General features: G+C 31.3%; 7 protein-coding genes, 1 non-coding gene and 1 pseudogene across 13 annotated transcripts; 6 read left to right on the plus strand and 3 right to left on the minus strand.

Annotated features, from left to right (window-relative positions):
• The first annotated feature begins 8,825 nt into the window (after window positions 1-8,825).
• Window positions 8,826-14,839, plus strand: LOC114190302 (kinesin-like protein KIN-14G). The gene is made up of 19 exons (XM_028079134.2): window positions 8,826-9,276; window positions 9,680-9,846; window positions 10,016-10,159; window positions 10,275-10,508; window positions 10,612-10,683; window positions 10,827-10,895; window positions 11,049-11,126; window positions 11,255-11,386; window positions 11,614-11,695; window positions 11,778-11,873; window positions 11,969-12,145; window positions 12,224-12,330; window positions 12,433-12,611; window positions 12,727-12,888; window positions 13,133-13,386; window positions 13,490-13,653; window positions 13,776-13,958; window positions 14,098-14,555; window positions 14,644-14,839. Exons 1-19 carry the CDS (start codon window positions 9,159-9,161, stop codon window positions 14,744-14,746), a joined length of 2,979 nt encoding a protein of 992 aa, XP_027934935.2. The 5' UTR covers window positions 8,826-9,158; the 3' UTR covers window positions 14,747-14,839.
• A 7,421-nt stretch (window positions 14,840-22,260) lies between these two features.
• On the plus strand, window positions 22,261-25,469 carry LOC114191859 (putative protein phosphatase 2C 5). 2 transcript variants are annotated; one of them, XM_028081298.2, is made up of 8 exons: window positions 22,261-22,491; window positions 23,012-23,265; window positions 23,577-23,748; window positions 23,833-24,050; window positions 24,130-24,237; window positions 24,349-24,474; window positions 24,572-24,804; window positions 24,945-25,469. In XM_028081298.2, the coding sequence occupies exons 2-8, from the start codon at window positions 23,056-23,058 to the stop codon at window positions 25,162-25,164; spliced, it is 1,287 nt and encodes a 428-aa protein (XP_027937099.2). In that variant the 5' UTR covers window positions 22,261-22,491; window positions 23,012-23,055; the 3' UTR covers window positions 25,165-25,469. The 2 variants fall into 2 exon arrangements, with proteins under 2 accessions (XP_027937099.2, XP_085521212.1); XM_085665086.1 differs by lacking the exon at window positions 22,261-22,491 and adding an exon at window positions 22,577-22,595.
• A 661-nt stretch (window positions 25,470-26,130) lies between these two features.
• Window positions 26,131-30,048, minus strand: MTSSB (mitochondrially targeted single-stranded DNA binding protein). 4 transcript variants are annotated; one of them, XR_014996568.1, is made up of 8 exons: window positions 29,893-30,048; window positions 29,421-29,620; window positions 28,856-29,061; window positions 28,679-28,779; window positions 28,021-28,080; window positions 27,245-27,297; window positions 26,541-26,629; window positions 26,131-26,339 (listed from the first exon to the last, which is right to left on the minus strand). XR_014996568.1 is itself a non-coding variant. In XM_028078920.2 (7 exons), exons 1-6 carry the CDS (start codon window positions 29,972-29,974, stop codon window positions 27,281-27,283), a joined length of 666 nt encoding a protein of 221 aa, XP_027934721.2. In that variant the 5' UTR covers window positions 29,975-30,048; the 3' UTR covers window positions 26,131-26,339; window positions 27,245-27,280. The 4 variants fall into 4 exon arrangements, 2 of the variants coding, with proteins under 2 accessions (XP_027934721.2, XP_027934720.2); XR_003605772.2 differs by having other exon boundaries at window positions 26,541-26,637; XM_028078920.2 differs by lacking the exon at window positions 26,541-26,629.
• Window positions 30,049-34,604: 4,556 nt separating this feature from the next.
• LOC146884810 (uncharacterized) lies at window positions 34,605-35,610 on the plus strand. Its single transcript, XM_085676178.1, has one exon. It carries the CDS (start codon window positions 34,606-34,608, stop codon window positions 35,461-35,463), a length of 858 nt encoding a protein of 285 aa, XP_085532304.1. The 5' UTR covers window position 34,605; the 3' UTR covers window positions 35,464-35,610.
• Window positions 35,611-35,859: 249 nt separating this feature from the next.
• On the minus strand, window positions 35,860-38,900 carry LOC114191489 (PRP38 family protein). The gene is made up of 5 exons (XM_028080676.2): window positions 38,392-38,900; window positions 38,206-38,296; window positions 37,915-38,044; window positions 37,730-37,800; window positions 35,860-36,610 (listed from the first exon to the last, which is right to left on the minus strand). The coding sequence occupies exons 1-5, from the start codon at window positions 38,801-38,803 to the stop codon at window positions 36,148-36,150; spliced, it is 1,167 nt and encodes a 388-aa protein (XP_027936477.1). The 5' UTR covers window positions 38,804-38,900; the 3' UTR covers window positions 35,860-36,147.
• Window positions 38,901-38,989: 89 nt separating this feature from the next.
• Window positions 38,990-39,061, plus strand: TRNAP-AGG (transfer RNA proline (anticodon AGG)). The gene has a single exon. It is a non-coding gene; the product is annotated as a tRNA-Pro (tRNA).
• A 1,107-nt stretch (window positions 39,062-40,168) lies between these two features.
• Window positions 40,169-48,586, minus strand: LOC114190764 (topless-related protein 3-like). 2 transcript variants are annotated; one of them, XM_085675858.1, is made up of 25 exons: window positions 48,185-48,586; window positions 47,051-47,230; window positions 46,839-46,952; window positions 46,507-46,665; window positions 46,174-46,378; window positions 45,935-46,064; window positions 45,578-45,693; window positions 45,318-45,450; window positions 45,100-45,209; window positions 44,892-44,961; window positions 44,747-44,820; window positions 44,582-44,677; window positions 44,413-44,505; window positions 43,943-44,070; window positions 43,585-43,819; window positions 43,329-43,496; window positions 43,156-43,239; window positions 42,572-42,727; window positions 42,372-42,482; window positions 42,073-42,252; window positions 41,866-41,994; window positions 41,671-41,766; window positions 41,244-41,426; window positions 40,984-41,159; window positions 40,169-40,568 (listed from the first exon to the last, which is right to left on the minus strand). In XM_085675858.1, exons 1-25 carry the CDS (start codon window positions 48,262-48,264, stop codon window positions 40,352-40,354), a joined length of 3,423 nt encoding a protein of 1,140 aa, XP_085531984.1. In that variant the 5' UTR covers window positions 48,265-48,586; the 3' UTR covers window positions 40,169-40,351. The 2 variants fall into 2 exon arrangements, with proteins under 2 accessions (XP_085531984.1, XP_027935587.2); XM_028079786.2 differs by having other exon boundaries at window positions 46,174-46,348; window positions 48,185-48,585.
• Window positions 48,587-61,808: 13,222 nt separating this feature from the next.
• Window positions 61,809-64,117, plus strand: LOC114190887 (9-cis-epoxycarotenoid dioxygenase NCED2, chloroplastic-like). The gene has a single exon (XM_028079958.2). The coding sequence runs from the start codon at window positions 61,919-61,921 to the stop codon at window positions 63,692-63,694; it is 1,776 nt and encodes a 591-aa protein (XP_027935759.2). The 5' UTR covers window positions 61,809-61,918; the 3' UTR covers window positions 63,695-64,117.
• A 1,375-nt stretch (window positions 64,118-65,492) lies between these two features.
• On the plus strand, window positions 65,493-70,709 carry LOC146884811 (uncharacterized; annotated as a pseudogene).
• Window positions 70,710-71,375: the final 666 nt, after the last annotated feature.

The raw sequence follows: 71,375 nt of genomic DNA on the forward strand, positions 1-71,375 counted from the left end.
GATGAATAGGGAAAGAAACAATTGTTCTTTTTTGGGGAAAAGAAGCGACGAAAAGGTGATTAATTGCGAGATTGCTGCATAGAGTCGATCTCTCTTTTTCGAAGAGATTTGCGAGATAAATATGGCAAATTACCACACTATCCTTATTATCTATGTTATTATATGTGGAAAAAATCAGGTCGTTGTTGCACTCATAGGCATGGACTCGAGGTCTGCGAACGAGATTCCTGATACACACATTTGTATCTGGTTCCAACTTTCCACTTACCACACTTGTATCCGATTACAAATGATTCAGTATCCAGATACACATTACTTGTATCCGATTCCACACTACATTTGTATCCAATGTTTATTTTTTTTAAATTAAATATTAAATTTTCTAAATCAAATTTATTTTAATATTTTTTTTCAATTCATAAATATTTATAATATTTTTATTTATGATACTAATATATGAAAAACTAATTACAATTTATCTAAATATTATTTAATTATATTTTTTAACACTAAGGACAATTAGGTCATTCTACATTTTCATTTATTAAATTTAATTTTTTTTAGTCGGATCAGTTAAATTTTTCACAAACTTTCACAAAAATTACTCTTAAATCAACTCCACTATCACTCCCAAATCCATAAAAAAAAAAACATAAATATCACCTTCTAATCAACCCAAATCAACTATCTCCCTCAAATAATCACCTGCTTAAGAACACACCTAAAACTTTTATTTGAATAATTAATGTGTTACTACATTAACATTCAATAAAAGACACTATCAGAAACCTTTTTTAATGTGAATGCTACTTCTCCGTTACTTTTTATATATCGGTTGTTTAACAGAATGATTTTTTTCTTTTTATTTATTATTTTTTAAATTTTTACATAATATATATTTTTAAGCCTATATGGAAAGAAAAATGTAATAGGATATTAAAAAAATAGGAAAACTGAAAAGAGTTATCATTTGATAACTTACTTAAAATTATATTGAAATTGGAAAAAATAAATAAATTAAGGATGAAGAAAAATCTTAAACAACTATCGCAAAAGAAGACAAACTATCTTTTAAATTGTGAACTATAGAAACATTAATTTTCAAGTTTATATTAAAAAAACCTGAACATTCTCATCATGTAACCTAATATCTGCAACATAATATATGGAAGGATTGTTATATTCCTATTTTATTCTTAATATATTTCAAAATAAAGATAATGAAAACAAAAATAAATTATTTAAATGTTAAAAAATATTTACACACATTTTAATAATACTGATATTATGAAATAGAGTTTATATATTATTAATGTTATTTTCTTAGAAATATTAGGGAATGTTTCTCTCTCATTGTATCCGTAAATTGTTTTTGTTTTGGTAAATTATTAAATAACTGATAAAATACTTTATAACATAATATAAAAATATTAAACTCTATTTTTAATTATTCAAATTTTATAAATAAATGCGTACATAAATTTTACTTATTTAATGAGACACTTATTAAAATATTTGTAATTTAAATGCATCCCAAGTTCACTAATATAGATTTAAGGCTACATTACGGGTAAACAATTAAACGGGAGTATATATAACAATTCAGTTAGGATACATTTAGTGCTTGGAATATGAGTTCTAACTTTAGTTTGTCATAATTGAATAATTGAATTAAAATTAAAAGTTCTTATGATTCAAAAATAATAAGAGATTAAAAATTGAATTATAATTTTATTTTAATGTTTCTAATCAGGAAAAATTATAATTGGGGATTTGATTAGAAAAATCATCGATCACAAGGGGGAAGATAGATATGGTAGACAGCTAACGACAACTTATTATAAGCATTAAAAAATATAATCATAATAATAATAATAATAATAATAATAATAATAATAAATAGTGTTGAATAAATATAATGTGAAATTGTATATGGGTGTGAAAAAATATAGGGTAAAATGTGCTCATGTAAAACTTTAAATATATTAAATATATTTCCCAAAGTAGTTTTGTTCATGTAAAAATTTAAACCATTTTTTAATCCTTCTTTTCTTAGTATACAGATTAGTTTCAACATGTAAATTTACCATTAAAATTGGTTTTGGTTATATTTATAAATAAGCTGATAAGTTAGTTTTGATTTATAAAAAATCATATAAGTGGTTTAATAATTTTTTTTTCATAATAGCTATAGTTGATCAATGTTTGGAAAGATGTAATTTTTATCATAAGTTTTGTGGTCTCCTCATACTTTATATATATATTTTTTTAATAAACTTTCCTATGATAACAAATGATTGATGAACTTTAGGATATTAATATAATTGAGATGTCAAAATTTATAATGATACTTAATATAGTCTTATTTTTATATATATAACTAACTTTATAAAAAAATTCCACATAAAATTTGCATTTATATTATTAAATAGAATCTAAAAAGACATGTTTAAATTTTAGAGATGTAAAAAATATACTTAAATCTTAAAGACACAAAAATAATACAAAGTTTTTTATAACATGTTTAATATGAGTGACCTTATTATTATTGAAATTAATTGAATTTAGATTCAAGTTTCAAAAATTTGAAAAAAATAAAAAAGAAATTAAAGACATTAAATAAGTAAATAAGTAATTTTTCTATTGTAAATAAGGAAATAATCAAAGAAATTAAATAAAAAATTTACTCTTTTAATTGTCGTCCGTCTTTCGGTTTTCAATAAATTTATTTTAACTAATTTTGAAAAAGTAATTACTTTAAATAAGTAAATAAACAAATAACTAAAATAAAAAAAATATAATAATGGTAATTAGTACTTTACTTAACAAATAAACAATGAAATATTAGTATTGATTAATATAATGTATAACCAAATATTTAAATTTGTATTTATATTTAAAACATTTGAATTAAAAAAATAAAAGAATAATTAAAGTTATTAAGTAAATAAAGGCTTAAGTAAATTTATAAAATATAGATAGTTTATAGTATTCCAATATAAATAATAACTAACACATATATATATATATATATAGTTTTACAATATCTAAATAATCTTTACTTTAAATTTTATTTTTTAGATTAATCAAATTTAAAAAAATAAATAATGTGCATTACATTAATTCATAATAGGTTCATTAAATATTCTTCATTCTATCATTAAAAAACCTTAGAATTCATCATTTCAAGATTTTTAAAATAGTTTTATAATGCATTCAAGATTTTTAAAATAATGTTAATATACATTGTATTATTTTTATGTAACATTTTATTAATATTCATAAAACTAAAATGATAATTTAAGAATATTGCATTTAAAACCAATTTTTTTTTCAATTAATGTCCTTGGAAATAGAAATTTTCCATATGTATTCTTTCAAATGCCAAAAAAGATATGATTTATTATTTTTTGTATATCCTTATATTATTCAGATTAATATATAATTTCTTTTTATTTTTATTTTTATTACATTATATTAATTTATATTAATATATATATATATATATATATATATATATATATATATATATATATTCTTAACATTAGATTACATTATTTCTTAATATTATTCTCTTAATAGATTATCATAACTTATTTACAGAAGTATTTTTAAAAACTAAACTAACATATAATGAGGATTTAAGGCATTTCAAAAATATCATTTATCAATCTTAAGCATATATAAAATATCCAAATTTTATATCATGATATTATTTTTTTAGAAATATCACCTGTTTTTTTATTTATCATTAATCGTTAATATGTAATTTAATTATACAATAAAATATTTATATTAAATTTAATTATACTTTTATAATTTTAAAAATAAAGTTAAGTGAAAAGATATTTTACTTCACCATTGTGAATAAAAATTTAGAATTTTACTAAAAAATATGTTTGTATATAATGTGTCATTGTATTTAATAAGTCTTTATATATATAAAAAAAATAAATTCGAGTGAAAAATATTAGGTTTTATGTGAAAATATTATTAAACAGAACTCCCAGGACAATATTTTAAATTGCAATGTTTTTATAAATAATTACAACATATTAAAATATCTTAATTGCATAATAGACATATTTTATAATACATTATCATCCTTAAAATTTTACGATGTTCAAGAAATATTTTCATCTTCCATTACAGTGATCCGAAGATGATAATTTCATAATTAAAATTTTACATTTCTTTTAATACTATAACCAGTTGCTCAAGTGTTTCAGAAATGTCATGATTTTCGTAACGTGGGAATCCTCAAAAGGATAGTTTGATAATTTAAGTCTTTTATTTATTTATTTTACAAATTTCATTTATTTATTTATTTACATATTTATTTTTTAATTATTATTATTTTTTATTTATTATTGTATTAAATGTTGTATAATTATTGTTTTTGGATTTCTAAATCACTTTTTCATAATATTAAATAAACATTAACATAATTGAAATACTAACAAATGACATACCCATATTTGTTCAACCAACTAGTTGATCTTCTCGTTGAATCTTTTGGATGTAGGAAATTCAAATGTCATTATTTTTTTATATTTAGTGTTCATTTATTGATTCATTCATTTATTTGTTACTTATCATTTATATTAATATTTCTGTTTATTTATAATCATTGTTTCAAATTTTTTAACAACTTTTCAGATTATAAATTTTTACTTCATCATTCAATCACACACGATAGATTGTATGTTTATTTTAATTTTTATATTTATATTTTAAATAAATAAGATAATTTAAATGATAAATCACACACATATATTTATTAAATATAATATTATCTATAACATATAAATTTCTGAACTTTCATTCATAAAAGTCGTCATTTATGGATTTCAATATCAATATCAAAATTATATCCAAAATTAAAATAAGATCATAAGCAAAATTAGAATTATATTGAATTTAAATATTCAAATATATACAACATTCACACATATAAATTCAAATTTATCAGTTTGTAATTTTTGAAGGTTCATTTTTACATAGTGAATTGGTAATATTCTTTGTATATTCATGCCATATTATAAATAAAAATATTAAAAATAAGAAATTTTAGAATATTTCATTTCAAGTTTCTAAATTGATGTTATAATGCATTATAAAGTATTTTTTGAAAATAAATTTCAAAATTAGTTAATTAAGAATCGAGATGTTCTCTGTTTTTTAACTCATAAAGTGAGAGATTTACTTTAGTATACAAAATAATAAAGTTTGGATTTAAAATTTAAAATCGTAAAAGACCGTAAACAAAATTAAATTTAACATTTAAAATATAAAACATATACAAAAATTTAAAGTTTTTTAATAAATATTTGTAATGTTTCGATAAAAAAATATAGAAATTTAAAAGTTAAAAAGATTTTATCATTCATAACGATATAATAATTATTATAAAATATAATAATATTTAATAACAATATAATTAAAAAATAACATAACAATATTAACATGACAATAATAATTAAAATATAATGTAAAAAATAAAAATTATACATATTTTAAACTTTTAAAGATAAGAAAATATTTATTATTTCAATTTCAATCTTATTTTAAGATTAAGATTCATTTGTAAAATTTAAAATTCGAAATAATAAAGTTTGAATTTTAAAGATAAATTTCAAAAAGCTATAAAAATATTTTGTTTGAATTTGAAATTCAAAATTCAAAAGAATTGTAAAAAAGTTAAGTCTTTTCAATGAATTATTTTAATGCATCTAACTCTAAGATATTTTTAATCTAAGAGAGAGTTCTTATTTAAGATATGAATAAAATATGAAGATGAAAAATTTTAAAAAAATACAATAGTGAATAATTACAATTAGAAATAATAAAATTAAATATATACTATAACACAATACATAAATAATATAATATTTAAAAATCTTAAAAATAAAAAATTCAAAAGATTTGATGATTGTTAGTAATATAATAATATTTTATAATTCATAATAATACTCAATAATAAATAATAACATATTAGCACGAATAATAATAATAGTAATATTAATTAAAATATGGCGTAAAAATAATAAATAAATAATTAAATAATGACATTGTTGTTATATTAAAAATAAATATTTAATGGATTTAATGCAATTGTATTTTCAACCAAAATCAATTATTAAGTTATTTATACAATTCCCAGAATTCTCAGTTCGTTATTTCAAATCAAAATTTGAAATATGAATTTGTGCTAACATATGACAACTTTATCACTAGACTAATTACTTTTTATATTTTTTTTATAGTCTATCATTTGTACTTTTAATTGTTTAATATTTATATTTTTTGCACAATCTAACATTTGTATTTTTAGAGGAATTAATAATATTAATATTAAATTTGAATGTTGATTAACTTCTTTCACAATTTTTAATAATAATATTGATATTAAAATTTTAGTTATAAATTTTTAAAATAGAAAAGAATTAATATTAAAATTTTCAAAATATTAATAATATGTAATTAAATATTTACACTTGAAACAAGCTTATGTAGATATGATGTAAAAGATATTAATATTAATAAATAATTTTTAAAATATTATTTATACTTATTTATATTAATATTAATATTTAAATTGAATTAAATGGAGACCTCTGTTACAAATTTCAAAAACTTCTCTTACACTTAAACTCACATGAGAATCACATTCCAATACACTTTTCCTATTCCTATGTATTAATTGGACAAGCATTTTCCTTTCTCATTAATAATATTATATTCTCCATTTCTCATTTTTCATGTTCATTGCAAACCATCTTTTTAAGTAAGTTCTTTTTTATTGCTATCTCCCTAAGCATTTGAATTTTTGTGCAAAGAATCTGATATGTTAAATTGTTCTATTACTTTTTCAAATATGTTGACGAACTTTTGAAACTTCAATTCATCAGAAATAAAACTTTTTTATTGTGTTGAACAACTGTCATGTATTTTTCACATTTCAAAAAAACTTAAATATTAATTAAAAAGAATTTTGATAATGTATACATAATTATATTATTACAAAGTGAAAATTATAATTTCTTAAAATTTTTAGGGATATAAAAATTACTAACAATTTTATTTTCATATTTTTTTCTAAAATTAAGATAGATATTGTTAAATTTGAAATTTGAAATAAATGATAATAAAATTTGAATTTGAAATTCAAAATCATAAAAAACTATAAAAATATGGTAACAAAGTTTTAATTTGAAATTCAAAGTGAAAACAAAAATAAAATCCAAACTTTGCCAAGTAAATAAAAAGTATATCTAATTTAATATAGACATGAGTGTAAGATTATAAATTTTTAAAACTTTTAAAAATATAAAAATCACTAATGATTCCAATTTCAATATTTTTTTTCTAAATTAAGATACATATTACAAAATTTGAAATTTAAAATATAAATTAATAAAGTTTGAATTTAAAATTTAAAATTGTAAAAAACTATAAAAATATGATAACAAAGTTTAAATTTGAAATTTAAAATCAAAAAAAAAAAAACTATGAAAGAAGGACTCAAATAGATGAGTTGACCAGATATCTAACTTTTGTATTTTTGTAAAGTATACTCTCTATATTTCTTCTGCATGGTCTACATTTTGTAGTTTTTGATCGTTTATTATTTATATTTTGTTTGCATCGTCTTGCATTTGTATTTTCAAAAGCGTCTAACTTTTGTATTTTTATTAGGTCTACTCAACAATTTTTATATTATTCATCATTTTTATCAGAGAATCTACTATTACATTCTCCTACATTGTCTACTCAATAGATTATTTAAAATTAAATTTATTTCTTAATTTTAATTAACTCAATCTCAATATATTATTTAAAATAATTATATACAATACATTTTGTTAAAAATATAAAATAACTTAAATACATTTTTATCATAAAATTAATTAAAAAAATATTATTTAATTTTATAAAATAATTTGTATATTAAATTTGATTATCCTTTTATAATTTTAAATTAATTTAATAAATATAGTATAATTTTAAACTTTTGAAATCCCGGGTATAAATGCTAGTAGGTATATAAACGTAAGAACGGATATGAATGAATATATATACTATATGTTTAAATGTAGATAATGATGCAGTATTAACACCCTATTATGAGCTTAAAATACTATTTAATTCCATCTCATTGAAAAACAAATGACAAATTTAGATGCATACAGTTTTAATTGTAACATTCGTTGTCACTATTTTTCATCTAAACTGAAATGAAGTGCAAGTTTTGTTTCTGACAACAAATAAAAAAAGAACACAAAGATTCATTAATAATATTTTTTTCGACATAATTTAACGCGTTTAACTTCTATATAATGGTTAATGTATACGAACTACATTAACTAAAGATAATTACAAAAGCAACGATATATATATTTAGACGCCATTAAGAATTACAGTTAGTTGGCTGAAAAAGTAAATTTGATTACCACTAATTATATCTTTCCTTTTTTATGCTTATCAATATAAGAAATTCTTGCTTTTTAGAGTAAACTTAGTAAATATTTATTTGTTTATACTTATTGAATATTTTGCAACCAACGTTACTGTGATGTTTTTGTTTATTGGCGAAAAGGTAGCGCTAATCATGAAGTCCAAACTATAGTATAGATGTAATATAGAGTGAGTTGAAAGTACAAAATATAATAATAAATTTGTAGAATTTTACATAAAAATAGTTACCATTTTCTTACCATATTTACATGCAAATATTAGTTATTACATATTTGTGAGAAGAGTGAGATATAAACTAGGCGAGAGGCTCGGAACCAGGTTTGGTGTAGCTTTTTCACGTCAATATTAGAAACGGGAAACTACACCAACAAAGAAAAATTGCCCTGACAAAGAAAGAGAAAATTTTCAATAGCCATTTTCTCTTTTCTTTCTGCAATTCCTTGCCTTTCTCTGTGATTCTTCAGCAGCTCTATTCAGAATCGGAGGGGGGGCAAAAGGTTCATTCTTTTTGCCTTTCCCGCAGAAATTTAGCTAAACGATGGTGACTTTTTGAACATGATCGAGGTTCTTCATGGAAGGCTTGGATTATATTCTTTTAACTATAATGTCTTAGATTTGTAATAGATTCCGGTTGGAATTGTTGTTGTTGTTTTTGAGTTCGTGTTTGTTGAGGCCAAGTCATGGCGCCAGAGCTAGCCTTGCCATTCTCTGTTGTATCTGTGGTCGAAGATGTTCTTCAGACGCACGGAAGCTGTTTAAGCGACATTCACTTGGCATCAAGGATGGCAGAAGAAGCTTGTACATATCCTCTCTCTCTCTTCCATTCTTAATATTTATTTTTTTCAGGCAATGTTCACATTCAATCCATTGACAACGTTGGTTTTTTGCCTAGAGTGAATGACACTTGTTTGTGTTCTTTTTCAAATTTTAAGTACAGAATTTGGTGTTATTTTCAATCAAAATTAAGGTTTCATGTCGTTATGTTAATATACATAATAAAGGTCTTCATTAAACATCAAGTGAAATTCTGATTCTGATTGGATATCAATAGCAAGAGCAAGAGCATTTAAGGAATCACAAGTTTTGTGGTTGTTTTGATTGGTTGTAGTAAACCCTATATGTTGATGGCATGACAACAAAAAGATACAAGTTTGATAGTTGTTAGAATGCATGAAACTAAGACTAGTGAGTGGTATTGCAGCCTCAAGAAGGAATGAAGCAGCTGGGTGGCTAAGAAAGACAGTTGGAGTTGTTGGAGGAAAAGACATTCCAGATGAACCTACTGAAGAAGATTTCAGGATTGCATTACGTAGCGGCATTGTCCTTTGCAATGCTCTTAACAAAATTCAACCCGGAGCAGTGCCCAAGGTGTGTGTGTATGTATGTATGTTTGCTTCTGTTTCATGAAATTGAAATCTAGATGATAGTTCTTGTGTCCTCTGAGTATTACTTATACATGCATGTTCTTGACATTGGATATCAATCAATATCATTATTACTTTCTAACAAATGACAATGATTGAACCTGTACTGTTAGGTAGTTGAAGTCCCCTGCGATAGTGTTACCATTCCTGATGGGGCACCTCTGTCTACTTACCAATACTTTGAAAATGTAAGGAATTTTCTGGTAACTACGGAAGCAATGGGGCTTCCCACCTTTGATGTATCTGATTTAGAACAGGTGACGCTAAGAGAGTTCATCGCCTTTCATTACTTTAATAGACTCGAATCACCCAATGCTGCATTATTATAATGCAAGTGTATTCAACTTTAACATGTTCTTCTTCCATGTACAGGGAGGAAAATCTTCGAGGATAGTGAATTGTGTTTTAGCACTTAAGTCTTACAGTGAATGGAAACAGGGAGGAAAAAATGGGTCATGGAAATATGGTGGGAATCCAAAGCCACCTACCAATGCTAAACCAGCTTTTGTGATGAAAGTCTCAGAACCATTCATGAGGTCTTTGTCAAAGAGTAGGTTAAGCGATAAAGATGGGTTACTGAATGATATTTCTACAAACATTGAAGGGGTTAGAGAGTACTATCATTTATAATCATCTTTTTCTTTTGTCTCTACATGTGGAGAATGAATATAGCATCTGTCTGACGTTTTGGTTGGATTGGTATTTGCAGGGTTCTATACCCTCTCTGAATTTACTAATTCGTGAAATTTTATCTGATAAGAAACTAGAAGAAGTTCCCATTGTAAGCGTTATTGCTTATCCTTAGCTTCAATATAGAATTTAATGTTCACTAGTGCATTCTAAATTGAGTCTTTCAGTTTTTACCTTTGTATTTTATTTCAAATTTACACTTCTCTGAAGAACTAATGTCTGTTGCTATTACAGGTGGTAGAGTCTCTACTTAGCAGAGTCATGGAGGAGTTTGAACAACGCTTGCTAGTCCAACAACAAATGGTGTGTTTTCTCTGTCTTTTGGCAAAGTTCAGCCCCATTAGTGACGTCAATCAAAGAGAAAATTTTCAAATTGTTTTCGTTTGAATGTCTCCTCCTAAAACTTGAGTCCATGAATCTCACTGAATTTGATGCCAAATTTTTTTACTTTGACAGTTCAAAACAACTCAAAACTATAAGGCACTGCCTGAAGCAGAGGATTCCAATGTGAAATCTGCTTGTAATGGTGAAGAGGTAAATCCCAAGATTTGAAGAGACTTTAGCAAAATTCTCAGCAAATTGCAAGTGAACGTATTCATATATCGCTTGGTATCATGGTGCAATTTTACGTAACTTAATTTTCTGTTCAATCAATTATTAAGATGGAAGAAGACGAAGATGTAGTGGTTAAACACAAGGAATGTGATGATGTGAAGTACAATGTCAATGAAGAACCTAACAGCCAGCATTTTAAGAAGCAAGAGTTAATTCAGCAGCAAAACGAGAACGTCCAGGTAACTCGTGCCAGAATAATATTAAATAACCACAATTGCACCATGTATAAGTCTAATACGATATACCATATAAGCATGCAACTAGAGCTAGATTGAGTGGTTTGACTTAAGAGTTTTCCTAGGAAGTCTATTGCCTAAACATGGACTAGGTATTTATGTTAGATCATTGTTTCAGTAATGCACTATGCATGAGATAAAGTAACCAATTTGATGTTGACAATCCTTAGGAATTGAAAATGATGGTTCATCAAACAAAAACAGGAATACAGGTTCTGCAACATAAATACCAGGAGGATATGATCTATCTAAGTACGTATAATGCTTTAGAAAATCCTATATTTTTTACAAAAACATCTATGCAGTCTAGCTGATTACTACCTACCCTTAATAGGTAAACACCTGCATGGCCTAGCTTCTGCTGCTTCAGGATATCAGAAAGTTCTCGAAGAAAACCGCAAGTTATATAATCAATTGCAAGACCTGAAAGGTAAAAACTCAAGTGGTCAGAGTCTAAACAATTTTCTCCCTTTATATCTATAAATTCTTAATAAGACTAATTGGCCAAATTTGAAACGACGGTAGGAAATATTAGGGTGTACTGTAGAGTTCGTCCCTCAAAAGGTGCCCAACCAAATCATCATTGCCCTATCAGTAACTTAGATGAAGGAAGTATTTCACTCTTAGTGCCATCCAAAAACGGTAAAGATGGGAAAAAGACATTTAATTTCAACAGAGTCTTTGGTCCTTCTTCAACCCAAGGTTGGTCTTTCAGTTCCTTCTGTAAAAATTATTGTCACTCTATATGTTTGCTCATGGTTTCATTTTTGTTTTCTGTAGCGGAGGTTTTCTCAGATACAAAACCACTGATTCGTTCGGTTCTTGATGGCTACAACGTGTGTATATTTGCTTATGGTCAGACAGGATCAGGAAAAACACACACTATGGTGAGGGATTTAGATTAGACCATCCTGTTTCTTCTTCTATGTTTTCTCCCTATAACTTGTTACGAGTAATAATTGTCTTATTGCATCTTTGTATTGATACAGTCTGGACCAGACAATTATACTGAGGAAACAGTGGGTGTCAACTACCGCGCTCTGAAAGATCTTTTCCAAATCTCAGACCAGAGAAAAGACACCATTCACTATGATATATCTGTTCAAATGCTTGAGATTTACAATGAACAAGTCAGAGATCTATTATCGGCAGACAGTGCTCACAAAAGATATCCTTTTCTCTATAATAAACTAGTTGTTTTCTTTATACAGGATTTATGTATGCATGCCATTTTAATGTAGTGATTATATTGCTCATGTTTGTGACCCTTTAACACTTCATACATTAGAAATCCGCAACAGTTCTCATAATGGCATTAACGTGCCAGATGCAAACCTTGTTCCTGTTTCATCCACTGCCGATGTCTTAAATTTAATGAACGTGGGACAAAATAACCGGGCAGTTAGTTCTACTGCCATGAATGACCGGAGTAGTCGTTCTCATAGGTATAGGCTAAGTTTATCTCTTAAATTCTTCAACTCAAAGCATTGATTTCATTTCAAACGACATGATCTAAAGAAAGAAAAAGTAGCCTTGGTTAACTTCATTATAGATTTTGAACTTTGAATTTTTCCCATTACCATTTCGGTTGGTGGAAAAGCTAACACATTTTGGTCCCTTTTTTTTTTTTACCGTGTAAGTTTTCATCACAATACTAATCTGTACTTACTTGTAATGCTATGTTTGCAGCTGCTTGACGGTTCATGTTCAAGGAAGAGAGGTAGCATCAGGGAATAGTCTTCGTGGTTGTATCCACTTAGTTGACTTGGCAGGAAGTGAGAGGGTTGATAAATCTGAGGTCACAGGAGATAGGCTGAAGGAGGCTCAACATATTAACAAGTCGCTTTCTGCTTTAGGAGATGTAATTGCTTCACTTGCCCAAAAGCAATCACACGTTCCTTATAGGAACAGCAAACTCACTCAGCTACTTCAAGATTCTCTCGGTATGCTTCCACTGCTTCTATATTATACATTTTCTTCAATTACTACGGTTTGTCTTCACTTCGGTGTTACCTGTTAAGGAGGTTATTTGTTTATATGTACCAGGAGGCCAAGCAAAGACACTTATGTTTGTTCATGTTAGTCCGGAGCCAGATGCCGTTGGAGAAACAATCAGTACATTGAAGTTCGCAGAAAGGGTATCCACTATTGAACTTGGTGCTGCTCGAGTTAACAAAGATAGTTCAGAGGTCAAAGAGCTTAAAGAACAGGTTCTTACAATTTTTGTCTGTTTTCTTAAACAATCAGTACATTAAATTAATGGGTGCGTATATCACTATTTATGCAAATTCCGCATTTTCAACACGAATGCTTCCACTGCCTTCTTGGTCAGATTGCGATTCTGAAGGCAGCCTCGGCCAGGAAGGATGGAGAATGGGAACAATTTCATCAGTCTGCAAATAGCATTCCTGAAACTCCAAAGTCCAAATCTCTAGTGTCTTCCATTGCACGGTCTTCTACTTCGTCTCATGGAAATCGTAAGCCACCAAGGGAAGATTCCAGTAGCACGGTGGAGGTAACGTATTCTCAACTGTAACTTCACGAAATTAATTTAATGCATCTTTGGTATGTGAATAATATGTGAATGAATGTCCTTCATCAAAACCAGCGACTGAAAAATGATGTTTACATGGATGTGAAAAATGGTTTTGTAGGAGAAGAAAAAGGGTAGCCCGAAGCTGACGAAAAGAGGAAGCCTTGACCCCGTGGACGTTCGTAGGAACTCACCACCTTGGCCACATCATGCAGAGGAAAATGGAAATGAGGATGATAAGGAATCGGTTTCTGGGGATTTTGTTGGTAAGAGTACAAAAAGGAATGGCCGCTTAAGCACCGAAAACAGCCTCGTGGGAGACTGTGACACAGAAAGCAAGCGGTCATCTTCTCCAATGCTAAGTCCCTTGCATATTTTTGGCCCTTCCAAAACATGCTCGGAGGTGGCCACCATAAATGACTGTGATGAGTTTGAGTTAGCAACCAGTGAAAGTTCTGAATCCGACAAGAGTTGGCAATCACATGTACGCGTACCAAAAACAACCTCTCGTTCCAACGGAGTAGCAGCTAAAACAAAAAAATCACCACATTCAAGAGAAGCCAAGAATCAAGAAAACAGGTTCTTGTTCTTGTCGTTCAAAGGATCATACTTAATGTTCAGTTATACTCATGACTAACTTTTTATTTTGTTTGTGTGTGTGAACAAGGAGTACCATCCCGTCATTGTCTCCTTCATCATCAAGAAGACAAGTAGTTAGTCAACAGAGAAAGCATCTAGATGCAAAAAGAAGATCTGGAAACGCCAAATGAGAAAGCTGCTCAAGATATTTTGTTGCTTCACCACCTTAACATTGTATCTATAATTTAGTTGCTCAGAGAAAGCCTTTTTTTTTTCATTAGAGGGGCATTAAATAGTTACCTGTGTTTCTCTGGTGGCGAGCATGATTCCCATTAATTGTATATTCCAAACCATCTTTCTATACAAACCTAGTTTTGGTAAGAAAAATCCCCCACCCTTAGTTTCATGTACCCCTTGTGGCACTAGAACTATAGGAGATTGGTGAATGGAGAGGAGAATGAAGAACAGAAAGACGCAGCTTGACAATTTTGTTTGTGTTTCCGACAGCACAACATTATATTGTCTCACTTTTGTACAGAGATGTGTGAACAAATGTCTACCGACAAGGGTTAGGATCGGTGCAGTGGAAAGGGTTCAAGGGTTATTGGAACACAGTGAAAGTGAAAGTGGTTGGTTTAGGCAAAGGAGTTCATCTTTTCAAAGTCACTAATTAAGGTGGAAACTTCTGTAAAGCATAGTGTTTATGATTAGTGATTCAGTAATGGGAAAAACAAAGGAACAATGATAACTTTACATTAAAAAAAAACACGTCACAACTTATTTTAATAATATAATAACAAAGTTAAAAAATAAAAAAAAATATATAATTATAATAAATAATATTCTGATTTGTTATGTGAGTATATTCAAAAATATAGAAAAGACGTGAAATAGAAAAATAAAGTAAAATAAGCAAATTCTTTAAGTCAAGCATAGTTTTTTTCATTGTGTTACTGATAATTAAATGTGTGGAAAAACTTCATTTTACCACTTTTAGTACAAATTTAAACTTTTCGTTCAATGATCGGAATCAGATTCGAACTAATTACATGTTTAAAATCGTTATTTTTATCTCAGATTTATAAATGAAGATCCTGTGAGAAAAAATAAATACTTTATTTGATCGTTGAAATTGAATTTGAATCGTGGATGTTTAAAATAAACTGAAATTTGAATTGAATCTGTTTTAATTTTTAATCTATTAATCGACCCTTATTTAATTCCTTGGACTATCTAATTTAATTAGGGTAAGAAAATAAAATATTGTAGAAACAAAGTGATCAGATTTGGTGCAAGCAAGAGCATGTCTCAAATCGGATAAGAGGTTTGCATGACACAATCCAACTTATGTGTACAAAAGGTTCAGTTTTAACGGATTTAAATTTAAAAATAAATCTAGTATACTTTTTAGAATGATTTTGAAACGTATTTAGACCGTATTAACTCATTTTTATTTTTTAGTATTTTAAATATATATATATATATATATATATATATATATATATATATATATGATTCATCTTTTAGTGTCTATATTTCATAATTTTAATTTTATCTTTTATAATATTATTATTTTGTTAAATTTTTAAAATTAAGAGTTACTTTTACATGTTTTTTATTAAACAAATTATTTTCTCTTTTCTTTTTTCTTTTCTATTTATCGTTCATCGATAGTTATTTTCTTATTTTTTTTTTTTCATTCAGTTTACTTTATTTTTTGATAAATATAAATTTATTTTGCATACTAATTTAATAATATTATAATATCATTATCTACTAATATAATATCATGTATATTTAAAATATGTTTACAATAACGCATGTGTTTATGTAGTTTAAATAAAACGATTTAATTAAAAAATTGAGGTGAAATTTTAAAAATTACAAAAATAATTCAATCTCTCTCTATATCAAATAATGGAGTGGGATGGAGAATAAGAGTAAGATTTTCCCCTTAAATTATACACATTTCATTTTAATAAAGTATTTTTTAATGGATAATGATATTTTGACCAACTTCTAACTCATCACTTCAATCACCCTTAGATTATCACATCACACCGCTAAAAAAAATCAAAATCGAAATAACTAATTGAAGGGTGATTATAGTGATGACATAAAAGTGAGTCAAAATATTATTATCTTTTGATAATAATATAGTTTAGTGAGAGTAGATGATGACAAGGAGTCTTATATCTTCATAACATATACAATATAATTTATTCCTATAATATCTAGAAAAATTCGTTATTTTCTAAAGAACTTTCGTTGAAAGGTGGAAAAGAAATGTAGAGTGTATACAATTTTATAGATTAAAAAATAAGTTTGAAAGTAAAACCATTTTTATAGTTCCTCAATTCCTCAAATAAGTAATTAAAATAAAATAACAGATGTTAATTATCAGATAATAAATTTTCATATAACTTAACAACAATATTGTAACGGCATGCTTTTGTATTTTAATATAAACGTGTGATATAATTTGAAAAATAATAGTTATATAATATATATATATATATATATATATATATATATTATAGTTAATTTTTTATTGATTTAATTACGCTTTTACACATTTATCTAGTAAAAATAAGTTGGGATTTTGGTCTATGAAGTGAAAATATACAGAGTTCATGTCATCGGTGAACATTTGTATAGACTTGATGGATATCTAATTAACTATTTTGTCATAAGTAGGTTACCATATTAATCAAATTCCAAGCATATAAGTTTATTTCAACATAAATAAATCAGTAACAGAGTATTCTATGAAAAAAAATTGATAAGTGTTAATCTTATGTATTTAAAGTTTTGTAATTATATAAGTTATCTTTGGTAGAAAGTGAATGAGATAATTTATCAATCAATTTCGTATTTTATATTAAGTTATGTATTGTAGGTACCAGTAAAGTGAAAGGTATCCGTGGAAATATCAACTACGGTTTAGTGAATTAAAATATTCATTTAAGACCATCATCATGGTAATTACACGGTTAGTGAATTATAATATATTTTATTAAATTTACGTAAATCAAAACATGTTTTATTAAGACCACCACCATGGTAATGTTTCGTTGACACCATCACCACGGTAGCCGCATGGTCTGGTGGGTTCAAGCAGAACCGTTAATTCCATCACCATGGAAACTGAACAATGAAGTCTTCCCAAACCAAACTAATAAATTAAGTAAGTAGTTATATCAAGCAAGACAATAGACATGATGAAGAGGGATTGGGTCATTATTAGGTTGTCTCTAATCAAAGCTCATAGAAGAATATTATAAATAGATGTCAAAAGTATGGTTCTTAGTATATTTAATACGCATTTAAGACTGTTTTAATCTGTTTGACCATTCAATACTTAACTAACTTGAGCGTCGAAATATTTTTTAGCAAGTGCTACCAACCAGTTTGGACCGAATAAATATCTTTATTGGTAAATGAGTGCAACTTACATCAACTTACAATTAATTAGAAAGACGCTTAATTCCTACGCCCGAAACAATTTATAATATTATTATATATTAGCTTATCCTATTTATTTGTAGTTTATATGATTGTGATAATTGTGTTTTCATATAAATTTTGTATTATATACTAGCTTTACACCATACAAACCAATTTTAAATAGACAATAAATTATCATCACACAATTCCTACTATCTCATACCTTTATAATTATCAATTTTTCTATCAATCAAACCATGTTTCTCATAACCAGGCAAATTCAACTAGTTCTATTATAATTTACTAGCTTCCCTTACTTGAATAAATACTTTAACTTAAAAAGTGTTTCAACAGGGTCTACCTTACAAAAAATTTTCTACTAGTACACGGATAATTTTTACAATCCTAACTTAACATATATTTATCTTGAGACTTTTAACATCACATTTAAATTCTTGTGCCCTCACTTGCAACATATCTACTAACAAGACTAAAAAAATAGTAATATATGAGCTTACTCTATTAAAGATTTTGATAGAATAGGATTATAGACTTCTATGTCAATAGTCCTATAACGTATTTTGATCTTCAAACAAATAAAGGATAAAGTCAAAAATATAAAGAAAAGACAAATAAAAAATTTTAAAAAAATTATAGAAAGATTATAGTTTTTATAGTCTAACTTCTAATAATAAAATAATTGAATATAATCTGTTGAGACCATTATTATTCTTAACTATTTATACATAGTTACAAATAGAAGTTATTTTTAATTAATGTTTGTCAACTTCTTTTTAATTAATATTAATTAAATTTATTCTCTATACAACATAGGTTAAAATTATCCTGTCTTAATTTCTTTACTTAATAGAAGAAAAAAATTATGGAGTGATTATTTTGTTTACCAGCACATCAATGATTTTTTTTTCAATAATTTGCTAAGTAAGATTTGTTCTATAATGTTGACTTAGAAAATATTTGTCCAATACTAACTAGTATTATTTTTTTTTACGATTTCTTTTACTAGTGTTAGCTAGGAGATATTCTGAACCAACATTGATAGGAAAACTAGCGAGAAAACTTGAACCATAATTGTAAAAATAACTCCGACTAATGTCAGCCTAAGCTCGATATAAACTACAAAAGAATTTTGATTGATGATACTCAGTCAAATTTTTTTCTTTATTACTGTTAAATGGATAAAATTTTCATGAACTTTAATTGAAAAATAACATTAATGAATACTGACTAAAAAGATAATTAATATTAATATATTTTAATTATTACTAATTTTTAATATTTACGTAATTATTTTACAGTTGGCAGCAGACTTTACCAAAACTAGAAAAATAAAGTTTAATAAAATTGAAATGTTTTGTTAAACAATTTTTTTAAAAAAATAAAACAATTTAAAATAAAATCAATTCAAAAAGTATGTTTAAACATGTTATAAATTATTAATTTTTCTAAAGTTTAATTATATATAAATAACACATCTCCTTATTCACAATCATAAAAAAACCAAGTAGAATAAAAAATGAAAATTATATATTCATTCTGGTTAGAAATTAATCGAAACTCTCTTGATTTGATACTTATTACTTCCTTCAAAAATATATTTTGGTACCACAACTCATTTATTCAACTGCAAAGAAAGTTTAGAGAAAATTGTAATTTTAAAAAATAAAAAAAATATTTCTATAACTCATTCTCATTACAAAAAAATATATATTTTAACAAAATTAAATGATTAAATACATTTAATAAATAAACAATAAAACTACTAAAAATTGCATAATATCTTTATAAAAAATCAAACATTATTATATTCTTTATCTTTATGTCAAATTGAGGAAGTATACAAGATAACGTGATACTGGGTGGGTGGAGATCATATAAAAATATCTGCATAATTTGGAAGTGCTATGTCTAATTTTATTTATTTATTGTGATTATAATATTATAATTTTATAAAAAGTCAACAAGGGTGTCCAAAAGAAAAAGGAAATGAAAGTGGGCCCAATATTGTGGGCCCAACAATATCAAGTTATTGTGTGGGCGACAGATAATAGCCTTTCCAGCTGGTAACCGCAGGATACCTACACCACGTGGCCACGTCACCATCACATTTCTCTGTATATAATAATAACTTCTTAAATTTCTCATTCATACAAGACAACTCCCATATTCTAATGTTTAACATTTTAAAAATTATGTTTCTCTATCATTTTATAAAACATTTTATTGTTTATCACTTCACATTAAAATAATTAAATTATTTAATATCGTTAAGATTAAACAACTAATGAAGTGTTTTAAAGTTAAAAAATATTAGTTTTTAACATGTTTTATCTAAAACTAATTTTAGGGTTAACCTTATATATAATTAAGAAATTGAACTTTCTTAAAAGAAATAGGAAGAAAACATAATTTTCATGATTAATTAAAATTTTGAATATTGATATTTTGTTCTATTGATGATTTGTTATGGATGTAAAACATATTAATTGAAAATTTTCTCATTGAAAAACAAATGATATATTATCCATTTTATCAGCTAAAGTAATATATTATTTCATTGTATATATAAAGATAACTTTAAAACTATATTTGAACAAATTAAAAAAAAAACTTAGAATTCGGCAATTTTTTTTGTCTGAAAAAAATGCAGCGTAAATAAATTTTATTGAAAAATCCTTCAAACAAGACAATATTGCGATTCATTATAAATCACATCAAATAATAAACTACAAATAATAAACTACAGTACTAAAATAGCACCATGATGCATGTCGGAAGCTATTTTAGAAAGAAAAAGAATAAAAAAAAAATAATTTATTTATTGTTTGATAAATAAAAATGAAAAAAGAAAAACACATATAATCGCACACTGTTTTAGAGTTTTTTTTTTTTTCCTTCCACACCAAATTATGAAAGCATAACATAATCTCCCCCGATATTCCATCTATATAAACAATTCATTTAGATAAACATAGTAATAAATTACTCATATCAAATAAATTTGATCATAAAAATGACTCAATTAAATATAAAACTATTTTATTAACTTATATTAAAGTAATTTGAAATTAACAGATAAAGTCATAGACTCTTATAAACATTTTTTTTTCTACTCTTCTGAACGTAACTGCAATATTTGTATAAAAAAAAAATAATAATTAACGTCCCTTCCATATGAATTTTTACCGAACATTATAAAGCAGAGGGAGTGAAAAAAAAGGTTGCTAACTAATATTTGTCTAAATTATTTTTCCTAAATGAAATTGAACATTATAATATGTAACACACTTTATTCAATAACCTGAATGGACCCGTTAATAATCACCTAAATTTGTTGAGACAATGATAGCAAAAACATACTTGGAAATAGGAAAGTAAATCACGATAATGTTGTCACCAATGTTTTGACTTTTGGTTTTATAAATCTTTCTTTTGAGTAGACTCATGCCAGCTTCTTATATACTAAGCGTGCCAATTCAAGTACAGCTCAGAAAATTAGAAAAAAAGTTGTTTCCAATTAATTAAATTATATTATGTTATTTCTTTAATATTAATCTAACTCCATAAATGCTATATTTATTTATTTTATTTTAAGATAACTACTCTTATCTATCACCAAAGAGACGTGTTATTATTATTATTATTTTAGAAAAAACTTGACACTGATATTTTTTATATTTTATGCTTTATTACTTTTCTAATTTTGAGCCTTCTCTTATATTATTGCTTCTAAAATCAGACAGGGACGAATCACACGCGTGATTTTGTTGCATACCTTCTTGAGAAAATATCAATTACCAAATTACATATAAAAAAAATCCTCACACAAAAGGAAAAAATAAAAAATACATTAAAAAATCAGATTTACTCATTGGCGATGAACTTTTTTATTTTCTTAATTAAAAATTGAATGAAACAACGTGATTAAAGGGCAGAGGTTGACGTTTTTGCGCAATGACAGTGACAGGGAAACATGGTTTGGTTAGACAAATCTTTGCTTCCAAAAATCAAGATAGGGACATTGAAAAATTAACCCTGTTTTTAAATAAATATAGAAAAATGCTATTTACACAAATATCCTTCTCATTATAAATTTCATTAGTAATTTAAAAAATCTTTAGTTTCTGTTGTGTGCTTTTGTGTTTTAATAAATTTATCTGAGCTGTTACAGAATTATTCTGAGACAGAGGGGTATTGGTGTAATTTTATGGATACGGCGTTGCGTTTCATGTTGTGAACTAACAAAAAATTGAGGTTTAGATTTGGGAGGAAAACAGTGATTTGGTTCTCTCTACGCGTTTCCTCTGTCTAGAAACTTTTCTCTACCAATCAAATAACAGAGCAAGATCTCTCCTTTTCTCCTCTTTCTCACTCCCTGAGTTCGTGGTGCCTCCATCCACACTCACACCTACTAGGGTTTATCATATTTTCCTCCAAATGCTGAATCTCCCATCTCCACTTTTCGACTGTGAGTGTTGCTTTTCCCACACACTCACTATTTCACTTTATTTTCCTTTGAAACGCAGCATCCTAGTTTGGTGGATATGCATATTCTCGAATACCTAATTATTTGTGAGTTAATTGTTCAATTTCTGGGTTCTGGAATTTGTTGGGAATTTGCTTCCTACCTTTTGAAATTTTATGGGTTTATTTGGTTTTCGGAAGGAAGTTCTCTGTGGTGTTTTATTGTAAAATGCAATTTATCTAGGATCTGTTCTACACTTCCAGATTCTTTGCTCCATGTGTTTACTGAGTAGGGGAAGTTTAAATTAAAATATTAAATGGATCTTACTTTGAGCATAAACAGTGTGGTCTCTATCGCTGCCTATTGTGTGTGTGAGAATTGTGTTGGTAAATAATATTACTGACATCCTAAAAGCATGTAGATCTGCTTGGGATGATTGAGTCTTTGGGATTTCTTTTCATTGTTGATCATGAATCTTATTATGTCTTTTATTCTTGTTTTCGAATTTTGTGTGGATGGTTAGGATTTCTTCACCGGGGTTCCAGAAATGTTTAATTTTGAAGTAAGATGAGTAGGACTGAATTATCTAATATGAAGCAGCCACCTGTCCCACTGGCAACCCTGATTGGTCGGGAGCTACGAAATGGAAAAATTGAAAAGCCTTTTGTGAAGTATGGGCAAGCTGGCTTGGCAAAGAAAGGAGAAGATTATTTTCTAATCAAGACGGATTGCCAGAGAATTCCTGGGGATTCATCAACACTTTTTTCTGTCTTTGCGGTATTATTCATTTTCTTGGTTTTGTATTTACTTTACATATGATTAGCGTCCTTTTTTTGGTTTTGGTGAAATGTTCTGGATAGATTATCTGAATAATAAGAGATGAGAATATAGCCTAACATAAGGCTGAATTAGTAATCAGTGATACGGTTATGCAGATTGGAAACATGTTTGTTTCTCAGGTTTAGTAAATAAATGAGAATTGAAGTGTATGTTTTCTTTCTTCTCCTATATTTTTCTCAGTGATCAAGTGGAGCGTCAATTTATTCCCACAATGGTTATGATATCCATAAGGAATTCTTGATTGGCAGATCTTTGATGGACATAATGGTATATCTGCTGCTATTTTTGCGAAGGAAAACATACTAAGTAATGTTTTGAGTGCAATACCGCAAGATATCAGTAGGGATGAGTGGCTTCAAGCTCTGCCTCGAGCTCTGGTTGTTGCTTTTGTGAAAACAGACATAGAGTTTCAGAAGAAAGGTACATTTTCAGAATTTTCTTTGCATCCCAGTTGAAGTTCTTCACCAAGCGCACTTTTCCCAACCTTTTTAATTTCACCTTCAGGGGAAACTTCTGGAACGACAGCTACATTTGTTCTGATTGATGGATGGACTGTTACTGTTGCATCCGTCGGGGATTCGCGTTGCATATTAGATACACAGGGAGGTGCCGTTTCTCTCTTGACAGTTGATCACAGATTGGAAGAAAATGCAGAAGAGAGGGAACGCATTACTGCCAGTGGTGGTGAAGTAGGAAGACTGAACGTTTTTGGAGGCAATGAGGTATATAGTAACCTTCATATTCCTTTCTGATCAGTGAATTTTTAACAAGACTGTTTTGGTTTCTTCATATATTTTATAGGTTGGGCCTCTTCGCTGCTGGCCTGGTGGATTGTGCCTTTCTAGATCGATCGGTGACACGGATGTTGGAGAATTTATTGTGCCAATACCACACGTGAAGCAAGTGAAGGTTAGCTGGTTTTATTTTATAGTCTTAGTTTGTTGATGATTGATCAGTTTTATGTGGATGTGTTTGGTTCTAAATTTCAATTGTAACGATGTTCTCTTATTGGTTTGCCAGCTTTCAAAAGCTGGTGGAAGACTTATTATAGCTTCTGATGGCATTTGGGATGCTTTATCTTCTGAAACGGCTGCCAAGTCATGCCGGGGTCTACCTGCTGAGCTTGCTGCAAAGATGGTTGTCAAGGTGATGATTAATTTAGGGAATCTTGCTATTTTTTTCAGGAAGGGTGAGCCATTATATTCTCTACTCAATGCTGTGTTTTAACTTTTTTTTTTAACAGGAAGCTTTAAGGTCAAGGGGACTGAAGGATGATACAACTTGCCTCGTTGTAGATATTATCCCATCAGATCATCCTGTATTACCAACAATTCCAACAAAGAAACATAATATGCTAACTTCCCTTTTATTTGGAAAGAAATCCCAAAACTCTGCAAACAAAAGTACCAATAAGCTTTCTGCTGTAGGTGTTGTGGAGGAATTATTTGAAGAGGGTTCTGCTATGCTTACAGAAAGGTAACTAGGACTGTAAATACTAAACTTATATTTGCATGATACCGTTTCAAGTTGAACAATCGCTTTACCTTGTCACCTGCGTGGAGGAAAGTGAGAACAAAATTGTTTCTTTTCTTAAAGTCTGTTTTCTTAAAATGCAGATTGGGTAAGGATTTTCCATCAAGTACGAATTCTGGAATGTTCCGCTGTGCGGTTTGCCAAGCTGATCAACCCTCTGGAGATGGTTTACCAATGAACACTGGCTCATTTTTTTCTCCAGTATCTAAGCCATGGGAAGGTCCGTTCCTCTGCACAAACTGTCAGAAGAAGAAAGATGCCATGGAAGGAAAAAGGTCTAGCAGTCCCTCAGAAACAGCATAGTAATACAGTATTCTAGTAAACATAGTAAATATTAGTATAATTCTTCGCTGGCAGTGTGAGCATGCTTGCTTATTTGAGTGGTGATTGTCCAAAAGGTGTGTAAGAATGAGGTTGAGATCAGGTCTATTCGAGGTTGTTGCAAGTTTGTTTTTGGTGTGTGTGCTCTGCTGTTGGACTGACTGACAGAACAAACAACGATGCCTAGTAGATAACTTCTGATAGTTTGATACTAACGGCTTGTAAAATTAATTGACAATTTCATGGTTACGTCTTTGTGGAGTTGTCTACGATTATTTGCTTCTTTATGTGTAACTCTTAGACAACAAGATTATTCTCAGCTTCTGTCATAAAAAAGTTTAAGAGACTCCTAAACCCTCCATAAAACATGAAGATCTTAAATTCAAAACTCAAACATGGGACCTTGAAACTTAAAAAAAAAGGGATATTTAATTATTTATATCAATTGAGAATGAAGATTGATTACTGTTACTGTCTTTTTTACACATTTTTTACTTCTTTTTAACCTTCGAATCTTTATCTTTATTAACTAAATTTGTAGTTTCCATTATCTATAAGAAACTACCTATAAATTTTTTATAGTTGTTGTAATAACTAATAAAAAAGTAAGATATTTTTATATGTAGTTTATTACAATTTTACTTGCCTGTTATAATGATTATTTTTCATTTTAATAAATAGTTGTCAAATTTATTAATTGTAAAAACATTTTTCATTAATCGCAAAAAACTGTAGACATTGTTTACAAGAAAATCTTAAAAATGATATGAGAAGGGGAGCACAATCAAATTAAAATAAGACTTTATGACTTATATTAGAGATTCTTCATCCTATAATATACTTTACTTTCAAATAAGATTTATTAAAATTATAGAATTACGTAAAATTCAATCTTAATGGAATCTCGTTATGAAAAGCATTTAACTAAACCTTTCTGCCACTAACCAATGAAATGAAGTATATTGGAAGAAATAAATTATAGTCAATAAATAACTCGTCTACAATAAGGTTTTAATTGTGGACAAAAAAGTAGTGCTGGATTTGGATTGTTACAAGCAGGTAATAAACAAACCTGTCTCCTGCATTTTAGTATTTGCTATGACAGAGTTTCACGAAATACATTAGCTCCGGGTATGATACCGTCCTACACTGCAGGGCTGGCACCGTCAATTTGGTTAATGGAAAAGTTAGCATAGCTTAAACACAATTAAAGAAAATGCTAATGTATTTTCCGTTCTAGAAGCAGAACCCTATTATGTAGCACAAGGAAAACATCATGATTTCTTAATAGAAATAATGTACAAAATGCTTAAATTTCTTAAATTTTAGTCATGCATAATTTTGGCTTTCACACGTACTCGTAGAGGAAATGCCAAGTTCTTCAGTGCTTGACGGATGCGTAGTCCGTGGCAGAAATACCAGTCATAATAGAATTTTGATCGACCTCCTGTCAGTCTATAATGCATTTAAATAAAATAAAGGAATATCCACTTATATTGCTTTGCTGAAAAATTAAGGTACTACGAAAATAAAAATTCCGGAGTTTAGCAATATTCTAGGAGTATTTGAAGCAGTTCTATTAATAAAAGTACATGTGTTCAATTTCGATCCCATTTTATTATTACATCTTTTGCAATTCAATCTTGGTGGATGCCACTTTCTCTACATTTCTCAGGTACATGATACGATACCACTCAAGAAATAACGAAGTATTACATTTCTAAGATACCAATCGCGAAATTTAAACAAATTTTTTTCTCACTGAACATGAATGACCCGTATTAGTCTGGAAAATGCTTAAATAGGCTGTCATTTCAAATATAAGCAAACTTTAAGAAGTAGATGTATATATTTCCAAATTTTTAGTGGATTAGCAATATTCATAACCAAAATAAAATAATGGCCACCACAAATAAGTTCTTCTACACCTCTCCCATGTATAAGAAAATAACCATGGGAAACTAAAATTCAGAATGCTAAACAATATATCGGAAAAAATTAAATCCTACTAAAGCATTCATTATTCATTACAAATGGTGCTTCAGAAGGCTAAGATTCTTACAGAAGTAGATGCTTCCGTTAGATGGTCAAATTTCCTCTAAAAAAACCCTTCACCTGCAAGCATATATTTATTATTGTCAGGTATAAACCCCAGTCAATAAACAAACTTCGATCTTAAAGTTAAAAGCAACGTCGTTGTGATTACGGATTAAATAAGCCAAGTCTAGCCTAGTTATTCGAAGTTCAAGTATGGCTTGTGAAAAAAAAAATAGTTATTCTAGTTTGAAATAAAGTTCGAAATTGCCTCGCCTGGCTTATTACAACTGATTTTTATGATTTTTTTTCTTAAATTATTTTACAACTTCATCAATTTAGTATTTAGTAAAGATGTTAAATATTAGATGATAATCTACAAATAGAGACATATGCTCAAAATGTAGCATGGAATCCAAACATATTGTAGACTAGTACATTTTCATAATCCATTAAATTGAAAATTCCCAACATGCAAAAACAAAAAACTTAAAAACTAATGCTCAATAAAAAATCAGCTGATTTCCATAATGAAATATAAAAAATAAAGGCTAGTAAATCTCCATCATCAATTCAAATAAACAAGTTATTCACATGTTGTTAATGTCGAGTTTGTAAAGATACTTGACACATTCTAATAATTGAATTCAATCTCGAGCTTAAGATGGTTTATTTCATTAAAAACCAAACAAAGCTTCATTGAGCATTCAATAAGTTGAACTCGAATAGTTGACGAACAGCAATTGTGAAGAAACAACTATTTCCAACATATCATTATTTGCATCTACAGTTAAAAGGACTTACGCAATTCATCCAAGGAAGTTTTGTCAATGCTCTCTCCACTCTTGATGAGGCGAATTCTCCCTAAAGATAACATAGAAAGTGACAATATGCCAACAAGAAGTTTGAAAAGTTAAGAAATGAAAAAAAAAAATAGCATCAATTTCAGTGAGTTTAGAATCCTTCAACCCTAAAAGTAAAAAGAGAAAAGTACGACTCGCTGTCTCCTTTTAAACAAAGATAAAATCTTCCTTTCCATGCAAAGAAAACATACTTGGCCTTTCAAAACAGAAGTTCTATTGCAGAAAATTGCAACAAAGCATGTTGTCCATAAATTAAATAAGCTTAGGTTTGAAGATAATGAAACAATGGTTCTACAATGATTAAGATAACATTGATGACAAGGAGCTCGTCCAAATTGGGTTCAGCTTAGGTTTCGGATAGTAACCATCTTTTCCCCAAGAAAAAAAAAAATCCCTTTGGCTTTTAAATTGAACTCAAATTTAATATCCCCTGAGAAGGTAGAAGAAAGTTAATGCACAAATAAATGTTGTCAACGCTTCTAACCTAGTAGCAGGCATTAAGGAGCCTATATAATGTCCAGTATCCACAAGAGATAACTTAATGTCAGTTTGTCTTTCAGAAAATCTATGAGAAACAGAATTCATACAAGTAGTCATACCATCACGGCGAACACATATCTCTGGAATGCTTTTAACTTCACCATTGATGCTATCATTATAAACTCTAGTTTCAATGTCACCTTCAATATAGACTGAAGAGCTGCATTAAAACTTCAAGAATGAGTCCGGAGCATTTACACAATTAAAATAAAATATTCTTTCGTACAATCACTTACTTTTTAAAGAGTTTTTGTACTGAATAGGCCCCCAGCATGTCATTATGCACAGCAATCCGATGCCATTGAGCAGGCTTTGGCAAATCCTTTGGTCCAATTCTCTGATCAAACATGCCCCCTGTCCCAACTGTAAAGATGGTTACATTTTTACCATTCCTCAATATCTTCTGTACAGGGGCCTGACCAACTTTGCCACAAATAATTGCCTGCTTAAAATGACTACCACGTTGGTCAAATTATTTGTCCGGTGCAACATGCAAATATTACATAAATTGTCACTTTAAACATCAGCAAAACGTAAATCTTGTTCTCTAATCTTTCTTCTGTTTAAAGTAGCATTGTAGTGATGTCTTTCTATTGGCCAGCATGACCATTGTCCAGAATAAATCCAATCCATACAAACTTGTAAAACTACTCGTTATGATAATAAATAAATAAAAACTACAACCCTCTTAAATCCTTATATTGCAAAAACATTTACTCGGTCATAAGTTGAGTTCACAAATCAAAATTCCACCCTACAGACGTTAACAATAATAATCCATCAATCAACAACATTTAGTACCTTGTGCACACCCCGAAATCCCCAACCCCTTTTGGGATCCACACCTTGCAGTTGTAGCTCGGGCCTTCCATCAAGAAGCTCATCAAACCCTTCATCTAATTCTTCGTTCTTCGGTTCACCATTATCATGTGAAGGCTGATCATCTTCACCTCCAGATGGAGACGTCGAGTACCATAACGTTCCGCTTCTCGTCACACCACCTGATTTATTCACGAACAAAGCTACAGCTAAGCATCACACATCTGGCTATGCACACGTATGTAATATGTTCTTGTGTCAACGACAATAAAATATAATCTTAGCCAGCAAGTGTTCGACGAAATTCTCCATTGAACAAAAGAAAATAACCAACGCATACATATTTAGTGAACGAGGTGCTACTTTAGACGATTGGACCGAACACATAGACACAGAGCAGAACACATTTATTTATGTTATAGGTTACGAAGAAAAATGAAAGAAAGAAACGCACCGAGAGAAGATGAGGTCAGACTAGAGACTCGGAGATGCTTCGCAAGTCTCACCGCCACTGAATTCATTTCCGGCAACAACATTCGAAGGTGAACCACTGCAAGGGTTTAACCAAACACTCCTCCTGTAAAACATGTTGTGGGTTTATGCTATTGGGCTAACTCTATATGGGCCCGGAACACAATTATGGTTTGGTGATTTCTTTCTGCACCTCCGAGATTTCTTCTCCACCTCCAACAAAATTTCAAATTCTAAAATTATTCTTTGATCATTTAATCACAATAACGCAGATCATACCTCCAAATTACATCCGAATATCAACTTCCAATAAAGATGCTTCCGGATATTGACATCTAACAAAGAATTTGTACTTCCAAAAAGATATATATATATATATATATATATATATATATATATATATATATATATATATATATATATATATATATATTATTTAATTTAAATTTTATTTTTTTAATTATATTTTATTTTTACTTTTAATATTATTTTAATAACTTATATTAAAGTTAATTTAAATTTAAAATTATAAAAAATATATAATAAAGGAAAAATAATTTAAATTAAATATTTAAATTTTAAATAAAACTAAAAGAAATTCAAATAAAATAGAAAATAATATATGTATTAGTTATATAAATAAAAAAAACTATAAAAAAAACTTATACAATAAATAAAATTAAAAAATAATTTACATGTTGGAAATTTTTTAAATATGTGATTTGTCTAATATCTGAAATAATATAAGATATTCACAAGATCAATTATTTTTCATAGATGTGATCCATTTGTCTATCAATGTTATAATTGTTGAATACATTTTGAGATTGTAATATCATATAATTATTAACAATTTATTATGGCACCTATTATGTGATGATGAAAAAACAATCTCTATAAATTTCACACGTGCTATGTGATTTGGTAATCAAATCTCTCTTCTACTGTATATGATATATTAAAGTTTAGATGGTAAGGGTTTGAAAGGAAAAAACACATTAAAAATGTACATTTTATTTTGTTAAAATAACGAGGAGTATATAACTAATTTTATATCTATATCTTAATGTGAATTATTATATGGTGTGATGGTTAAGTAATACATACGATTTTCTAAGTGCTATAGGTTTTTTTATGTAATATATATTTTTTTGTATGTATTATAGATTTTCTACGTACTATAAGTTTTTGTATGTAATATATGTTTTTGTATGAAACCAATAATAGAGTATTGGTTTGGCATAATTATTTTGTGAGAGTTTGAATTCTCTCTGCTTTCATAGCCTAGTTTTGTAGCCTTAGTGTCTAGCCTTTTCTGATCCCTGGGAGAATAAAGAATAAGAATGGTTGTTCTTGAATCAGCTATGAAAGACGTTATTGATGTTGGTGGAATATATATGTAACTCATATTAGAAGTGTACCATGGCAGGCAAGCAAGCAAGGCAGTCTAGTAATCCAGTCGATAGGCCCTTTTTTCCTTCCTCACCTTTTCTTTCTCTTGATTGGACTCTCGTTGCTTTACTGCACTATAAGAGGAGATAATATAAATTATATGTTGTATGATTACTTTACATGTGTGAATATTATTATAATTTATTTTGGTTGCATTATAAATAATGTTGATGATGCAAATATTTATTTTTAATGTTTGAATGGTGGATATATTTCTAATGGATTAGAGAGTGACCACAACATATTCGATTGATTGATATTTATAATGACGTAATAAACATTAATTATAATTAATTACATATGATGTGATGAATTTTTACGCAAAGGAATCTTCTTGCATTTATATGTTACTACACCATACACCATTAGATGAGGATAACATAAATGATATGTTGTATGATTAATTTATATACGGGAATATTATTGTTTATTTGGTTGCAATATGAATAATGTTGATACAAATATTTATTTTAAATGTTTAAATGGTGGAAATATGTTGAATGAACTAAAGCAAGGTCAGAGCATCTCTGATTAATTGATATTTATAATCACGTAATAAACATTAGTTGTAAGTAATTATATGTGATGCGATGAATTTTTATCCATAGGAATCTTCTTCCATCTATATGATTAATTAGGATGTATTGGATTATATTTCTCAAATTTCCCATAGTAATTGAAAAAAGAACATAGTCTACTAGTTTTAATTTGGGTAGATAAGTCTAATTGAGTGAGACTTTAGCCCACAAACAAATTTTATGTTACTTGATTTATTCATTAAGACACGTGTTTACATCGGTAAAACATAAGTAAAACATAATAATATAATAGTTTTATCATTTGGTGATGTGAGTCTAATTAAGTAAGATTTTAGTCCACAATCAAGTTTTATGTCACTAGATTCATTCATTAAGACATGTTTGCATCGTTAAACATAATAGTTTTATCATTTGGTTAGTGAATCTAATTGAGTATGACTTTGACCCACAAACAAATTTTATGTCACTAAATTGATTATTAAGACATATTTGCATTGGCAAAACATTATTTTGTTATAGTCTCAAATTATGATAATCGACATCTATTTTTAAACAAATTTTGCAACTTCTAAATTTGTGAATGTTTCTGATATCCATTATTGTATACCCAAACTAAAAATGGGATAATTATGCTATTAGAAACCTAAAATCATCGTTATTACTAAGAGTAATACTTTATGTTGTTGTTCTCTACGAAAAAGTGGGAGTGGTTAAATTGTTGACATTAATAAAGACCAACTTTTCTGCTAGGATTTGAGTTTTTATTGATCAGCATGACAATGTGAGAGATTTGCTAGAGGTTATTGATGAACAATTGGTCACATCTGATAAATCTCTTATCAATATTATTATCATGAATTTTTCATCCTTAAAGCTCACTACGAGATTAAGGGAGGGTGTGATCATCATACACATAAGGGACATTGTGGCTCAACTAAAGGTCTTACAGGTTACCATGTCTAATTTCTTCTAGTATATTATATTTTGTATATTTTACTTCATCAATATGCTCCTTTTAAAATTGCTCATAACACATATAAGGATAAGTGATCTATTAATGAATTAGTGACCATGTGTGTTTAAGAAGAGGAAAGGTTGCCAATGAAGGAAGGTCAAAAGGTGAACTTGACTTATTCTCTTAAGTATAAGAAGAATCAGGTTAATCAAAAGGGAAATATGTCAGCCATTTATAAAGAAAGAGTCCATGTGTTTTTTTAAAAGGAGGGACACATGAAGAAGGATTATAATAAGCTTGATAATTACTTGGTATTTAAGCTTATTAACCTCTCTTACATAAAGTTTAAAAGTTGGCTAATGAAGAAAGGTAATTATTTTGTTTTTTTTTTGTTATGAATCTAATATGACTAGCATTAATCATCGCACATGGTGGATTTATTTTGAAACTATAATATATGTTTGTAATAAGATATAGGGTACGCAAAACCTAAGGAAACCAATGGGAAGTGAACATTGCATCTATTTAAGAAGCAAGTTGAATTCACATATAGAGGTTTTTGGACATGCAATTTGATTTTTAGTAGTGGTTTTATTTTGTGTTTAAAAAAGGATTTTTATGTTCCTAGTTTTGGTAAAAACTTAATTTTCATTTTGTGATTTGCACCTTTAGGTGTTTCTTTTAATTTCATGGAATATGGTTTTACTTTGTTGAATAAATCAAAAGTTGTTGGTTTCTATGAACTATGTGATAGTCTTTACTCCATTAAATTACAAATTACACTGTTTATAGTTCAATGAATGTTTCTGCTAGGTTAAAGAATGTGTTGTGAATGAGAAATTCTCTAATGTTATGGCACCAGAGATCGGAACATATATTCATTAAGAGAATCAAACAATTAATAAATGATGAAGTACTTAGTACTTTATATTTTGCTGATCAACTAAATCCCGAATGGGAATTGGTTCCATGTTGTGACAATCATTATTTTTTATTTTTTGATAAAACTCTTATTTAGTTTTTCTTATTTTTTTGTTGTACATATTTATTTATTTTGAAAAATTTTGTTTGACCCAGAATAAACTTATGATTTATTTGTTATAGTTAAGAGTATTTGATAAAAGACGTGATATATTGTGATACACACTTTTGGAGTATCTGTCACCATAATCCTTGCATTTAGTTTCTTATATGATTTGATAATGAGATAAATGCAGCAAATTGAGAGAATGTTAAAAATTTCTCATTTTCCAAATATGTGAAATGTGGGATAATATAAGATATTCACATGTTAATTATTTATTTTCATGATCTATTTGTTAATTAATTTTATAATTGTTGCATAAGACAATCATTTACTATGACAACTACTATGATGGACAAAGATCTCTATAAATCCTACATGTGTTATGTACTTTGGATCATCAAATCTGGTTGAATACTATATTATTCAAAATACATTAAAAATTTGATCATCAAATCTACTCGTATACTATATTATTAAAAACATATTAAAAAATTCTCGTAACAATTACAACCAAGCTAAAAATTAGTACTTACTCATTCTTACGCATTAGTTTTACATTAATGTCGTCTAAGACTATTTTGAACAGTAAAAATATCGTCGCAATAATATATTTGATCAAAATACATTATTTTATTTAGTCATAAAAGTAGAGATACAAATTTCCAGATATTTGAGGAAAAAAATAATTACCTGTTGTTTTGTTTTGAAAAAAAGTAGTCTGACATGGTTAAAGAGTGGCCGCTGCACGAACTTTCCCGCTCCCACGTTCCTGTTAAATATTGGTACCCACTAAACCCCATATTACGCTCAAAATGTTTCTTTGGTTCAACCTGTAACTGTTATCTCCTACTTCACTCCTTCCCGGTCACAAAAATACAGAGAAAGTTTCACTCTCTTGTCATGGACAAAGCCAATCCTAGTGCTGATGGCAGCGATAACGGGGTTACACGGTTTATTTGTGGAAGTCGGTTCTCAAGAAAATCAGTTGGGTCGGCATTTTCTTGTATGCCTGCAAACACGGGACCACCTGGCAAGGATGCTTCCAAAGTGAAGAAAAAAGAGCTTTTTGGTGATTCGGGAAATGGAAAGGCGTCATGTGGGGACGAACCAGTTAAAGTTCCATTTTCTCAACTTCTTGCACTGGAGGGGATTGATCGATTTGGTGAGGGAAGGCTGAACAGCAAGGATGGGCAAAGTGTGAAAATGAAGCTTCCTTTGTTGAGTTTTCTATATAAGAAAGGATGGAATAATTTCACTAGGACTGGGTTTAGTAGTGATGAGAACGGTGATAACAATGATGTTGTCAGGTTCGGGCAAGTGAGGAGGAAATTAAGTTTACGCCACTTGTTTAGGATTCCCTCCAAAATACTGCTATTTCACCTCAAGCTGAAGTTGACAAAGTTTCAGATTAAAAAGAAAGCGACAAAGCAGTTTGAACAGGAAGATGATGATGATGAAAATGAAGACAGAGAACTGTGCAAGAAGAGGATTCTGATGGGAGGGAGATGCAGGCCGTTGAGTTCGCCAGGTTACAAAGAGATGTATAGTAGTTCCTGGACAAGGGCACGAAGCCATCCCTGATCCCCGTGGCTTGGATTGCTTCTCCACTTTTCTAATTTTCTTTTGAAGTAACCTTTAGAGATATATTGTGTATTATTTTTCCTTTTCTTCGTCAATGTCGTTAACAAAATTTCGTATTTTGGCCTTTAGAATGTATTTGGTAATCGGTTCTCCAGTCGTTAGTGCAATGCCACTTTGTCAAAGAATTAGCTGTACACTGAAGCCATGCCTGTAACAACTTAGTAGGAAGTTAGAATTTAAATAGAATTGTTTCCATTGTAATTCGAAAGGGCAAATAAAACTCTTTATTTCATGTGTTCTATTATAAATCAAAATCACCCGAAATTTAAATTTTTCCCCAAAATCCTCAAATGAATGCTAGCGATATTCAATACATAAATCTGATTGAGACAAGGCTGCTAAAAGTTTCTGTAGTGAAAATTTCATACCGGAGCTCTGGATATGGTCTCATTAAAATAAAAGCAATCAAATTAAGACTATGGACATGTCTAAGTTCGAGCTGGCGCAGCAACACAAACACACGTACATAACAAACTCGTCCTTCTGACTCCATAACTGCCACTCAGGGATATAGGGATATACACAGAAAGCAAGCAGCATCTAGAGCCACCTGGTAACATGGCATTTACCATCTTCAGTGCTTACAACAAACCCACAGACCAAATATATATCACACTGCCCAGATCAGAGCTTCAGCGGTTTCAAACCCAGGGCTGCTCGGAGCTTGTTCGCTTCTGCAATCTCAGGATCTGGGTGATCAGTTCCATCATCCTTCTTTTCTTTCTTTTCTTTCTTCTCCTTCTTCTTCTTTGGCTCACCATCCTCAAGTCCATCTCCGTGTCTTCTAGGGCTTACACTACTTCTAGCATGTCTCTTTCTGTAGTCACCACCATCATGTTCCTTGCGATCCCTACTCCTACTTCGACTCCTGGAGTGGCTCCTTCGCCTTCCACGATCGCGATCCCTCTCTCTCCTCTCCCGCTCCCTACCTTCTCTCTCACGACCATAATCTTTTTCATCCCTTAGACGATATCGATCCCTGTCTCTCTCCCTATCTCTGTCCCTGTCTCTATCTCTGCCTCGTCCCCGCTCCCGATCATGCTCTCGATCATAATCTCTGTCATAGTCTCTGTCATAGTCACGGTCCCTATGAAATAACATCCAAAACCAATTAAAACGTGATCTTTCGATGAACCAAGAATCACAAAATGACAAAACACCTCCCGTTTATACTTAATGAAATTCAGTAGTACTTCGTTACACCACCAGAGAGAGGAAACCGATATCAGATACTAACTAATGCACTTTAATGACAGCATTAAGAAACTAAGACAGTGAATAAACCAAAATGTCTAGTAACCTGTGCTTCAACTACGAGCAGCAATCAAACCACCACCACTCAAATTAATGCGCACATGTCATTGGTTCTTAAAATGACATAGTAAAATCACCATCTCGTAACATAATGCTTCCACAACAAAAAACTTGCACGGAATTCAGTTTCAAATAGTTAATTCATATGAAGATGGATGGGATTGGGATCCCAAATAAACATGCTGAACACAAAGACAGACTACCCCGTGATATTTTCATGAAGCTCAAAGGTTGAAGGAGAAACGATACGGCTTCAGCTGATGTTATTTCTAAAGGTATCTCTTATAGATATTTAATAGTAATTTAGAAAAAAGGCAAAGCACATGGGGACAACAAATCAAAGGTGTGGAAACGAGTAGCTGTAATAACCAACTTGACAATAAAAACAACTATACCAATTTTCCAGTTAAAAATGAAAAGATGATTCAATAAACATTTAAGAGTAAACTAAATGTCTAAGATCATATGTGTGGAGAACCAACAACACATGTAACATAACTGTTTGACCCATCATACTTCTCACTGCACACTGCCAATGCAGAGAAACCTGGCAGGATCATTGAATCTTACTTTAGGAAGCAGTTGTACACCACAGATGGCTCTGAATGCCAGAGTGGAAATAGAAGTGTAACCTTGCACAAATCAAAAACAGCTTCCAGCATAATGTATTCGTTCGTTGTAAAAGAGTTCAAAGATTTCCTAGAGTCACGTTATTTAAGAAAAACTTAATTGGTTCGAGTCTGTAGACCCAGCAGTCCAGATAAGCTCAACACTACCGAAGAAGTTGATGAAAAAACAAAATGCAAATTGAAGGTACCAGAAAAGTGTTTTCCTTGACAAGACTAACATCTACATTAATCAACGCAATACAGTTGGAAAGATAGAACAGTACCTGTATCTATGACTATCACGCCTTCTGTCCCTGTCTCTTTCCCTTGTTGGGCTTCGCCCACGATAATAATCCTACAAATCGTTCAATAGTTATATCAAAACATAATAGCTACTTAAATTTAGTTAACATTAAAAAATCAAGAGTCAGAATATATCTCATGATTGAGAAAAAAGTAAGGCAAGTACCTTTTCATAGGCCCTATCTTCAATCTCGTCAACAGGCTGCTCATTATCCTCTTTCTCTTCTTCCTCCTCAAAATCTTCTTCAAGTGCACTTCGTCTAGGTTCCAATGAATTCAAAGATTCAAGAGTCCATCTGTAGCAAACAGTAGACCAGAACTAAACATCTTGACATCGCAAAAAAAACTCTTGTAATCTCTATCAATTTCACAATCCCAAAAATATGAAAAAAAAGAGGCTTAATAGTAAATAAAGTGTAGAAACGTTCTAAAAGAGAAAGAAAAACCGAGAAGATACCTTTTCTTGACGCGAGGCAAAGCAATATCACATGAATAATCTTTTGTGAGAAGTTCATCGATGACCTCATCCACATGCGTCAATGAAAACTCTGCAGACCAAGAGCAATCATTTAGTTTCACAAGGGAGCTAGTAATTGATAAAATCAACGGAGAATAAACGAACGAAAACTGAAATGAAACTCACGTCCATCAGATAACTTTCGCCGGAGTTTGCGATAGTCATTGTACAAGGGTTCAAGGTAGCGGTAGACGTCAATGTCAGATCCAGTGATACGCAAGTAAAACGCGCCGAGTATCCTAACGTATTTGTAATCCTCGTTCTTGATGAACTCGATGACGATTTCTTTCTCTGGCTGAATCTGGAGCATCTTCATGACGAGGCACATGAAAGGCGTAGGTTTACGGTTTCCCCCGTAAGTTCCGCCGAGATGGTCCAGTTCCATGGCCTTGTCCACCAAGGTCTCCGCCGTTAACCCGAAACATTGCTCCTTCCAGTACGTGTTCTGATAGATCTTCGACCGGAGAATCTTCTCCACCAGGTTTTGAGGGTTCGTCCCTCTTATACTCTTCGCTGCTGGGTCCGTACGATTCGCCATCGATTAAGCACAAATGCACCGTCCCTGGAATTCAATAGCATAAACCCTAACCCTTTTCAGGATCAGGTCCAGGACAGAGAAAGAATAATGGCTCGGAGCAGTATATTTTTATAATTAATTTCTATTTTAAGATAGCGTAGTGTGTATTAGTTAGTATTACAAAACTACAAATCATATTTCAACGTAGGGCATTTGGTCTAGTGGTATGATTCTCGCTTAGGGTGCGAGAAGTCCCGAGTTCAATTCTCGGAATGCCCCTATCTTTTTTTAAGTTGAAAGGCTGTACAAATATTTTATCGTTATTTTCACTTTTGTTTTTAATAATTTGGGAATGCCTTATTAATCTATAAAATATTGAACCTTCCGATTTTGTTAAATATTAAAATTAAAATGTTATTAAAACAACATATTTTACTATAAATAAATTAAAATTCTCTACTAGATGAACTGTTCTAATCACGTGGTTTAAGTAATTATAAATAAAAAGGATTTCATCATAATAATGCTTTTCTATCATGTTGATGAAAAATTACATTTGTTGTTCATCAATAAAATATACCTAAACTTGAATAAATAATGCATTACATCTAAAGTACTAAGCGACTCCGATGTACTCAATATGAAATGAAATCATTTTGTGGGAAAATACTGTTATAAGGTGTGTTCGTGAACAGATCCACAGTGAAGTATGAAAATACATGCATCAATGAGTGATAAACGAATTTGATTTTAGCTAGGATGAGTAACGAGTTATAATGAAGCCTATAACAATTTCAGGGTAAAGGTGTTTTTATTTCGGATTATAATAAATTAAATTAAATATTCACCGATAAATTTTTTTTATCCATACAAAATTTAAAATAAAAAAAAAAAACTCGATTAATTTTAATCAATCTAAAAAAGTTCAAAGAAATAAAAAAAAAATCTTAAAAATATATTTTCGAAAATTTTCTCATAAAATAAATTTTAAGAACATTTAATTGTAAAAAATCTGTCAAATTTATTTTAATCATTAAATTTTGATGCTAGGATCCATTCAATTTTTTTTTAAAAAAATAATGTATTCATGAAATTAAATAAAGAGATTTAATTCAATTAATTTTTTATATTTTCGTAATTGATAATTTACGGATAAATAGAACAGGAATGCTGTCAATATCTGTTTTTGAATTGGGCACTTTAGAGGTTGCAGTAAACTTTCTGTTTTCAAATAAGAGAAAATCCATCCCAATCAAGATGGGGATGAAATTCCCTACGACCTTTCCTAATTCCAATAATGATAAATTGAGAATGGATTTTATATGGAGTATCAAACGGCAATGAAAATGGAGTTGTAAGCAAGAACAAGAACATTACAACTCAATGTAAACAATAAATTGAGTTAACTAGAATAAATAAAGGTATACAGCAGAGTACATCTAAGCATTTAGCATTTTATGTCGAATTCTGACCTCTGATATTGACGAGACATTGGTGAATGAAAATCTAAACTTCTAAGATGATAAAATTACAGATGAAAAGAACTACACTAGTATAATACAATTGACCTCATCTTTGAGCCTGATCAGCAGTGTGGTTGCTTGTTGTAGATGATGATGCTGGCCTACCATTCAATATTCCATTGTCCATAGGTGGGGAGGATCCCCACTTACCCTCTGATTCACTTGGTTCTATCACTTTCACAGATCCATCCGTCAACCCAACAGCAAACTGATTAGGTTCTAGAGGATGAGCCGCGACCACAAGAGGATATAAAGATGGATTTCTGCAATAATACACAAAGATCAAGCTCCTAACCTCAGATTTAGCAAATGCAAATAAAAATCACCATGCTCCTGTTTCTGAGGATTTTAATGCTACATCCATTTTAATAAACAGCAATGACTTTGTTGTATTAAATTACTATGTAGAAATTTACAGCGCAAGTGCATGAGAAAATGTTAGGCTATATATACACACACACGCACACATGTACATATATGTTCTTTATTGCATGAAAAATGTTGGGTAATATATATTTTTTATTATTAGGTGAGGTGAATGTGGGAGTCACTGAATAAAGTGCGGAGTAGGTTATTTGGCGGAACTGAAGCGAAATCTACCCATGATAGTGTTGATAAGAGTGTTAGTCACTTATAAAATAAAGACTAATGATTCCAATTTACTGATCTGAAACTTACCCACTTAAAGCTGCCGGTGACAAGCATATTGACGGTGCAATACGACATCTAAGCCTCAAGCTATCAGCATCGAACACACCAATGTTGGCATCACAAAATGTAGCATAAATTAATTGACTGTTGCAGGAATAAGCTGCATATGATATTGGGGCATGCAGAACATCTTGGGGAACCCACTGCAGCAAAGGAATTAATGAGCATCTAATTTTTAATTTTGTCAGAAACTGGCAGCTTCACCGATATTGGAAGAAATTTCATACCTGCCGAATGCGTTCCATCTTAGAGGCATCATATATTGCCAACTGAGTCTCATGAACTACCAACAGACGAAGTTGATCAGAATGAAACTGTACGCGTGTGTCACCAACAGGTGACTTTCCTGCAGGTAGTTGTATTGGAATTGATTTTCTTTTCTCCCATGTATCAATGCTCCATACACAAAGCTGTACAAAATAATTGAACTTCTTAAAACCCAAAAGCTAAAAAATGTGAACATATAAAAATGCAAGGGGCACAAACTACATAAAAAACACAGGTAATTAAACTATAGCTCCAAAAAGAAAAAATAAACGTCAAGTTATTAAGTGTAGCAAAAGCCAGCAAAATATTTGCACCAGAGATCTTCTTTGAAAAGTTTTCCGTGCCACATTGAATGTCGTATGAATGGAAAACAGTTAAAAGACTTACTTGAGCATCAGCACCAGATGAAACCAGTATGTTAAGATTGGTTGAAAAAGCTAAACCAGTGATACGCTTCTGGTGACCCTTCAATTTTGATTTCACCTGGAACATACCCCAAGAAAGGGAAAAGAGTGATGTGAGATTATCAGAAATAATAGTGTAAGCATAAAAACAAGAAAACTAGTCAAACATAGCAATCACCTCATCCACTCTGACATTATAGATGTGAATGGTTGAATCCTCCATACCAATTGCGATAATGTTGTTATCCTGGGGATGGAAAGCTAGGAAGGTAGAAGCAGGAGGTGGTGGCATGAATGTTGTCATCACCTATAAAAAAAAGTGAGGTAATCAGTAGACTTGCCAAATTAATGGAATATCACAGTTGTACATGCGGAGGACACACACCTTGAATGTCATCATGTTAAATAGGGAAACCTTCCCACCACAAGCAGACAAAACGTACGAGTCATTTTTTGAGAGTGCAATGCAAGGGACTGCTTCTTCAAGGTTGACACCCGAGATATCATTAGTCATAAGAAGACCACTGTTGGGTTGCCAATGCTGTGGAACAACATTGGCTGTAGCCTGTAATATATTAACATCAGAATTCTGTTCTCTACTGAAAGGAACAAACAAATGGAAAGCACATAGAAACAAAGTACTGAAGGGAAAAAATTGTAAATTAATTATCTTCCTAAGACTACCTTCCCAGTAGGATTCTGTTCATTGCGAGCCCATTTCCAAAGCTTCTGGGTACCATTTGAACCAAGTGCCAAAATACCAACGCCAGAGTTTGTATATAAAAGTCTAACAACCTATGCATGCATCAGATTATTAAAACAGTGTACAGAGCACAGTTAGCCATAGAATAATGGAAATCTCATATAAACAACAGGCAACACACCTTGCTAGATGAATCAGTGCTTTCAGGCATGGTAACTGACCGACATTGGACAGGATCCAGAATTTCAGATAGTTGCCATGGTTTATTAGCTCTGTCTATTACATCTTCCACAGTTCGTGGTTTCTCCACACTTCGGCCCATGGGATCAACTCCATTCTTTATTGAGAAGGCCAAAATCAATACGTGTGCAAACAGGTATTAAGATGCAGTAAATAATTCACAAAACATACAACATAGAGAAGGTATAAATAACAGTTAGATAAGTTATTCCAGAGAAATACAAACACCAAATTATAAGTAAAACAGATTCTTGTGTTCCTTTTGGATCTAATGGTACCACGAAAAAGAACATGTTCTAATGGTACCACAAAAAGTGTAAAGTAGAAGTATCCAAAAGGTGGTCCTCCACTGTTTACATGGGTAATGAATTATTGTCGACTTAGCATACTATAAGAAAGAATAAAAGGACTAAACTATAGTCCCCAGGCTAGAGTGTGTGTACAGAAATGAAACAACTATCAATGTCATTGTTCTAACATTCTAGTAATGAATTAATAATTAAATTTACAAGGTTAGGTTCATACAAGAATTGGAGAAGGCCTAACAGGGGAGCTTCTTTCCACTTTACAGTTGACAGGACTAACATTAACAGTAGAAGTGCCAGATACCTACATGGCACAAACAAAGTAGACAGTAACTCGTACATATTTAGATTTAAATGTCGGTGTTCAAGCAGAAAATTAAGCTGTATCACTACCTTAATTGCAGTTGATTCAAGGGGTGACCTCAATGCTTCAAATCCGGGAGTTTCAATAGTTCTTAAAGATCTAAGACCAGAAGCATTAGCAAGTATCTTGAATCCATTGTCCACAGTAGTAACCGCCAAAATATTTCCTTCCTTGTTGAATCTCAAGCGTGGAAGGCTCTAAACAAATTCATGTAATTATACACAAGGATATTTTATTGAGTGTCATATTCTACAAGACCTAAATTAGTTAACCATAATTACCAACCTGTAATCCTCCATTGGCATCAGTGCTTGTAACAAGATTAACATTGTCCATGTCCCAAAACTTAACCTGACCATCTTCACCAGCAGCCAAAAAGCGGTTTTGGGTTGTGTCAAACTGCACAACACCAGCTGATTTTTTTCTAAACCCGTTGTATGTTCTCTTGATGGCTCCTTCACTTTCATTCCATTCAACAAGAAAAGACTCTCCATCTTCACTTGTCCCACAAGAGAATAACCTGGTGAAAGATGGAGAAAAAAAATTTGAAGGACATCATAGGAAACTTCAATATAATATACCATAGGTATCCATTGAGCATGATACTTTGAGGAATAAATACCCTCATCCAGATCCAGCTTACCTAGTTCCATCAGCACTATAAAGCATTGTAGTGCACCAGTGGCCAGGAGCATCATAGTCAACCCTAGAACCCATGTTGTCATATAACCATGCCTTTATTTTTCCATCAATGGCAGTTGAAAATATGAACTGCAAAATTATGTAATCAACATTTAGAGAGTGTGTATCAGTACAAATATATATATATATATATATATATATATATATATATATATATTGCAATAAGTTCAATCAATACATATTCTCATCCAATGGTAGCAGTATATGCGTGTAACAGAAAGAGAGCTAAGACTAGAATAAATGAAAGCCGCTTTTTATAAGTTCAGATGTTTTATGCAAAATAACCACACATGTAAAACTGAAATAAACTAAGAATTTATAAAGTTCTAGCAAGCGGTATACAGCAGAAAACAGTCCAAAGTATAAACATTAAATATTGTAGATGCCTCCATAACGATGTCCACTTTTTACCTGAATGCTCTCTTTGTGATGGGGACAGATGGAATATACAGGTGCCTCGTGCCCATCAAAGTTAAACAGTTTTCGTCCATTTAAATCCCATACCTGGTCAAGAGTTTCATCAGAAAAAAGTGATAATTTTTGCAAAATCAAAAAATTGCAACGAGTAAATTTTGTGAACCTTTATCAACTTATCATCCCCACAAGTCACAACACACAGCTGTTTGTTTGGATGAGCAAATGCCAAGTCGTTCACACCCCCAACATGAGCATCAACCTGATTGAAAAGAAAATGTAAATTAAACTGCAAACAAGCTTTAGCCATTTTTATGAAAAAAAATATCACCTCTATTCGCTGGGTTAACTCGTTTGATCCGGTGTAAGCATAGAGGTGAATCAAATGTTTAGTAAAAGCAATACCTACAGATAAGCAACCAGTTAGATATTTATTGACAGCTTCAAAATGGTCTCAGAAACATAAATTATCGTACCTACAAAACTTCCATCAGGGCTCCATGTGACCCGACTGACAGAAAAAGGTGCATCCTTCACTGCAGCAGCCTGAAAAATTCTCAACTTTAATTACAACGGTTTTGAATTCTCGAGCAGCAACACTAATGGCCAATCATAATAATAAACTGGCAACTATATTTTAAGCTGCACTACATATGTAACAATAAATATTGCACTGTATGAAACCTGAAATGGTAATGTGCACGCCGACACGTCCCATATTTTGAATGGCTTTGAGACCAACTTTTCTCGCAAACTGAGTTCCCAGAGGGTGATTTCTCCATTATTTGAACCAACTACTCAATGGAAATATATATATCATTAGAAGAAAAAGAATTTAAATCATGCTTTTGTCGGTATTTTGACAACTATATTAGACATAATGAAGTTATGATAAACATTACCAAGAAGTAAGGTATGATGAGAAGGATGAAAATCCATGCTTTTCACAGAGGATCCTTGATGCAATGTCATAGTCACAGTTCTTGGCAGATCATCCAGAGACCAAGAGGCTTGTCGACCCAAGGGATAAGAAACCTTTAATTATAAATGAAAGACAATGAAATCAGTCATGATCGATTACAAAGTAAAGAAAGTAACAAATATTTGGCCTCATAAAGTATGTTAGATAGAACTAAATTGAACAGAAATTCATGAAAGTTACCTCCTCTACAGAATGACCAGGACGAAGCCTTTTCATTAACGGTTCATGATCAGCATTTTGATAATCAACCATGGCAGAAGTTGCAGGAGGTGTTCTAGGACGTTTCAAGATAGACACTGTTAAAGAAATGTGTATTTTTAAGTAAGGGATTCACATAATGAAACTATTGGGGAAGTGATATTTTATTTAATAAAAAGATTCCTATTCGCTTAGCCAAGCAAATTACAACGGCCAAGACACTAATGATTATAAGGCTTTTTAAAAAAGTGACAAAAACCAGAGCACATGGCATGTAAATGACATAAAAAATAGTCCAGTCAGTTTTATTGAAAATAATACGGTAACTAGAATCTTAACCTTGACTTTGTGGGACAGGCATGGTTGACGCTGTGACAACAGCTGCTTGGACAGATGAAGAAGCTGAGGCATTGGCCATCCAACCAGCCAAAGCATTAGCATTGGCCGTTGCAGCAGCCGGTGGGAAGGGCTACAAAATTTAAAAAATCAAATCATTAGTTACTCAGCATGGTAACAATTACAGTATCTATCAACTAAAAATCAAGATAACCAGTTGCTTGAAATGAGAGGTATCATACACCATGAGCTCCAAGAGATGTATACGCGGCAGGCTTTGCAACAGCAGCAATTGGAAGATTAACAGGTGTAGGTGCCAGAGGACCATTAGGAGGTGCACATGTGTGATCTGTGAATAAAGTCTTAATATCTGGATTTGGCCTTGGGTTTTTACAGAGCTGGTGCTGCCAGTTTAGACTGCATTGATAGGGTGCAGATATAAATTCGCTGATAAAAAAATAAGGCACAAAACACACTAGAAGTTGAAATTTACAAGAATCAAATAGAAAAGAAATGGGTAACCTTCAAAACTCAGATCATTTACCAAATAAAAAATAAAAAATAATCGTACATACCTTTGATTGATTAAAGTTCTCAGTCTTGATGACTTAAGGGTTGGGAAGATAAGCTTATCACGGAAAAGAGGATTTGCCTCTATGAGTTTTTTCAGCTCTATCAGCATAATGCTTCGAGCAGTTTTGGTGTCACCGTACTTGGACAGCTGCTCGTTCTCCCTGTTATGTGAAAAAAAAATACCACTCAATTCTCAAGCTTAACCCTTAATTAATCTTCGTTGTGAATTGAATCAAAGATTCATGAACCACATGTACAATCTCATCCATCTAACAGTCAAGAGAAGGCAGTGACAAACAATGTATTTCATTAGATTTTATATTCCAGAAATTACCTGAAATTATTAAGAGTTAACAACTGTGTTATTTCTTTGTACAGATCCTCGTTGAAGGTGGAGAACATTTTTAAATCACCAGCTAATATCTCAACGGCCTTTGCCTTGTCTTGCCTAAAATTTTGAAAATCATCAGACAAAACAGATGTGGTGTTACAACAAACACAAGTGCATTTAAAAATACTAAGAAAATAATATGACATTCCACATACCGATCAAGTGCTTCCAAATATTTCTGTTTCCTAATTTCAAAGAATATTTTCATTGAGTATCTATTATCATCAACTTTGGTAAACCCCGATAGATACTTCTCAACCTCTTCCCACTCACCAGCCTGCACTTTTTCCTCAAAGTACTTCATATTGAAAAAGAATCCAGATTCTTTCTCAAGCCTGTATTCATTAAGAAGCATTTAATAGAGTGACATGAACAGGCACCATAATGAAAATTCTTATAAAAAAAAAACTCAAAAAACAGAAAGGGTGTTCGGCTTTTTTTTTTCTTCTCAAATCCACTCTCCAAGTAAGAACATTATGTAACTTTGGTGAAAAGAGCGGGCTTATTATCATTAAGAGGTTTACAAGTTCAGCTTCCATATATTAAAGTATTTAACTGTTTTGCCCAATTCAGAAAGCCAAAAAGAGTAACGACCAAGAACAAGATATGAAATTATTTAATACACTTGCCGAGAGAAAAATTATTGCATAGTCCAGGATATCAGACATTAATAGACTCAAACAATCTCAACACGAGACATATCTTAATAAATCGCAGTTATTTGTCAAGTGCTCAAGTGGAGATTGGTTAGGCTTTGGTGGTGTCAAAGAAAATAATAATGTATCCTTGTACAAGGGTGGAATGTCTGATTACAGGGGACACTTATCTTTTCAAATAATAAGAAATTAAAAAATAATTTAAAAAAAATCATAAGCTGGCTTCCTCGAAATATCAGAGTTGTTTACACCTAGTTCTGTCAATGCGCTCGCTCAATTGGCAGAGTAATTGAACCTGATACAAAACTCAACCGTCGAAATACCAGTCATGTAGACAATACAGTGCAAAAAGACCACAGCAATTCTGATACTCACATCTTAATTGTAAAATACAAGAAAAAAAAAAAAAAACCCTAATGTATGAAATTGAAACATTCCTTCTTTCCTTATTTCTCTTTTTTTTTTCTCATTCCTCGGTAATCAGATAACCAGAACCCACACAGAATAATAAACAGTTCCAGAACATAATTACCTCATTTCAAATTCATACCAAATCCCGACTACCACCCAAATTGAACGACATAAACAACTTGCAGGACAAAGAGGGAAAAAAGGGGAAGAAAAGACACTCACTTGTGTACGGATTCTTTGAATTTCTCTTCCTCCAAAAACTGAAGTATGAGAAACACCAATTCTCTGCTCAGAGAAGACATATCGAACTCCAATCTGAAACCCACACCGTTAATTCCGATCTCCGAATCCCGATCTTCGAACACAATCAATACGCTCTAAGGACAAAAACAGTACAAAACTCCAACCCCACCGACCACGAACAAACAAGAGATGAACCACACAAACTCTCCCTCTTCACTCCAACTATAACAATCCCAACCCTGGCAACCTTAAAATCCTCATGAAATCTAGAGCCTCCTAAGTTATATAAAGGGCTCGGAATTCGAGAATTTTTAGGGTTTGAAAGGCTGCGGATAAGAGAGAGAAGAGAAACTCGGTCTCGCTATCTTCGATGCGTTGTACAAGGTCGCTCTTTTTCTACTGACCCATCAGAGATAAGTACATCGACTTATTCAATAAGCACAACCGCTTCTCAAATGAGATTATCATTTCGTGCATGATAAGATCACAGCCCAGACTATTGCGGAATTCATCTATTAATTCAAATCTAGTGAATATTCGTCACACACGTCCACTCTACTCCAATCTTTTTGTTCTGTCCCTTTCACGTTAAAATGAGAAATTAATTTCTCTCTTCAATTTTTCATTTTAATCGCGATATATGTAGTGCTTTGATATCTCCGAGAACTCAAATCCACGCGCGGCTGGAATTTAATTCTCGGCCCCACATTTCGCTGTCGGGATTTTTGGTTTAGCGCGTGAGATTGAGGGTTCTTGGTTGTTGTGTATTTGTATCACTGACTCAAGTATCAAATTATTGTGATCAATATATTCAAATCTTATTTCCATAATAAATAAAACCGGACAAGCAGATTTTTGAATTTCAATAATAATTTTGTTAGAATGTGCACCATATTAATGAATCTTTAAATTAAAATGAAAGAATATATAATTATACTCATAAATATACCTTTAATAGTTATATTTACTGTCATCTTAATAAGTAAAACTTGCCAATTAGATCATATATGTACAAAATAATTATTTTTTAAAATAAAATGAATATGATTTTTTTTATCAAATTTTACAACTCAAATCTAAAATAACTATTAATATTTAAAAAATTCAAATATAAATAAATTGTAACCATCTTAACCTTGTTGTAATGGTAGATAATAAGACTATTTCCTTTTTAGTAATCATTTATCTTTTTAAATTTTAACAAGGTTTTAAAAATTAAAATACAGAACTTCTTCTAAAAAGTCACTACAAAATAAATAAAAAATTAAAATATAATAGAACAAAATTATAAAGCATAGAAAAAATCAATTGACACACAGAAGAGATTTTAACATAAATTGAGATAATTATCTACCTACATTCTAGGGAATACAATTAAATTGTAAGCGTTTAAAATGTTTTATTATATTTAACTATTTTATATTAATATAATAAAGAAATTTGCACAAATATATAAATATATAAAGAAATTAAAATTAGTATAGGACAAAATAATAAAATATGCAAACACAGCAAATCATGTTTGTATTTCTGCTAATTTAATTATTTTAGAAAGTATTTTTAAATTTCAACATCATGTTTGATAAATATGGTTTAAGATATCTTAGAAATCGTAACTTTTTAGTTTACGATATCAAGAAAGTTGAATAAAATTAGTCAACATTCTTTATTAATGTAAAATTAATAATTCCTGAAAATTTATTGTAATATATCATTTGTAGTAATAATTTCACTTTCTTTCATGTTTTTAACTAGACGAACAATTTGAATAATAAAAAATTAACATAATTGTTAAATTTGTTTTTTCTCATAGTCTTGAACGCCTTGTTAAAAGCAATATTTCAATTTTTTACCAATAATTTTGTTTTATAGATCTAAAATTACTCTGTTGCACAAGTATACGTATAAATTAATAATTTCTCACACGAATAAATATGCATAATACAAGTTTATGTTTATATTATATATGAGAATAAAATATCAAATGTTACGTTATCGATAATTATATAAAATAAAACTTGTCAATTCAATCAATTATAATTTCATATTATGTTATTGTAATTATTAAATTAAGTTTTTTATAATAAAACAGTAAAAACTTATTAAATGATCTATATTTTAATAAAGTCTGAAAATTATATATTACATAGAAAAAATATAAAGTAAGTGTATATTCGTATAAATTTTGTACATATAATATATAAGAAAGTAACTTTCAATCTTGGAAAAATAATATTTATTTCAAAAATATAGAATTGTATTGCATTTATTAAGAGTTGATTAGTTTTCCCTTTTTTTCTTCTTTTTTTTCATTAATTTGAAAAATAAAATAATCTTTCCCTTTATTTAGTCTGAAGTTAATTTGAGTAGTTATCAAAAGATATGGGAAAAAACTCATTTTTCTTCAAATACAACACTTCTTTTACTATTTTTTATTTTATTCATTATATCATTTTTCTAAAATATCCTAATTTTAATTAATGATTATAATTTGATTACATGATACTGATTTGTAAAAGTATAAATGTAAATACAACATAATTGTATTAATATTAATTCATATAAGTGGAATATGTGGACTTACAAGAAAATCAATAATTATAAAATAAAGGTAAGTTTATTATAAAGTCAAATTTGTAATTTACACATGTCACGATCAGTAAGAATTTTCTCATTTATTCCTCACAATCAAATATGTTAGTTAGTTTATTTGTATTGGATCATCAATGAAGAGATGAGATTTTTGTTCACAAATCATCTCAAATGTACCAACTCAAATTCATACAAGTATGATACATTCCAGTAAGCGTCATAAAACAATAGAGCTCATTTAAATATACCCACAAATCAATCAAATATAAATATTTTTATTCATTTTAAATTTATAAAAGCACATATATTCAATAAGTTAAAGGAACTAGAAAGAGGAAAGAAAAAAATTAGCTTGAACAAAATTTGAAATTGGATCGAGTTGCAGTATTATTTTTGTTTTTGTTTGGGTTAAAAATTATTTGATTGAACAAAAATAAGTTCTCAAGAAAAGTTAGTTTGAACTTCATTTTTACTCGAGTAACAAATTTGTCTCTTGAGGAAAAAATATCTCTCTTAAGCGAAAATACCACAGAACCAACAGCAACTGCAAAATAATATCAATTTTAAAATTTTTTTTCAAAAACATTTTAACCACACAACTTATAAATGATTCAGAATAATCGATATATGTCATGAAAAGTCATAACTTAATTCATTCAACTATACAAACCTCAATTCAAACATCAAAAAACAAGTCCAAACAACACATGACTGGTAAAACATAAATACATCCAATCAACCTTTATACTTAAAATTCATTGAAAATTAACTATCCAAATTTCATCAATACCAACTACATTTCTCAAATCAGACCAAGTGCTCACATCATTTCCACACTACATTTTATTTAACTATTTAGACCCACGTACAAAACAAACAAACCACTCATCTCATCCATCAATCTATAAAATTCAATTACATAAGACATACAAAGACATTTTTAATCGTTATCAAGTATGGTGACCACGTCACCTCCATATCCATATCATTTAACCTATGGTTCTATGAAAACATAACTTGTCTACAATTTTTATCTACTAAGCAACTTTCCAAAATTAAAGCATAAATATACTCGTAACTTCATGGTCTAAAACAAGGTATCCAAACATAATATTATTTTAATATATGGTAAAACAAATTGAAATAATAACTTTTTTCAACTGATCTATCAAGATTGATGACAAAATTATGCAGAAAGTAAGAGTATAAGAAATTTATAGAGTATATAGAAATTTAATCTATTTGAAAATTTGATTAGACAAAAGTTCTCCTTGACTTCTTAGCTACTGTGAGGTGCAATCAAAATTTGAAAAAATATGAGAATCGAAAGCAAAATTGTAGAGAGAATGAGAAGGTGAGAAAGAGAGTGGTGGAAGTAAAGAGAGAATGAAAACGAGAGAGAACAAACGTTTAGACATTTTTTCCATTATATGTAGTTATTTGAATTTAAACATATATTCACTAAAAATATAGAAAAAAAGGTTAAATTATTATAGAGATCCTTATTTTTGTAACGAAATCTCAATTAGGTCCCTTTCTCAATTGAATCCCTATTTTAAAAAATTCGTTGCAATTAGGTCTTTTCCGTTAGTAGTACACTAACAGTGTTAACTATGTGACACATGTCATCACATGATAAAATTTGTCACGTGTCAATCTGACGTTGTGCCACGTGGTAGAGACAATGTGACGTGGCAGTGACAGTGACACGTGAAATTATTGGATGTAAAAAGTCTCATGTGTAGTCTCTGTATTTGTTATTTTGTTGTCTCAATTTAAAATACAATGTGTTGACACGTGGTACATAGTTAACTGCGTTAGTAGAAAATACCTAATTGTAACGAATTTTTTAAAATAGGAAAAAAACTAATCATAACGAATTTTTCAAAATAGGGACAAAACCTAATTATAACGAATCTTCCAAAACAAAGACCTAATTGAGTCAAATAAAAAAAACTTACTTAAGATTTCATTATAAAAATAGAGACCTCTTGACTAATTTAACAAAAAAAATCTTATTAATGTTATAGATAATAATATCTCTCATAAATTTTATTTTACATATTATTTTATTTGTATCCATGGTTATAGTTATACTTACACATAAACTTATAAACTTATATAATAATTATTAAAAAATTTAAATTAAATAAATAATGTTTAAATGTTTTAAAACATCTGTTATAATTCTAGAGTTCTATATAAATTGTTTTGTGGTATAAGACTTTTCTATACAACGTCGTACTTTTAAATTATTTTCTCACGTAATAAAAACATATTATGTTAAAGGTTTTCTGAAATCTAGTATAAGAAAAATAAAATTATCGATCGACAAAATCTATCGATAATAGTGAAATTTTGTAAAATGTAATACTTTTTTATAAGATTAAAATTTCGTTTGTAAAATGTTTATATGTAATTGTTTGTCGATAATTATAGTTATTCTTCTTCTTACTTTTTCTCTCTCTTTTTTTTCTTCCTACTCCTCCGTTTCTTTTATTCATTTTGTCGACAAATTTTGTAAAATTTTAATAAAAATCAAATGTTTACGAATTTCAATGAATTTTAAAAAAATTTAATTATGAAAAAAAATTAATTAATAATAATTTTTTAAAAAAATTCACTAATCGACAAAATTTACTTTTGAATTTTATAAAAACTTAATTACCATTTTATCAACGAATTTCATATTTTGTAAAAATTATGTAAAATATTCCAACAAAAGATTATACTCTGTCTGTCACCTGAATTATATTGAACAAAATGTTTTACGAGATTTTCATAAAATGTATGAAATAAAAATTTTATAATTTACGTTAAGAATGAAATAAATTTTTTATAATAATAATTTAAAGATGGAAAAGGTATGTTTAATCCTATGAATTTAAAATGTTTTTTTTATCTTCACACTTGTAAAAAAATAAACAATTTATTTAAACATAATAATTATAACTAATTAAATACAATTATAATGACAATTAATGACAACTCAGATGCTCAACATTAATTATAACTGAATTAAATGAAATAATGATGACAATAATAATAACTTAATTAAACGTAATAATATTAATAACAATCAAATGCAATACAACAAATAATAATTTATTAATATTGATTAAAATGGTAGAATTTTATATTATTTAAATATATATAGTGCCCCATCTTTTAAGACCGTGAAGGGTTAAATCTTTCCAAATAAATAAATAAATAAATAAATAAATATATATATATATATATATATATATATATATATATATATATATATATATATATATATATATATATAACTGAAGTTGGTATAAAAATTTATTTTAGTTCCTTAAAATAAAAGGTCTTATTAATGAGTGTCCTAAAGGTACTTGTTAAGGATAATTAATATGTATTAAATCTTACAAAAATATATACTTAGGTGTTATATTAAATAAAATCTGACCTAATAATTATTAATGTAATTTAATTTTATTTGAAAGACAAAAATGTCCATAAATATTATACATGTGTGTTTAATATTTTATTTAATGTTCACCAATAAAAATTAAAAAAATAATTAAATAATAAAATAACTATATTTTAATGTTGCTAAAAATTAAATATAATTAAATGTAAGAAAGTTTAAATGAATAAAAAAGTAAAAAAAAAAATAGTGTTAAACATCTAAAAAATTTACAAAAAAAAAAACTAAAGTAGAGTTTTTTTTTTACTTTTTAGTAGAAATCTTAAAAATTTCAAAGTCAAAGTTATTGTCTAAAAATTTAAAAGGGTGTTTTTATCTTTATAAAATATGTTATATGCATTTATTTTATTTTAATTAATGTATTTAATTATTTCAAATTCTAATATAAAAATGATAGAACCAATACATATTTTAATTATTTCTTAACCTGTGTCTTAACGCGACATAAATTATAGACACAAAAACATGACATGTAAAAAATTACTTTTATAAGTTTTGGATGAAAAAAAAAGTTAAAGATTAAATGAACAATATCTATGCTATATTTTAATTTTATATTTATCGTTTTAGAGAGAAAAAACAATTTTGTTATCATCTTTTTATAAAACTAGTGTATTTATTTTTGTCTCTATAAGTTAAATATGGTTTTGTAGGTTATAGTTTTCACAACTTATAGTTTCATACATTCCTAATTCAAAGAATATTATTAGAATTTATGATTCTTTCATAAATTATAATAGAGGAGTTTCATGATCTTCAAACAAATTAAAAATTAGGTCAAATATTTAGAGAGAATACAATGAATTTTAAAATATGATTGTATTTGTAAAATGAAATTTGATTAATAAAAATTGTATTTATAGTATGAAAATAGCAAGTGAAAGAAATAAAATACGAGATTAGAAACACCTTAGACAATATCTATAACAATATTTATAACAATATATAAAGATGATTCTCTATTTTGTGTTCACATTTTGTTTTTTCAATTTTACCCTTAATTATTATTTTAAAGATTAATTATTTTATAAATAGCTTACCTTTAACTGTTATTCTAAAAACTTTTTTTGTCTTTAACAATTATTTTAAAAATCTCTTTTTGTGTACACATTCTATTTTTTTCATTTTTACTTATTATTTTAAAAATTAACTATTTTATAAATAGTTTACCTTTAATCGTTATTCTAAAAATATCTTTTATTTTTAACAGGTATTTTATTTAACAACTATTTTAAAAATTATAATACATCTTTTCTATAATTCATATTTATTTTATATTATTATTATTATTATTTATTGAAGACTTATTTATAACTATTACAGTTAATTTATTAATTAGGTTTAATATTATTTACGTCTCTATTTTGGTTCAGTTTGTTCAATTTTATGTTTTGTTTTGCGCGTTCAATTTGGTCCCTGACTTGCTAAATTATGTTCAATTTGGTCATTTGCTTTGACTTCGTTTAAATTGATAATGACATAATGTATAGGTTAGCATTGTTCACATGAAGTGACATTGTTCACATTATGACCAGTTGTGTTTTGTTAAAATAAGTTCCTATTTTAGTTAAATTTGTTCAATTTAGTACCTTTCACCACTGTCACCACCACCAATGTCGTTGTCACACCACAACTATCGTTGCCACCACCACCACCACCACCAAATGTCTTTGACTTTGGATGAGGCAGCCAACACGCTACACAAATGTAGGTATCTAAGGGGACTCATTGATGTGCATGAAGGAGAAGGAGGCAAGAGCGAGAAAGGGTTGCATGATCGTTGTTCACAATCACTCCCTGCAACCACACTGCCACCATGAGTGGTGTTGTTGAAATGGAGGGTCATGAAATGGAGGGTGAGACTAAAACCCTACCCCTATGAGTAGTGGCAGATCTTGCCCATTAATTTTTGGAGAGTCAAAATAATATACTCAAAATTCATATTTTTAATTATTGTTACTAATACAATAAAAAATAATAATAATTTAGTATAACTATAACCACAAAAACAAATCACACATATCTAAATTATTGTTTTTTAAAATTATTAAACTCATTAATAATTAAATCAAAACTAAATTTTTCAGCTATTTTTATTTTAAATATAAACATGGAAACCTTTCTAAAGAATTAATACGAAATTTATCATATAATTCATTGAATCTTAAGAAAAGAATAATCTAATGGAACAATATGATCATTAGTATTAAACTTCAGAATATGTAAATAATTAAATTTGTCTTGTTTTCATCTTCACATGTAGCTTCCCCTTTTATCACTTTAAAACAATAAATCTATTATTTTATTCTTCATCAATATTTATCACAATCTAATAAAAATTGAGAGTTCCTAAAAAATATTAAAATAAAAAAATAAGTTATCACAATCTAATAAAAAATGAGAGTTCTTAAAAAAGATCTATGATAATGAAGTCACAATTAAAAATTGAGATAAAAAATAATGCTAACTATGAAATAAATATTTAAGGATCAAGTCAAACAAAAAAATTATTTTTTTTCTTCAATAGTGGAAGAGAACAAATGAAATGAAAGAAAAAAAAAATGAGTTTGTGTCCAACTATTTTTTTTTTTCAAAAACAAAAAGAAAAAAGGTGAAAGTGAGAGATGAGTCTAATATGTAGAAAACTCAAAAAGACAATAAAAAAATATATATCTAAATAAATATTTTTAATTTTTATTATATTTGCTTTTATGTTTTATTATTTTTTATTATTAAATGTTATGCTTTATAGAAAAATAAAAAAATACCTAATTTAATAATCATTAATTTTTAATATAAACTACATATAATTTAAATTTTTTGAGAAAAGATTGAAAATTCCTAAATTACATATAATATTAAAAAAAATTAAAAAATTAGGGGGGCCATGGCTACCCCCCGCCCTGAAAAGCTTCGCCAGTGACTATGAGTGTTATTGTTGATGGGTTTAATGTAATAGTAGTGAATGTGATTTTAGTGTGGGAGTGGGGTGAGGGTGGTTGCTAGGAGTGATTGTGTTGGTAGTTGTAAAGTGATTGTGGTGGAGTGGTAGTGGTGATTGTTTTAATGTGGTGGTGGTGACAATGGTTTTAGTGTGGTGGTGGTGGTGTTGAAAGGGGGAGCCTTTCATCCATAAATGAAGAACATTTTTGATGATGTCTACTGATCTGGGATAAAACATAGCTTGGTCCAGTTAGGATATGCATTAGGATATTAGCTTCTCTTTATCAATTGTATTTCAGGCTTGCTGTGTAACTCTGTATATGATTAGCTCCTTGACTAATTGATTAGCTGTGAGTATTGTACTAAGTAAGTGAAAATATACTCACGATAATCGATTAGGTAAATGGCTAATTGAATTAGTGACAGCAAAAACTTTTGTATAAAAGTTGTTTTGTAATCTGTTTTGGGTCTGGATTTTTGAGATAGATCACGCAGTCTTCATCTGGGAAAGAGCAATCTGAGAGACAGAAGAGCTTCAGAAGATTCTGCAATAACCCAAGCACAGATCCAAGAATGATTGATGGTTGACTCTACCATGTTGGATCTTGCTTGATTCAAGGAGCATCAAGTCAAATCTGCACAACTTAGGTGTTTTCGTTTCTTGTTTTGTTTTCTGTATCTTTGATTACAATAGCTTCAGTGGTTGAAGTGTGGATCTAGGTGCAATTGTGTGGATGCATTGCTCCTAGGGGAGTTCTTGATTGTTGAATCAAGTTCTTGGGTTTTGGGGGTTAGAATTACATAGGTGTGCTTGTAATTCTTGGAACCTTTCTGTTTAGTGGAATCCTCCTAAGTGTGTTACTTAGGAGAAGACTGGATGTAGATTCTTTTTGAATCGAACCAGTATAAATTGTGTGTTTTGATTCCTCTTCTCTCTCTTAATCTTTCTTGATTGATTTAAACAGTCCATTAACCCCCAGAACTGCGAAATTGATTAATTGAGTTTTAAACCTTAAAGACTCCTTCAAGATTCACATTAAGTAAGTGAAAAACTCATTAATCAATTCAGATCCCTTTGTGGTTAAGAGTATTAGACAGATCTGTTTTTAACAGGTGGTGGTGGTGATAGCGACTTTGGTGGTGGTGGTGGTGGTGGTGGTGGTGGTGGTGGTGAAATGTATGAAATGGAGGGTGCAACTAAATTCAATAAATTTAACTATATTAGGGACTTATTTGAACAAAATACAATAAGTCATAATGTGAACAATGTGATGTCATGTGAGCAATGCCAACATGTACACTCTGTCGTTATCAATTTACAAATCGTCAAGGAAAATAACGAAATTGAACATAATTTAGCAAATCAGGGACCAAATTTAACAAATTGGGTCAAAACAAGGATCAAAATAGTATTTAAACCTATTAATTATGCTATTATTATTATTATTATTATTAATTTGTAATATATATATATATATATATATATATATATATATAACTCTTTTGTATTTTATAAGAAAGAGTATTGTATTCTAAAGACAAACTTATAATTTGAGTTTATGGTTTAGATTGAAAGGAATATGTACATCATATTAAAAACATGAATTGTACATCCATAATCAATCCATCAAGCATTAGGGAGAACTTCAAATCAGTTTGTTTCAAAATATACATAAAAAATTATGCCAAACTATAAATTTGAGTATTTTTATTTGAATATTTATTACACTTTTTAGTTGTCTATGATGTTTTCTATGTTATCACCCAAAGGTGGATATTGACTAAAAATGTTGGAGGGACAAAAGTAATATAATTTTAAGATCATTGGATTTGATCATAGTATAATGCTTCAAATAGCTTCTCTACTAAACAATTTGATATTAGTATAATGCTTAAAAACATGTGAAAAAGTAGAATCTATTTTGTTTACATCAATAGTTTTTTTTTTATCACTTTTAAACGATGAATTTAATCTTTTATTCTTTATTAATATCTTTTTTGTAAATAATATTAAAAAATATTTTATTATAATCTAATAAAAAATTGAGACACATAATTATTAAAAGAAAATATATTATAGAAGTCACAATTAAAAATCGATTATGAAAAACACATGATACATTATTTTTTTTTCTATATTCATAAAAAAATGAATAGACAAAAAACTAATGAGATAAAAAATAGTTTTCATTATCAAGTGAGACAAGAGACAAGAAAGGAAGAGGATAAATGAGAAATGAAACAAAAATAATGAGTTTGTGTCTAACTATTTTTTTCATCCAAAAAACAAAAAGAAACCATGAGAGTGAGAGATGATTACAATTTGTGAAAAAACTAAAAAGACAATAAGAAGAAAAATAAAAATTATCTTATTAAATATTTGGTTTAATTATTCTTTTGATTAATATTTTCATTTAAAAATATTAAATTGGTTCTCCAATTTTTTTAGTCTCAATTTAGTCTCGATTTTTTGAAAAACTAATATAGTTTGATATTTTAGTTAACTTTTTATAAAAATAGAGACCAAAAAAGAAATTAAATCTAAATATTTTTATTCTTTATTATCTATTAACATTAAATATTTTATTTTATAAAAGAAATAAAAAATACATAATTTAATTTTCATTAATTCCTAAAATATATTATTTTTTAAATTAATTTTTTTAATAAATTTTCATGACACTCTCTACCTCCAAGAACATCCGCCCTGTCATCACCTACCATGACAAAGAAAATGTCTTTATGACTACAATTGATGGGACCACACTTATCATCAAACATGTTTTTAATCAAAGCAATAAAAGTGAGTAGTCTTTTTTTATTAACCACAACATTGTTTTGTGTTAACTATGATGTCTTATATCTATTGACTAACATGTGAAAACGGCTAAAAACAGACTACATGACAAGATAAAATTTACTAACCTATTTAATGATTAATAAAAAGAGAATCAATTGAAATATATAAAATTTTGAATACTCAATAAATAACTTTCTTAATAAAAATTTAATTAAAATACCCAAATTTATAGCAAAATTTACCTTAATTAAGTTTTTTTATATACATAAAATAAGAGAGAAAGTTATTTACTTTACATCTATAAATATTTACTATACTATTTCCATAATGAAATCCTTGCCGTTACAAATTTCATACAAAGAAATTTTTGAAAGAGCACTAATTAAAAATTAAATAATAGTTAATTAATTTTATGCATACAAATATTAATTACATTTAATACAATATTAATTACATATATATGATTTAATACATATAATAACTAATATGTTTTTGTGTTAAATTAGCACTCTATGATTTATGCTCATTTAATGAATTGATTTTATTTTGAATTTCCTTATTCTTAATATTTATTCTTTTGACAGGTTGTCCCATTTTAACTTAAACAAATTTCATCCTTTAATATGTTTCTTTATTATTTTTATTTTCCTTGTACTTCATGTTTTATTCTTTCTATATGACCCGCCTTTAAATTTCAATTTTTAATTTTTCTTATGCTTTGTGTTTTATTCTTACTCCATGATGACCTGCTTTTAAGCAAAAAACGGGTTTATGAATATATTTTAATAATACTATATAGTGATTAGAAAGCCAATGTTGATAAAAAAAATTACTATCTAGTGCTAGATTATATGTATACGTGTATGAGTGCTAATTCTTTTATAATAACAATAAAAGTATAACTTAAAAATGAATTAATATCATAACTATTTAAATAAAATTATCATGAAAATTCATATTAAACTTATAAAAAGGTTACATAAAATAACTCATAAAAATATATTTTTTATTAATTGTAATCATATAATATGAATAGTTCATATTTTTTTAATCTAATTTTGATAAAGCTAAAAATAATACATATATATATATATACATATATATATATATATATATATATATTTATATATATTTAACACATAATGACGTTATAAATAGTCCATAATTTAAAAAGAAAAAGAAAAACTGTAGAAGTAGAATTCAAATTGAGGACTGTTCTTGGAGCGGATGGCAGGAAGCAATCCCAAGCTGAATTACCCTGCCCCCGACCAAACGTTAAAGATTATTTTTAAGTACAAAAAAATATTTAATCATTTAAAAATAAAAAATACTCACTTATATAATCATTTAATTCATTTATTATTTTTTAAATGATAATTTATTTTATTTTATTTTCCTTGTAACACAGCAGATTTTAAAATAAAATAAGTTTGATTAGTCGGATGATATCCACTTTGGTTCGAATGTGTCAGTTTGATACTTGTTTTTTAAATTGTGTTAATTGAGTCTCAACTTTTGAAAAGATATCTCAATTAGTTTTCTTTCAGTAAAAAGTTATTAATGACACTGACTGTATTGATGTTTAAAATGACTTACAAAATTAATAATTGATATCTATATTAAAATTTAGTGGTAAAATTTATAAATAAAGATAAAAGTTGGGATTCCGACATTTTTTTAAAAGTAGATAACAAACTGACACACAAAATACCATCGGACTAATTAAACCAATAAAATAAGAGATGTTTTCTTTTTGTTTTCCCTCTTTCACACTCTCTCTATATGTATGCAATTTCCCCACCCTTCTTCCCTAAAATTCCTATTTACTTTCAGTCTCTTTCATTACTTTTCCTTGTCTTGTTCATAAAAAAAGCTCTTGAAACACGCCACAATCTCCATCGTCGTCGTCATCATCATCATCATGATGATCACACTGAACTCTTCCTCTTGTGCCAAACCTTCACTCTCCTCTTATTCCTCCCCAACAACAGATTTGGGCTTCAGCACAAGGATTCAGAAGAGGCCCATTAGAAAGGTGGTAGATTGTGCTGTACAATCTCCCTCAGTCATCAATTTCCCAAAACAACCCCAAGACAAATCTCGAATTACCGAAGAAGCCCCCATCCCTGCGCTGACGACAGACTCTCCCAAAAGGACTCAGTGGAACCCATTCCAAAAAGCCGCAGCAATGGCCCTAGACATATTCGAGAGCGCGTTGCTTGCACGCGAGCTTCAACAACCTCTCTCCAAAACCACGGACCCACGCGTCCAACTCGCCGGAAACTACGCCCCCGTCCCTGAACACCCAGTCCAACATTCCTTACCTGTCATCGGCACAATCCCCGAGGCCATTAATGGCGTCTATCTTCGTAACGGCGCCAACCCATTGTTCCAGCCCGAGTCCGGACACCACCTCTTCGACGGCGACGGCATGGTCCACGCCGTTAAAATCAATGACGGCGCTGTAAGCTACGCATGCCGCTTCACCCGAACTCAGAGACTCATGCAAGAGCGCCAACTGGGAAAACCAGTGTTCCCCAAAGCAATCGGCCAACTCCATGGCATTTCCGGCATCGCCAGGCTTCTTCTCTTCTACGCGCGAGGCCTGTGCGGCATCGTCGACCACCGCCGCGGCGCCGGCGCCGCCAACGCTGGCCTCGTTTTCTTCAACGGAAAACTCCTCGCCATGTCCGAAGACGATCTACCCTACGAGCTTCGAATAACCGCCTCCGGCGACCTCCAAACAGTCGGTCGTTACAGCTTCCAGGACCAACTGGATTCCTCTATGATCGCGCACCCGAAGATCGATCCTATCTCCGGCGAGCTTTTCTCTCTGAGCTACGACATTACCAGTCCCTGCCTCAGGTACTTTAATTTCTCGGCGAAGGAGGTGAAGTCACCAGACGTCGAAATCCGCCTCGACATTCCGACGATGGCGCACGACTTTGCGATCACGGAGAATTTCGTGGTAATCCCCGACCAACAGGTGGTGTTCAAGCTGAGCCAAATGTTAAACGGAGGTTCACCGGTTATGTACGATGGCAACAAGACATCGCGGTTCGGCGTGCTCCCAAAGCACGCCACAGACGCGTCGAGCATCTTGTGGGTGGAGTCGCCGAACACGTTCTGCTTCCACCTGGTGAATGCGTGGGAGGAACGCGACACAGAGGAGGTGGTGATAATCGGGTCATGCATGACCCCCCCGGATTCGGTCTTCAACGATAGCGAGGAAAATCTGAGGGCCATCTTAACCGAAATAAGGCTGAATCTGAGAACAGGCGTCTCGAGGCGCAGAGTTCTGGTTCCCGACATGAACCTGGAAGTTGGGATGGTGAACCGGAAGCGGCTGGGGAGGAAAACCCGGTTCGCGTACATGGCTATTGCCGAACCGTGGCCGAAGGTGTCCGGTTTGGCGAAGGTGGACCTGGTGAGTGGGGAGGTGAGGAAGCACGTGTACGGAGAGAGAAGGTTTGGCGGAGAGCCATTCTTTTTGGGCACAGGCGGCGGAGAAAACGAAGATGAAGGGTACATTATGGCTTTTGTGCATGATGAGATGAGATGGCAGTCTGAGCTGCAGATTTTGAATGGCGTGGACTTGAAATTGGAGGCTACTGTGCTTCTGCCAACCCGAGTGCCCTATGGGTTTCATGGGACCTTTGTGGAGGCTAAGGATTTGGTCTCACACACCATTGATTAATCACCATTGCAGTGATCCAGTGCTGCTGCATGTGGACACATGTGTACTATTTTATTGGGTTGCGTAAAGGGAGACAGACAGGTCCCTCCCCAGGTTCTTCACAACATAAATTTTGATGGTGCTGTTTTATCTTTGTTGTGAGCCACCATTGCTGAATAAATAAATATATAAGCTTTTCTGGAATCAGCTTGTAGCTCTGGGTGGATTATGCATCTATCATACATGGAGCTCAGCTGTTTTCTGTTGTTTTTTTTTTGTTATATATATTTATTTATTTCGATAAATTCACTTTTTGTTACGTCTTGGATTCGGTTTTGCAAGTGTATCATTACTGATGCATTTCTCGCTCTCTTCTTGTATTCTTCTGAGAAACTGTTGTCTGTATTCGCATGTTGCTGTGGTATGCAAGTTTCTTTCCACCAACTAACTGCTCACCATCTCATCTTATCTTAGGAAAATCAATTCAGTAAAAACTGTTTGTGTATAGCAACTTCAACTCGGTCGAAAAAGTTGAATAAGGTTTCAATAAGGCAAGATTCTGTGTATGGCATTGATTTTAAAAGTGATAGTGAAGTACTAATTAATCATATGGATAACTACCATTGATAACATCAAAATCCAACCGAAGAAGCAACAGGTCAAAGTGTAGTGTGGCCCACCAACTTAACCCGGGAATGAGACCTGTGTAAGCTTCAGAGCTGGGAATGATAACTTCCATATATGTTAGGAGACATCTAAATTGTGAAAAACAATTACAAATTATTACCGGGCGACATTTTGTATATTGATTTAAGATCATTATTTGTTGATTTTTTTTCTCTCTTTGTATTATTTTTTTATCATTAATTTTTTATTATTAATGTGTTATAATTATTTTTTTAAATAATATATTTTTCAAAAATAAATTTAACTTACATGTCATACTTGTAAGATTCGGTTATGTGAGAATCGAAAAAATGGTTTAATGATGATGATTTTTAGAAGGATTATGATCCTTTGACAAACTTTTTTTTAACAAAGTTTGCTTTTTAATACACACTAATCATTTTTTTTTCTCTTTTCAAGTTATATCAAACCTTTATTTCATTCATTAAAGTGTTACCAGATGTACTTTGTCAAAAGTCTGTTAATAAAACTTTGTCAAAACATAATTTTCTTTTTTAAAAATATGACACTAATATTTTAATAATAAAATATTAAGGTTTATAAACAAGTGTTCACTTTTTATAAAAATCACTATCTTTCTATACTTTCTCTTTAAACTTCTCGCTTCCATATCTTTAGGTTTGTAATTTTAATCTTCATCCATTTAAAGATTAGGAACCTGTATCGTTATCGGGACCGAGGCAACCGAGGTACCACATCAGAGTAGTTCGGAACGATCAAAACAGGTCGGACCCGATGAAGCCTCGAGCATTTTCAACATGCGATTAATACAGGCCCATTAATGATATGATCCGTAAGCCCATAAAAAAGAAACTGATAAAAGAATCTGTTAAAAACTGATGCGTAAAGATCGAGTACTGGATGACTAGATTTTAGGAGAACGTGGACTGATTTTTAGGAGAAAATTAAGGAGAACAGGGCTAAACGAAAATGCTTAAAAGGTGGATTCCAGTACCATTAGGGGGATCGACAGTAGAGAAGAAAAGAATTACTGTTTTGGTTTAGATAACATTCCTAGACCGAAACATTGGCGCCCACCGTGGGGCAGGTAAAACTAGTATCCCTGTCCACTAAAAATCCGAATGGCAATCACATCAACAGCAGGAAACAATGGGGGGGTGACCCTCCTACGATGGAACAGATAATGCAGCTTATAGAAAATCTACGACAAGAGAATGAGGTAATACGGAAGCAAGCGAACGACGAGCAAACACGTTGGCAGGAACGCGAAACAACACGACGAGCGGAAGTAGAAGCAGAAAGCGAACGTCTGCGGAAAGAGGCATCAGAATCTCGCCAACGCTTAGAAGAATCGCTACGACAACAGGAGCAGTTGCGTCGGAGCAACGAGGAGCTGAGGACATGGATGAGAGATCGCGATCATTTTCATGATCGTGGTCTTACAAACAGAAGTGCGATTCAAGAAGAGGGACATCCATTCATACGAGGAATCATGGACGAGATGATCCCTCCACATTTCATTATTCCGAAAATCCCACCGTTCTTTGGCGAAGGCGATCCCGAAGCCCATCTGAAGGCATTCCGAGCTCAAATGCTGATCTCAGGAGGAAGCGACGCTATTCGTTGCAAAATGTTCGTGGGAACACTCACCGGAACCGCTCTCAAGTGGTTCAGCAAACTCCCCGCAGCTTCCATAGCATCGTTCGCCGCATTCTCCCAGGTGTTTATGGAGCGATTTGCTGTCTACCGACCTAAGCAGTTACAGATTGCTGATATGTTCGACATAAAACAACGCCCAGAGGAATCACTAAAGCAATTCCTCAATCGTTTTTGCGACATAAGTATGGGGCTCATTAATCCCAGTGAAGAGATGCTGGTAGGAGCTTTTGTTAAAGGATTGAGAGCAAACTCCTTCAGCGAGTCCTTAATCAGACTACCGGCCGTGACGTTAGCTGAGGTGAGAAGCCGAGCCGCTATTTACATCGAAACCGAGGAAGCCATGCAACGGAAAAGAGCGGATGAAAAACGCCCTAACCCAGACTATAAGGGTAGGGACACCAGGCGACAGGTAATGGGGGCTTTTTCACCCCATAAGAAGGCCAATCACAAATTCACCCCTTACTCCACCCAGAGACCGCCCCAGAGGAAGTTGATCAAGCCAATCTGTCTGACCCTGGTAAAACCTAAAGTCCAGATAATCAAAGATGATGAAGTTGCACGGTACCTACGATTTCCTTTAGAAACAGGGAGATTGTTAGGAAAGGATACATCAGCTTGGTGTGAATTTCACAAAACTCATGGCCACGATACCGAAGGATGTTATCCTCTAACAGGACAGCTAGCTAGTCTTGCGCGCAGAGGGATGATCCAAAGGTATGTAAGCCAGGAGAGCCCACGAGCGGAGACTGAGCGACCGCAACACCAAAAACAAACGGGAGAATCACACGAGATACCGATCCTCGGAGACTTCAATACTATCGCAGGGGGCTTCGCAGGTGGCGGACCGACCAAGTCATCAAGAAAGCGATACGCCCGAAGTATCATGACGACAGCCACTTTAGCAGCACCAAGTTCGGTACCGACCCTCACTTTCACATGGGAAGATATGAGGGACGTCTACCCCCATGAAGATGACCCGGTAGTTTTATCAGTCGTCATGATGGGACGAAATGTCCATCGAGTTCTCATCGATCAAGGAAGTTCAGCAGATGTGATGTTCTGGGACGCGTTCATAGGTCTACAAGTACCACGCGATCAGCTACAACCATTCGATGGGGTCTTAGTGGGTTTCTCGGGAGAGCAAGTTGAAGTCCGCGGCCATGTAGACTTAAGGACGACCTTTTCAGACGATCAGGCAGCAAAGACCATCGTGATTCGGTACCTGGTCGTAAATGCGCCCTCTTCCTATAACTTGTTGCTAGGAAGACCGTCCTTAAATAAATTGGGGGCGGTCGTCTCCACCAGTCACATGAAAATGAAATTTCCAACAGAAGGAAAAGTCGTCACCATGAAGGTTGACCAGGAGGTTGCCCGCAAGTGTTACGAAAATAGCTTACGTACCCGAAGGACCTACACTTTGGCCCAGGCCGCTCCCGTTCACGGTGAAACCAAGCAGGAGGAGATAGACCCGAGGTCAACGGATGAACGTCGTGGTCCAAAACCTGTCGGAGACTTAAAGGAGATAGAAATCTCTTTAGGAAGGAAGGTGGAAATAGGCTCGGGAATGGATCCGAGCATCGAAGCCGATCTCTGTCGGGTTTTACGATCCAATCTCGCATCGTTCGCATGGACTGCTAGAGACATGCCAGGAATCAGCCCGGATGTCATTTGCCATCGCTTGAATGTAAATCCCAAAAGTAAGGCGAAAATACAAAGACGCAGAAGGCTAAACGAAGAAAAAGCGAAGGCCGCTGCGGAGGAGATTGTGAAATTACAAGAGGCAGGACACATCAAGGAGATCCAATATCCCGAGTGGTTGGCCAACGTAGTAATGGTGAAAAAGGCTAACGGAAAATGGCGAATGTGCGTCGATTTCACGGACTTGAATGCTGCATGTCCTAAAGACTCCTACCCACTGCCCAACATAGACTCTTTGGTGGATAGAGTATCGGGTTGTGGATTGTTAAGCTTCATGGACGCATACTCTGGATACAATCAAATCCGAATGCACTCGGAGGACGAGGATAAAACGGCTTTCATGGGAACGAAGGCAAATTTTTGTTATCGGGTCATGCCTTTTGGACTCAAAAACGCTGGTGCAACATATCAAAGAATGATGGATAGAATTCTACAACCTATGCTCGGGCGCAACGTAGAAGCCTACGTAGATGACATGGTGGTCACCTCAGTCAGCGGAAATAATCACGCGGACGATCTCCAAGAATTATTTGATACTATCAACAAATACCAATTACGCCTAAACCCGGAAAAATGCGTTTTTGGTGTCAAAGCTGGCAAATTTCTAGGTTTTATGCTAACCGAAAGAGGAATAGAGGCTAATCCCGATAAATGCATGGCGATAATCAACATGAAAAGTCCAAGCTGTATACGTGAGGTGCAACAGTTAACGGGAAGAATGGCGGCACTGGCACGGTTCTTAGCGAAAAGTGGTGACAAGGGACATCCCTACTTCCAATGTTTGCAAAAGAACAACAAGTTTCAGTGGACACCTGATTGTGAACAGGCCTTCACAGAGCTGAAGGAATATCTAAGTCGTCCTCCAGTACTCAGTCGGCCCGAGGTTGGAGTGCCGTTACAAATGTATATAACTGTAACCGAGCATGCGATCAGCTCGGTCCTGGTGCAGGAAAAAGAGGGCGCGCAAAGGCCCATATACTTCGTCAGCCGGTTACTACGAGGTGCAGAAAAGAGATATCCAACCTTGGAGAAAGCAGCTTTATCAATTGTCATCACTGCACGAAAACTCTGACCTTATTTCCAACGCTTTCAAGTGATACTGAAAACGGACCTTCCTATCAAGCAGGTCCTCAAAAAATTGGATATGACAGGTCGTCTAGTCAAATGGGCTTTAGAATTGGGAGAGTACGACATCACGTACGAACCGAGGGGGCCCATTAAAGCACAAGTGTTGGCAGACTTCCTGGCAGAACTGACTTTGCCTTCAATCGGTAGCGATGACTGTGACACCAACAAGAGAGACATGGTAGCTGCAAAATGGCTCTTATCAGTAGATGGTTCTTCTAATCAACGGGGAAGTGGAGCAGGAGTCATCCTAGAAGGACCTGGGGGAGTGCTAGTGGAGCAATCCCTGAAATTCTCTTTCAAAACCAGCAATAATCAAGCGGAGTATGAAGCCCTAGCCGCAGGAATGTTGTTAGCCAAGGAAATGGGAATTTGCCATCTCATTGCTCGGAGCGATTCCTTATTGGTGACTGGACAGGTCAACGGTGATTTCGCAGCACGAGATCCCCAGTTGGCACGGTATCTAGAGTACGTAAAATCTTTGGCTACAGCCTTTACCACTTTTGAATTAATACATGTTCCTCGAGAAGACAATAACCGAGCAGATCTCCTATCTAAACTAGCCAGTTGCACCAAACCGGGCCACCAGAAATCGGTCATTCGGGAAACACTAAGCACCCCGCGCATAAGTCGTGCAGACGGCGTCGTAGTCATGACTTCTCAGGGAAATAACAGCTCGGAAACCTGGATGACTCCCATCAAAACCTACCTCGCCGACGGAGTATTACCTTCAGACGCAACAGAGGCTAATCGCGTAAAAAGGAGTTCTTCTAGATACACCCTGCTGGATGGTCATCTTTTCCGACTTGGGTTTTCCCGACCCATTTTAACTTGTGTTAATGAGAAAGAAGCCAAGAGGATTCTAGTCGAACTTCATGAGGGAATATGCGGAAGTCACATCGGTGGACGAGCCCTCATGTTACGTGCGCTCCGAGCCGGTTATTTTTGGCCCACAATGAAGAAGGATTGTGTTGAGTATGTGCAAAAGTGTGACCAGTGTCAGAGACACTCTAACCTACACCACGCTCCGCCCGAGGTCCTGCATTCCATCAATGTTCCGTGGCCATTCCACACCTGGGGTATTGATATATTAGGGCCATTCCCGCTAGCGGCTCGGCAGATGAAATTTTTGGTGGTGGCTATTGAGTATATGACGAAATGGATCGAAGCAGAACCAGTTGCTTCTATCTCGGCCTCAAAAATCGCCAAATTTATCTGGAAAAACATAATATGTTGATTCGGCAGACCTCACCATCTTATATCAGATAACGGAACTCAATTTACGAGCTCCCAAGTCAGAAAATTGTGCAACGAAGTAGGGATCAAACAAAGATTCTCATCTGTAGAGCATCCCCAGACTAACGGTCAAACCGAGGCGGCCAATAAAGTTATTTTAAAAGCACTCAAACGAAGAATAAGCTCGGCAAGAACCTCCTGGCCAGAAGAAATACCTCAAATTTTATGGGCATATCACACGACTCCTCAGACAACAACACATGAGACTCCTTTTAATCTGGTATATGGAACTGACGCTCTCCTTCCTATAGAGCTCGGAAATCCAACAAGAGAAAGGGTTCCTCCAGAGGCCGACTACCAGAGCATTCACGGAAATCTCGATGTGCTGGAAGAAGTTCGTGAATTAGCTCGGATCACTAGCGAAGCCACCAGGAGAAGAGTGGAACGACGATACCAGACCAAAGTACGACCCCGCAATTTCAAAGAAAATGACTTGGTGCTTAGGAAGGCTCACGCCGCCGAGTTAGAGGATAAACTATCACCCAAATGGGTTGGGCCATTTCGTATACAGAAAGTTCTTTTGGGTGGAGCGTACAAGCTCGAAACGCTGGACGGGACGATAATTCCCAGGACTTGGAACGCAGCCAATTTACGGTTCTATTTTAGTTAAACATCTCTTGTATACATTATTACTTTCCTATTCTTTGCAAATTTTTTCTATAAATAAAATCCCACACTCTCTTTTTTATGAGGTGGGTCCCACACTCTTTTTCCCTTCCATAAATAGGGAGGGTTTTTTAACGAGGTGGGTTTTTTACATGATGCGTCTGTACGAATCTTCGGTCTGACCTAGCTACACGCTAGATAAAACCTCAGTACGTTGAGGGCTCCTTATTCGGTCCGACCTAGCTACGCGCTAGATAAAACCTCAGTACGCTGAGGGCACCTTATTCGGTCCGACCTAGCTACGCGCTAGATAAAACCTCAGTACGCTGAGGGCTCCTTATTCGGTCCGACCTAGCTACGCGCTAGATAAAACCTCAGTACGCTGAGGGCACCTTATTCGGTCCGACCTAGCTACGCGCTAGATAAAACCTCAGTACGCTGAGGGCTCCTTATTCGGTCCGACCTAGCTACGCGCTGGATAAAACCTCAGTACGCTGAGGGCACCTTATTCGGTCCGACCTAGCTACGCGCTAGATAAAACCTCAGTACGCTGAGGGCTCCTTGTTCGGATTGACCTAGCTACGCGCTGGAAATAACCTTAGTACGTTGCAAGCTTTGTACTCGGTCCGATCCCAAACGTATATCCGAAATTATCAAAATAGCAAGTTAT

The sequence above is a fragment of the Vigna unguiculata genome, chromosome 7, assembly GCF_037176805.1.
Source record: "Vigna unguiculata cultivar grain cowpea cultivar isolate G323 ecotype 2 chromosome 7, ASM3717680v1, whole genome shotgun sequence".
Taxonomy (NCBI): domain Eukaryota; kingdom Viridiplantae; phylum Streptophyta; class Magnoliopsida; order Fabales; family Fabaceae; genus Vigna; species Vigna unguiculata.

What these genes read in the sequence shown, in the direction of transcription:
- LOC114190302 (XM_028079134.2), top strand. Translation starts at nt 9,159, where the DNA reads ATGGCGCCAGAGCTAGCCTTGCCATTCTCTGTTGTATCTGTGGTCGAA. An exon ending in TTTCTACAAACATTGAAGGG is followed by an intron (nt 10,509 to 10,611) that starts GTTAGAGAGTAC and finishes TGGTATTTGCAG; the next exon opens with GGTTCTATACCCTCTCTGAA. An exon ending in GCAGACAGTGCTCACAAAAG is followed by an intron (nt 12,612 to 12,726) that starts ATATCCTTTTCT and finishes AACACTTCATAC; the next exon opens with ATTAGAAATCCGCAACAGTT.
- MTSSB (XM_028078920.2), bottom strand. Translation starts at nt 29,974, where the DNA reads ATGTTGTTGCCGGAAATGAATTCAGTGGCGGTGAGACTTGCGAAGCAT. An exon ending in TCTGACCTCATCTTCTCTCG is followed by an intron (nt 29,621 to 29,892) that starts GTGCGTTTCTTT and finishes TGAATAAATCAG; the next exon opens with GTGGTGTGACGAGAAGCGGA. An exon ending in GATTTCGGGGTGTGCACAAG is followed by an intron (nt 29,062 to 29,420) that starts GTACTAAATGTT and finishes CATTTTAAGCAG; the next exon opens with GCAATTATTTGTGGCAAAGT.
- LOC114191859 (XM_028081298.2), top strand. Translation starts at nt 23,056, where the DNA reads ATGAGTAGGACTGAATTATCTAATATGAAGCAGCCACCTGTCCCACTG. An exon ending in CACACGTGAAGCAAGTGAAG is followed by an intron (nt 24,238 to 24,348) that starts GTTAGCTGGTTT and finishes TTGGTTTGCCAG; the next exon opens with CTTTCAAAAGCTGGTGGAAG. An exon ending in CTGCAAAGATGGTTGTCAAG is followed by an intron (nt 24,475 to 24,571) that starts GTGATGATTAAT and finishes TTTTTTTAACAG; the next exon opens with GAAGCTTTAAGGTCAAGGGG.
- LOC114191489 (XM_028080676.2), bottom strand. Translation starts at nt 38,803, where the DNA reads ATGGCGAATCGTACGGACCCAGCAGCGAAGAGTATAAGAGGGACGAAC. An exon ending in GCGAAAGTTATCTGATGGAC is followed by an intron (nt 38,297 to 38,391) that starts GTGAGTTTCATT and finishes CTTGGTCTGCAG; the next exon opens with AGTTTTCATTGACGCATGTG. An exon ending in CGTGATAGTCATAGATACAG is followed by an intron (nt 36,611 to 37,729) that starts GTACTGTTCTAT and finishes GTTATTTCATAG; the next exon opens with GGACCGTGACTATGACAGAG.
- LOC114190887 (XM_028079958.2), top strand. Translation starts at nt 61,919, where the DNA reads ATGATGATCACACTGAACTCTTCCTCTTGTGCCAAACCTTCACTCTCC.
- LOC114190764 (XM_085675858.1), bottom strand. Translation starts at nt 48,264, where the DNA reads ATGTCTTCTCTGAGCAGAGAATTGGTGTTTCTCATACTTCAGTTTTTG. An exon ending in GCCTGTCCCACAAAGTCAAG is followed by an intron (nt 45,694 to 45,934) that starts GTTAAGATTCTA and finishes TTTCTTTAACAG; the next exon opens with TGTCTATCTTGAAACGTCCT. An exon ending in GCACTGATTCATCTAGCAAG is followed by an intron (nt 42,483 to 42,571) that starts GTGTGTTGCCTG and finishes ATGCATGCATAG; the next exon opens with GTTGTTAGACTTTTATATAC.
- LOC146884810 (XM_085676178.1), top strand. Translation starts at nt 34,606, where the DNA reads ATGGTTAAAGAGTGGCCGCTGCACGAACTTTCCCGCTCCCACGTTCCT.